The sequence below is a fragment of the Erythranthe guttata genome, chromosome 1 (genome assembly GCF_056151865.1).
Source record: "Erythranthe guttata isolate IM_541 chromosome 1, IM_541, whole genome shotgun sequence".
NCBI lineage: Eukaryota > Viridiplantae > Streptophyta > Magnoliopsida > Lamiales > Phrymaceae > Erythranthe > Erythranthe guttata.
The window spans coordinates 12,640,071-12,712,159 of record NC_142533.1 but is presented as its reverse complement, the minus strand read 5'-3'; positions in this window follow the sequence as shown (position 1 = coordinate 12,712,159).

Here is a 72,089-nt window from a genome sequence, read left to right as displayed (position 1 = left end):
CTAACAAGAGTAAAGTACAAGGAAATAAATCAAAGTCCTAAAGAATTACAAAGGTAGGACTCTAAATTTCCAAAATAAACGTGGGAACAAATCTTTTGCCAATCTTTACTTCCCAAGTGAGGCGGATTTCTTTCTCGGTAGAAATCTGGCGCCAACAATCTCCCCCTTTGGCATAGATTTGGTCAGAACCCATGTTTAACAAGAACTCCCCCTGCAGATAAGACGGAAAGAGAAAAACTCCCCGTGCATCACATACTGTTAGCACATAATAGCACATACTGTTAGCACAATAGCAGTGGCTACATAAAAATTTCCTGCAGTGAGAAGTATTAGCATCAGTGAGACAAATAAGAGAGAGATATAGTATCACTCCAAAATTAACTCAAAAAGTAGTTATCAATGCAGATAAAAAGATAAAAAATAGAGTCTAAGATGCAGAGAAAGAAAGCAATACTAGCTATTACAGACCAAAGGTAATAGCAAAGAGTTTAGGATGAAAGACATAAAAACACACAAAAAGAAAATAAATCTCTGCTTTAGTAACTAAAGCCAGAGAAAAGATCATCCTCATCACGAGAGCTGGGCTTTGGAGGAGTGAGGAGGGATGCCTGCTTTTTGCCTTTATCTTTGGTCTTGGTTGAAGCCGCAGGAGTTGGAGTTGTTGCTACTCCCCCTTTCTGACCAGAATGGGCCAAAGTCCTAAGCAGCTGATCCTGAATAGACGCAAAACCCTGAGCTAGCTGAGCCTGGATAGTCTCCTGAAAACGAGTGAGCTCATCCTTGGTGACCACATCAACTGGCGGCCGAACAGAGGCAGAGACAATGGGAGCCTTCTTCGCACGAGGGACCGTCTGAACAACAGAAGGATCGACAGGAGGCAGATCAGAAAAATGTTTAGAAAGGACCTTACAATGGATAGTAATTGGACGGCCAGGAGGATCCAACAGAGTGGCATCACGAGTGGGCAGGCCTTGTTTGATCAGAAGCTGATAGATCAGAGAAGGAAACGGCAGATGCTCATGTTCGGTTCGGGAATTGGCTAACGCACCAATCTGATTGAAAATCAATTCACCAATATTGATTTTGAGGTCATGAGTGATGCACCATAAAAACTCAGCTTGGGTGGGATTGAGAGTAGCATTGTGAGTAGTGGGAAACCAGTTGGAAATGCCTATCTTAAACAGAACCGAATACAGCTGAGTCAGTTTAGAAACATGAAAAGAGAACTTCGGACCAGGCCATTTTTTTAACACTTTGGCAGTGAGAACAGAGGCCATAGTATCTTTTGAAACAGAGGGTTTGGAAGAAACTTCGTGTGGACATTTATAAAACTCATTAATCAAGGCAGGAGTCACAGAATAGAAGAAACCCCTCACATACACTTTCCCATACCCACGAGACCCCTCAACAGAAAAACGATCAGAAAGATTGGCATAAAACTCAGCAATGACAGACCGTTCGAAAGGTTGTGCACTCACAATAGTGCCAAGCAACCCTTGAGATTTAAGAAGACGGAAAATCCCAGACAGAGGTAACACAGCCCTAGACGAAACACGCTCAGGAGAGCACGCACGCTTACTCATACTATCCCAGTTTTCTTTAGCAAGTGCGGAATAAAAGAGGATTGAGAAACAGTTACCAGCAGAGAGTTGAGAGCCCACAGATGAATCAGAGGATTCATAACGCAAAGGGTCATCCTCAGGAATAGGCTCAGAAGAAGAGGATTGATGACCTTCAGACTCGGAGAGAGGAGTGGAGACGGATGGGCCTTCATGTTTTCGATTAGAGCTACGGAGTTGAGCAGGAAACACAACGTTGCGGGGGGCAACCTCTGGATCTGAGGGCAGATCATCTTGTGGGGTTGCAGAGAGGCTGTCACCGTCAAGATCAGCCACGCTGTTGGCCGAAAACCTACACGCAAGTGCACGTATCGTACAAGTAATATAGTGGACAATCAAGTCCGGATATCGAACCCACAGGGAATATTTAATTATCTAATCCTAGACGCTAAATTCTACCAATTATTATCAAGCCCACCCTACACAGTCGACTTTAGAGAGAATTAACTAAAATAAATTAAAATGCAAATTAAAACGATAAAGCAAGAAAACAAATTAAACACAACGATTTATCAAATTAAACAAGCCTAGGATTTTATTCTCCCCCCTATGTGATTATTACTCCCCCAATTCCTTCAATTATGCAAGCAATTAACCCGGATTATTAACCTGAGATGCTAAAATAATCATAACCCGCTTCCGCGTGTATTACGATTCTAATACTCTAGATTCAATTACTATATTCCTATGCAATTAATTCTAGAACACAGCATTAAGCACAAATCTCAATAATGGATACCTAAGAGAGTAACTATATTCCTATGTTAATACTACAAAGGCTCTTCTATCACAGTTCTAATTATTAACCCGATCTTCCGATTCATGCGATTAACAATAACATAAAAAGCACATAAAGTGGCCAGTTTCATGAACTCAATAAAACAAGTAGAAGAAATAATCAGGAATTAAAACTTGCATAAAATCATAGAATTGGGTTCATAAATCCCACATAGGGTTCCAAATAAAATCCTAGAAATAAGACTTAACTACTCGTGATTCTTATGATAAAGAAAATAAAATAAATAAATTAAATAAGAAAAACTATGCTTGAGTCTTCGTTGATCTTCGTTCCTCGCGTTTTGTGGTGTCCAATTTCGTAAAAAAAGATCCTCAATTGTGTGATTGGCTTGGTCTTATATAGGGTGAAGAACTTGGGGAAGAAGGCAGTTTCCTTGTGCAATTAAAATCCCTTTACTGCGCAACTTCGGAGTCTCGGACAGGTGTCCCACAATTTGCACTAAAACTCGGACGGGGGTCCGAGCTTTAAATCTTCAGAATTTTGATTTTTTCACTTTTGGCCCATATTTTCTCCAAAATTGCAGTTTTGACCCCATACTTTTCCAATTCTTCAATTTGTACCTAAAATACAATAAATCAACTTTTTAAGCACCAATTATCGTTAAAACACACCAAAAGCTCAAATAAAAAGGTACGATAAAGTGTAAAAATATACACTTAACACACCCCCAAACTTGAACTTTTGCTTGTCCTCAAGCAAAATCTACCAATAAGCAAATAACTCAACGATAACATCTCATCACATAGATCAATGATCAACTTCACGTTTTCAGAACTTGTAATTATAATGACAATTCTTAGGCATTCGCAAGCTCAAAATTCAACAACACTTGGTCACTCACCATTACCAAAAACCACAATTCATACAATTGCTTCAAGCATCCAATATTTGCAAATTAAAGATAGAAAGAATTTATACTTACATGCATATGCTTGAATCCAAATGTTCCCCAAATTATTCTACTCTACTAATATCGAACATTAAGCTATTGGGATCATTGGGGCTTTGTGGCTTTCAATTGTTAGGCTCTTTGGTTCGAGGTAGGAAATATGGGTATGTGTGGCTATTCTTCTTGAATTTAGGTGGTTACGCCAAAATTTGAAAGATAGGCGTTTGAAACAATGAATTCACCTCTACGGACTTTAATAAACTCGATTTTCAAAAGTTCAAAAGTCTCCACTTTTGCTTTTGAGGCAATGGGTCGAGTTTTCAAAAATAATTCAACAACTAGTCCTTATTTCTCCATTCTAGTCTCTTCTTCTTCTTTATATATATATATATATATATATATATATATATATATATATATATATATATATATATATATATATATATATATATATATATAGAAGCATAGATTTTTGACTTCTTTTTTTTTCTTTTCTTTTTTTTTTCGAAGAAGAAGAAGGACCTTATAAAAAATTTCGACCGAACTCCAAGGGGTAATTTTCAAGAATCTCCACCTATTCAACCTTACACATTGGCTAAAAGAAAGAACACCTTTTCTCCGAGGCTCAAATCAAGGTTCTAAGGATAATTTCGATAAAAATGTCGGCTTGAAAGGTTCAAACGGTTCAAAGAAGGCCCAAGTCATATCCCTAATCACTCAGTACTCAATACTTCGTATCGTAAATTTCCTAAGGTGAGTTCCAAAACCGAACATAGCATGATCTAGCACAAATTAATTCCAAATTTAAGATACAAAACATTCAGCCAAAGCAATGCACAAAGTGTGATTCCTAGCAATAATTCGCTTCTAAGTTCCGTTGAATCGAAAGCTAAACAAACATCTAATCCTTATCACACAAAACAAGCAATTTCATCATCAAACATTGATCATCTCTCATCATCATAACTCATCGATGCGTTCGACTCAAGCAAATATTTTTTTTTTGCAAAGAAAACAATAAATAAACGAAAACGACTAAAAAGGAAAAGAAAAATCCTAAAGCATGCAATCTAAGACATATAAAGCACATAAAAAGTGTTTTTCCACCCCCAAACTTAAAATTTACATTGTCCTCAATGTAATTAAAACGAAGTTTAAGGAAAGAATACACCTTGATTAGTCGAAACATCCTCCACGTGTTGCACCCCTCCATCTCTTCCTCTTTGAAGCAAACACCTTTTTTTTTTTTTCTTTTTTTTTGGAAAAAAAAAAAAAAAAATTCAGGGGTGTTCGGACGGCCGTCCCACATTTTGCACTGTTTTTGGGACGGCCGTCCCACAAACAGTAGGTTCAAAACTCGTCGTAACTTCTCCGGACGGCCGTCTGGGGTTTTGGCTTGATTTTCGGACGCTCGTCTGGGCTTTTTGTGTCCGTTTTTCGACCTAAAAATACAAACATGATTAAATTATTAGATTGCACACTTATATATATTCTAAGAAAATTAAAAACAACTAAAAATACGGAAAAAAATTGAGAGAAAAAAAAACGATAAATGCTCGGGTTGCCTCCCGAGAAGCGCTAAATTTTAAGTCTTCAGCCGGACTTTGCTTCTTGAAATTTTTATGTCCAATCCAAAGCCTTGTAGATTGCGCATTCATCCATGAGCTTTGTCACTTCAATTGCAACCGATACAGGGATAGGATTGCAATATGTCAGGGTCCACTTTAGCTTGTAATCTTTCTTGGTTGTAATCAATCGGTACGAAGCCAAGATGGGATCTTCATCACCCGCTCCCTCAAATTGGTACACAAAAACCTCCCGTCCGCGTATAACCTCCAATTCAAACACATTCGCCTTCTTTTCAACCTCTATCGATGCCTTCAAAGCCTCGTCATGAACAACGATAATATTCTCAATTTGAGTATTTGTACTAACCACATCCATCTCCTTCTTCTCTTGTTCCGAGACATATTTGGAGTTTAGCTCGATTGCATTGTCATATTCATCATCCTTAAGCGTCTTCGTTATTTTTTTTTCCCTCTCATCGACACTATTTTCTAGGTCTAAAGGATTTTTTTCACCACAAATTTCAGACGGATTTTCTTTGTTGCAAGCATTCTCGATATCGTCTGAAATATTTTCAAGAGACCTTTGGCGCTTGAATTCTTCCAACTGTAACTCCAGTCTTCGGATAGATGCTTGAGTGGATTTCATAAACTCTTCAAGGACGGAGTTCAAATAACACTCCTGGACAGTGGGTTCTCGTGGCGTGTTGGTGTATGTGTTCCAATAACTGTTTTTGGTATTATCTATGAAATTATTCGCCTTCGGTGCATACCAACATTGGTTAGCGTAATGATCTCCACCACATATTGAGCAAAGTAACGGCATATTATAGGTATTTTGGTGGTATTCGCCAGACGGAAGCCATTCATATCCCGTTTGAGTTGCGCGAAAATTATAACCCGACATGTAACCAAAGAGAAAAATATTTAAAATTAAAACGAAAAAATAAAAATTAATTTGGGTGAATCGTGAAAATTGTTCAAATCTATAGCTAGAATAAAATAAATAATTAAAATATTCCCCGGCAACGGCGCCAAAAACTTGTTGGCCGAAAACCTACACGCAAGTGCACGTATCGTACAAGTAATATAGTGGACAATCAAGTCCGGATATCGAACCCACAGGGAATATTTAATTATCTAATCCTAGACGCTAAATTCTACCAATTATTATCAAGCCCACCCTACACAGTCGACTTTAGAAAGAATTAACTAAAATAAATTAAAATGCAAATTAAAACGATAAAGCAAGAAAACAAATTAAACACGGAAATTTATCAAATTAAACAAGCCTTGGATTTTATTCTTCCCCCTATGTGATTATTACTCCCCCAATTCCTTCAATTATGCAAGCAATTAACCCGGATTATTAACCTGAGATGCTAAAATAATCATAACCCGCTTCCGCGTGTATTACGATTCTAATACTCTAGATTCAATTACTATATTCATATGCAATTAATTCTAGAACACAACATTAAGCACAAATCTCAATAATGGATACCTAAGAGAGTAACTATATTCCTATGTTAATACTACAAAGGCTCTTCTATCACAGTTCTAATTATTAACCCGATCTTCCGATTCATGCGATTAACAATAACATAAAAAGCACATAAAGTGGCCAGTTTCATGAACTTAATAAAACAAGTAGAAGAAATAATCGGGAATTAAAATTTGCATAAAATCATAGAATTGGGTTCACAAATCCCACATAGGGTTCGAAATAAAATCCTAGAAATAAGACTTAGCTACTCGTGATTCTTATGGTAAAGAAAATAAAATAAATAAATTAAATAAGAAAAACTATGCTTGAGTCTTCGTTGATCTTCGTTCCTCGCATTTTTTGGTGTCCAATTTCGTAAAAAAAGATCCTCAGTTGTGTGATTGGCTTGGTCTTATATAGGGTGAAGAACTTGGGGAAGAAGGCAGTTTCCTTGTGCAATTAAAATCCCTTTACTGCGCAACTTCGGAGTCTCGGACGGGGGTCCCACAATTTGCACTAAACCTCGGACGGGGGTCCGAGCTTTAAATCTTCAGAATTTTGATTTTTTCACTTTTGGCCCATATTTTCTCCAAAATTGCAGTTTCGACCCCATACTTTTCCAATTCTTCAATTTGTACCTAAAATACAATAAATCAACTTTTTAAGCACCAATTATCGTTAAAACACACCAAAAGCTCAAATAAAAAGGTACGATAAAGTGTAAAAATATACACTTAACACACGCCGGTGTCAACAGGGTCAGGCACATCACTTGTCTTGAGACTCGGTGATGGTGAAACCACGGAAGTAGAGATGGGGTCCAGATCCGTGACGACGGGAACAGGAGACACTTCCACAGCAGTAGGGCGAACTTTCTTCGAGGTTTTTCTGGACTTCTTGTCAGCAGGCGAGGCAGAGGGAGTGTGGTGTCGTTTCTTGGAGCCCTCAGCAGATCGATTCTTGCCCATGGTGAATAGTGAACACAGAGAAAACGAGAGGAAAAGAAAAAGAACGGCGGTAGAGCAGAAGAGAGAGAATAAAGTGTGAGAAGAAAACCCTAGAAGGGGCAGATATTTATAGCACAGGGACCGAGAAAAGAGGCAGAAAAAGAGAGGACTCTTCAGATACTTGATATTTTCAAATCAGAAGAAGATCCCACAAAATCCGCGACCAATAACAAACAAGATATTCTCCACACGAAACATCAAAAAATAGAGAAGGCAGGTGACATGGCCATAGCCATGTGGCCACATACAACTAGTAGCCAAAACAATTCACAAAGCCCATATATAAAAAATTTAAGAAAAAAGTTTTAAAAGAAAAAAGAAAAAAAATCACATCTTTTAAGGAAAAGAATATCAAGAAGATCACAAGATTAAAAGTTGAGGGCTTGGTTTTCATGAATTAATTTGATAATCTTAAAGAGAATCACAATAGAAGGCCAACGAGCAAACTCTTGGATGCACGATATAACTATAACCCCATGACCATACTCAAGAAACCATAATTTAGGTAATGTTATTAGGGTTATGAATGCGTATGCGATTAGCACAGCAATTCGATCGTGGACTTCAAAGAGAATTTCCTAATATATGCTTGAATATCATCCCAACTTTTCCCCTTTTTTTTTTGAATTCAGACTATTTTGCTTCTCATTCCTCTCTTTTTTTTTTTTTTTTTTTTGATATGATGTTCAAGCAAACATTAGGAGGGCAACCCCCTTAAGAATCCACATAGCTTTTAAATAGAAGTCAGAGATGCATATGCGGTAGCATAATTCTCCCAATAGAGGTATAATCTTTGAGATGAATGAGGTCATAGACATTGATCACTCCCGATAGAGGGGGCAACACACTTCTATGATGGCTAACTGTGGAAACAAAAATTAATTCACAAAAACTAACACACAAACAATTAGTCAAAATGAACCTCCTATCATTCCTATTCCAAAAGCAAAGATGTCACATTCGTAGGTGACACATATAATGTCCGATTAAAAATTCAAGTGCAATTCGGACATAAACATTAAATGCACTATCATAGAAATTTCAGTTTTGCACATGGAAAATTCCAAGCGCTTTACGCAAGGAATCAAACCTAAGGAAATCAAGGGGCTTTGTGAAAATATCAACTAGTTGATTGTCTATGGACACATAATCTATAGTCACTCGTTTATGCTCAACTAATTGCCTGATGAAATGGTGTCGAAGATCTATGTGTTTGGTTCGAGAATGTTGGACAGGGTTTTTTGAGATATTTATGGCACTTTCATTATCACAGAATATATGCAGGAGTTTTTCATGAAAGCCATAGTCATTTAACATATGTTGCATCCAAAGAAGTTGAGTGCAACAACTACCTGCAGCTATGTACTCAGATTCAGCTGTTGATAAAGAAATGCAGTTTTGTGTCTTACTGTACCAAGATACTAAGTTGTTACCCATGTAGAAACAGCCTCCTGTAGTACTTTTTCTGTCATCCACATCTCCTGCCCAGTCAGCATCACTGTATCCTGCAAGGCAAGTGTTAGTATCTTTGGAGTACCATATACCTAGTTCAAGAGTTCCATTCACGTATCGTATGATGCGCTTGACTGCACTTAAGTGACTTTCTTTAGGATTTGATTGGTACCTAGCACATACTCCTACATTGAAACAAATGTAAGGTCTACTAGCAGTGAGATAAAGTAAACTTCCAATCATACTCCTGTATAATGTGGGATCCACGTCTGTGCCGTCACAGTCTCGTCCCAACTTTTCAGTAGGGCTCATTGGAGTTTTTAGAGGCTTCGCATTATCTAACCCAAATTTACTTACCAGATTCTTAGCATACTTGCTTTGTGTGATGAAAATTCCATCCTTCATCTGCTTTACCTGCAAGCCAAGAAAGTATGTTAGTTCTCCAACCATACTCATTTCTAATTCTTTTGACATTTGAGAGATAAATTCATCCTTTTTGTGGTCAGAAGTTGACCCAAAGACAATATCGTCCACATAGATTTGGGCCAAAAGAATTTCGTTTTTAAAATTTTTGACAAATAGTGTTTTATCTACCCCACCTCTTCTGTATCCTTTTTCAACTAAAAAAGTCGTAAGTCGCTCATACCAAGCCCGAGGAGTTTGTTTGAGACCATATAGGGCCTTTTTAAGTTTATAGACATATTGAGGTTTGAGTGGATCTTGGAAACCTTTTGGTTGTTCGACATACACTTCTTCATTTAAGAGCCCATTTAAAAACGCACTTTTTACATCCATTTGAAAAAGTTTAAACTTTAAAGCAGAAGCTACCGAGAGTAAAAGTCATATTGACTCAAGTCGTGCTACCGAAGCGAATGTTTCATCGAAATCTACTCCTTCAATTTGGGTGTATCCTTGAGCAACATGACGGGCTTTGTTGCGAGTTATATTACCAAGTTCGTCCGTTTTGTTTTTGAACACCCATTTTGTACCTATAACGTTTACCTGGTCGGGTCGTGGAACAAGTTCCCACACTTCATGTCGAGTGAACTGTTCAAGTTCCTCTTGCATAGCTTGTACCCAATACTCATCAAGAATTGCTTCTTTGATGTTTTTTGGTTCTATAGTAGAAGTATAGCAAACATACCTGACCATTTCTTGGTAATCAACTTTGGGCTTATTTCGAGTTTTCATACCTTCATCAAATTCTCCTATCACCTGTTCAGAAGGATGATTTTTTACAACTCGTTTTGATGGCCTTTTTCTTTCTTCTGTGCTTTCCTTCAGTGTTATCCTTCACCGTTTTCACTTCTTCTGTGCTGATTTCTGGCGTTTGTACTGGTACAATGGTTTTTCCAAGACTAGAGTCTTCCTCATCCATTCCTGCAGATAAAAATTCGTTAAAGCTTACATTAATGGATTCCATGACAGTCATTGTACGTTCATTATAAACGCGATATGCCCTGCTGTTTAGAGAGTAACCAAGAAAAATACCTTTATCTCCTCTTGCAAAGAACTTACCGAGTTGTTCTCTATCGTTCAAGATGTAACATTCACACCCAAAGACATGAAAGTAACTTAAGTTTGGTTTCTTACCTTTCCATACTTCATATGGAGTTTTCTTGGTACCTGGTCTGAGGTGTACACGGTTTATGGTGTAGCAGGCAGTGCTCATAGCTTCAGCCCAGAACTTTGTGCCCACTCTTGCTGAGATGAGCATTACGCGAGTCATTTCTTGGAGAGTTCTGTTCTTTCTTTCTACCACACCATTCTGCTGTGGTGTCTTTGGTGCTGAGAATTCGTGAGAGATACCATGTTTATCACAAAATTTTGTGAATGAAGAGTTTTCAAACTCTCTTCCATGATCGCTTCGAATTCTTCCAATATTGCTGAATTTTTCAATTCGCAATTTTTTGCACAGAGTTTTGAACTCATAAAAGGTCTCTGACTTTTCCCTAATGAAACATACCCAAGTGAACCTTGAGAAATCATCAACACAAACTAGTACATACCTTTTTCCACCAATGCTCTTGGTCTGCATTGGTCCCATTAAATCCATGTGAATGAGTTCCAAGGTTCTGCTAGTCCCTGCATGATCTTTGTTCTTGTGAGATGTCCGTACTTGGTTTCCCAATAGACAGTCACCACATGACTCAGGTGTGTCAGTCTTCAGTTGTGGTACCCCTTTCACGCATCCTGCATTAATAAGACGGATTAGATCATGAAAATTTAGGTGACCTAGTTTCCGATGCCAGAGATCAGTGAGGTTAGAAGAAGTGTGATGACATTGATCCGACTTATCAATCTGATCAATTTTGTAGCAATTATCTGATGACCTGTATCCAATTAGAACACAAATTTTGTTTTCATCAAATACTCACACTTACGCTTTGTGAACACTACTGAGTCGTATAGGTCACACAATTGACTTACACTCAGAAGATTTGATTTCAAACCTTCCACATACAGAACATTGTTCAGGTTTGGCAATCCTCCAACATTCAAGTCCCCTTTTCCTTTTACATAAGCCTTATTTCCATCTCCAAAAGTAACCTGTCCACTAGACATGTTATGCATATTTGACAAGAAATTCCTTTCACCTGTCATGTGTTTGGAGCATCCACTGTAAAAATACCAAGAGTTAGTAGTACATGTATTTAAAGATAAAATAGCTGATCAGCAGTTAGTACTATCCTTTGCCATCCTTTGTTTATAAGAGTTGTTACTTTGAGGGTAACTAACCCACGCAACGGAATTGGATGTCTGATATGCTAACTGTTTATTTATCAATTTCCATCTTTTAAAGCATTTAGGCCTGACATGCCCTACTTTGTGATAGAAGTGACATATTGGAATAAACTTAGTAGGATAGGTTTGGTTGTTCACATGAGAAGATGTGGGATTGACAAATCTGATTTTCTGGTTTGAACCAGTGTTAGAATTAGATTGTCCATCAGTATACCCTAACCCAATTCTTTTGGAATTTGAAGGATGAGCATTTATGATTTCATCTAATCTATTTGAGGGAAGAAATGCAGTGCGATTTTCTTAATTTTCATTTTCCTGTGTGACATACCTGAGATGTGGCGGTTCTGTGCACGTGATGTCTTCGAGTGTGTCTTCTGTGATTCTGCAAGTTCCACAGAAATCATTGTTTGTATCATCGTCACTAGCTTCACTCTCATCATCAGACTCTGAGGTGTCATCACTCTAGGTTGTGGCAAATGATTTTCCTTGTATTTTCAGAGTGTTAGCACATTCTGCCTGGATATGACCATAACCATGACACTCTCTACATCGAATTCCCTTCTTGATTTCTGGCTTATCTGTAGAGGTCCTGGGTTTTCTCTCAGAGTTTGTAGGATGTCCATTTCTCTTCATGAATTTTCCAAAGTTTTTTGCTATTAAGGACATGGATTTTGTGAGCTTGACTTCAAGTGCTGTCATAGGAACAGTAGACACATATGTTGTGGTGTCCGATACAGTTTGCAGAGCAATTTTTCTCTCCTTGTCCATTCTGCTAATGTTCAACTTGTTTTCAAAAGTTTGTAGATTTCCAATCAGATCTTCAAGTCGCAATGAGTCCACATCACTGGCTTCCTCTATGGCAGTGATCTTGTACGCGAATCGGTCTGGCATGGATCTGAGCACTTTTCGTACAAGTTTAACTTCAGGATAAGTTTCACCGAGGCCATGAGCTTCATTTGATATGTCACATAATTTGGAGTTAAACTCGCCCACGGTCTCATTTTCTTCCATACGAAGATCTTCAAACCGGGTGGCAAGCATTTGAAGTTTGGATAGTCTGACTGAAGCAGTTCCCTCGTAAGTTGTTTGGAGTTTTTCCCATGCTTCTTTAGCACACTCACACGCCGAGATTATCTTGAATTGATTGATATCAATTCCATTGAATATAGCATTCAGGGCTTTGGAATGCATATTTGCTGCAATTTGTTCGGCTTTGCTCCAGTCTTTCTCATGCTTCTCAGTTTCAATCCCTTTCTCATATGTGGCAACGGGTCGCTTCCATCCAGCCAACACTGTTCGCCATGCATCTTCATCCATTGACTTTATGAACATCTTCATCTTACTTTTCCAATAGGAGTAGTTGGTTCCCGTGAGCAGTGGTGGACGAGTAGTGGAACCTCCTTCCATATGAGAACTCATAGTACCTATGAACAATAAATGGCAAATAAATCAAATTACCAAAATCACACTCTATGTATATCTAGTGAGAGGCTCTTGATGCCAATTGTTGATTTATACTCCTATAGAAATCAATTAACCTATGTTGTAACAGTTAAGTTGTGGAAACAGTATTCAGTTACAACTGTAAATCTTGTGTTGACACAGTTATACTCTACTTAAAGTAAATAAACAGAACACAAGAATTAATGTGGTTCAGACACAATTGTGCCCTACATCCACGTGGACCTGCAAACACGATTTCACTAGTTCAGATTTATAGTGTACATTAATAGGACTTAATAAAAACACTAAAGACTTCCTCTTTATGTAATATGCCGTTCTTGCACACAACTCGAACTTCGTGTTTCTTCCAACAGCAGTTCCACACTGCGTGCCTAGAACTCCTTTCTGGCCTGAACTCCCTTCAGTGACGCGGTTGATCTCTCAAGAGATCTATACAGCAAATTTGTATATGTTGACACATCCAACGATGGCACAGTTCTGTTCAGCAGAACGTTTCAGCGATTCTTCAAAGCTATGGAGTGATTTTTCTCCCAACTAAAGTGTCACGGTCTTTGTGAGGTGAGGAGCCTTATATAGGCTTGAGATCGGCCTTCAAAGACCTGTCTTCTAAAGGAACCGAATAACTAGGAAACAGAATCCTAGTCAATATCTAGTTCTAATCTAGATAACTATAAAAGATTCCTAACAAGAGTAAAGTACAAGGAAATAAATCTAAGTCCTAAAGAATTACAAAGGTAGGACTCTAAATTTCCAAAATAAACATGGGAACAAATCTTTTGCCAATCTTTACTTCCCAAGAGAGGCGGATTTCTTTCTCGGTAGAAATCTGGCGCCAACAGGCACCAACTCACGATTAATATGTACGGCGGTGATTAATCGGTGATAAATCAGAAATAAATCGATTTTTAAAATTTAATATAATATATTTCTATATATTTTTTATAAATACTCAAAACATATATAAAAAAATATTTAAACATAGTTATATCTCTATGATGTATATATCCTAATAACATAATAAAAATTTAAGCATAAGCATATATATACATAGATTCCTGCCCGAGTGTTTAATTAGTCGATGTCGTACTTCGAGAATCTCGGAGATCTTTATGTTCATATGGAAGTTTTCGGGGAATGTTGCTCTAATACCACGTATGTGTGACAACCTTTTCTAATTACACTTACTTAGTGATTTAGAATATGCTAGCAGAAGACTTTTACAAATAGAAAGTTACGTATAAATTTTTCTTTTCAAATCAAAGGAAGAGTGTCCACATATAACCATACCATATACACTTAACCAATTATCACAAAAGAGACATGCATGACTAGTAATTTAAATTCTCAAGAGTAAAGAGAGGAATTTCGGACAGATTAGATAGATAAACTTCAAAAATTATTTTCTCTTAAACCCTTCGTGAAAAGACTATAAACATTTAACCACATACTCTAATATGGGTTGTGATCACTCCTCGAAAATAGTTTTAAAATATCGTAAGCCATTTGAGAGAAATAATAAAACACATGCAACTGTACAGTTTGAAAATCCAGAACAGGGGAGGAAACTTTGAAAATTGTTTATAAATTCCCTACTTTTCTAAACACTACCAAATTTTATACCAAGATTGAAAATTGAGTAAGGAACATATTCCAAGTTAAATGTATTCATTTTAGTAAGAAAAACTTCATTTATTGTTGTATGTCGTAAAATTACTCTGTGTGTATACAGTTATGGAAAATAATTTATAATAAAATCATGGCTTATCCAAATGATGCAAAAAAACCTACCAAAATGACCGTAACAAGACCTATGACACTGTAAGATTACATGCAATTCCATACAGAAGGTATATTCAATACATATTATGAAACAATAGGGCAGAACACATTATATAACTAACCGATAAGCATTATATAGAAGTTTGGCAAAAAGAGGTAATCATAATTCTAATTATTATTAAATGAAATGTTCTTACTACAAAGATCCCTCGAGGGGTTTGTTGAGTGTATATTTTACACTCGATATATACCTTTTTACGAGGATTTTTGTATAATTTTATTGAGTTTATGGTACTTAATTCTTGGTTTGTTGTAGTTTAGGTACAATTTGAAGATTTGGGAATTTTAAGGATGAAATGAGCGAAAAAGGGTAAAAAACGGACAAAAGAGGAAGAAAACAGTTGGAAGCTGAAAATGGCCTGGCACGGCCATGTGAAAATAAGCCTATTTTTGGCACGGCCGTGCAAACTATTGAACGTGGGCAAAAAGTTTCGGAATTTGACACGGCCATGTCAGAATTGTACTTATTAATAAGAACAAGGATAGAAGAGCCTCTGAGTAGTCTTCACTAGATGAGTGTGATAATTGCATGTATTATCGTAGACATATAGATAATACCTTAGGTAGCCGTTTACAAGACTTGTTATTTAATGCTTTATTCATAATTGGTTTGCATAGACATATAGTCAATCGGTTATAAATAATAGATTCATAATACACGCGACAGCGGGTTATGAGTAATTGAGTGTATCGGGTTAATAATCAGGAATTGTAATTTGCATGATAGAAGATTAATTGGGTGACGATTTATCGCATAGGGGGAAGATAAAATCCTAGATCCGTTTTTATATTGATATTTTCTCGTGATTATTTTCTTTCATAATTAGTTTAATTGTTTAGTTGATTAAATTTGATAACCTTGCGTAGGCTGGATAAAAATCATAATTGTTACAATTTGGTACTTAGGATTAGATACTTTGAGTATTCAATGTGGGATCGACATCCGACACTCACCAGCCCACTTTTTACGACTTGTTTGCGATACGTGCACTTGCGTGTTAGGTATTTAGTCCCATAAGTTTTTGGCGCCGTTGCCGGGGAAAATACGGCTAAAGTATATATTTATTCTAATATTAAATTTGAGCAATTTTTCTTACTTCGGCCATTTTATTTATTTATTTAAATATTTTATTTGCTTATTTTATTTTTATTATTTTTGTTTTAGGTACTTTTTATGCGAAGACAACACGACACGAACTTGCTACCTTTTTATCCTGAAATTGAGCAAATGTTTAGGAACGCCAGGATAAATCAACGGTTAGCTCAAAACATTCCCGCAACAATGGAAGAAGAAAATAATAACAGGGGAGATGACCAAGGGCGCTTACGAAATGCGGCAGGAAATATCATCAACGAGCAAGAGCAACTTCAGCTCATTAATCCACCACCTCGTCAACGAGCATTGCATGAGTACACCATTCCAACACTCAATGGGATTCAATCAAGCATCCAACAGCTCCCCATTGAAGCCAATAATTTTGAAATTCGAGCGCCACTCCTTACTATTCTCCAAAACAATGGGTTGTTCAGCAGATTAGCTCATGAAGATCCGCATCTCCACTTGGTCAACTTTCTCGAAACGTGTGATTCACATAAGATGAATGGAGTATCACCTGAAGCACTGCAACTCCGCCTTTTCAAGCACTCTTTACAAGGAGCAGCCCGAGAATGGTTACAAACTCGTGCACCGCACTCCATCTCGTCTTGGCCCCAGCTAGCACAATTCTTCATGAACACATACAACTCCCCAACCAAAACTGAAAAAATCCGGAGAGAAATACATAACTTCACACAAGAAGCCGGTGAAGCGTTATTCGAGACGTGGGAGCGATTCAAACAACTAATTCGAAGATGGCCGAATCACAGACTTCAAGAGTGGCGCCAGCTGCAAATATTCTACGATGGATTGCTAGATAACTCGAGGACTGTGCTCGACTCTGCAACTGGAGAAATGTTCATGAGTTTGACCTATGACAAAGCATACGAACTTTGGGAGCGACTCGCTAGAAATAAATACATGCAGACATCAGACCGGTCAAATAGCAGAGCCAATAAGAAGGGAGGAATTTTAGAGTTAGATGGGGTCACAGCAATCACTGCCCAGTTAGAAAAACTATCAAAGAAAGTAGCAGCTTTGCAAACTCAACAAGTCCATGCAGTCCAGGGTCCTGACCAGTGCTTACAAGAAGCGGAGTCTCTAAATTACGTGAATGACACCAAGCGACAACAGAAGAACCCGTTCTCCAACACATATAATCCGAGATCCAACACATATAATCCGGGATGGAAAGATCACCCCAACTTTGGATGGGGAGGAAATCAGCAAGGACAAAGGCAAGGACCACCTCAAGGTCAACCTTCTAGTTGTTCACGGCCAGCTCCCGGATTCCAAAATCCACCTCAAGCCCCACCTCAAGGTAAATATCTCGCAAATATCTCAGCTCAATTCATGACATCAACTCAAGCCTCCATCCGAAATTTGGAAACATAGATGGGTCAATTTGCAACCCAACTAAACGCGACGCCAGCCGGTGCATTGCCGTCAAATATGGAAGATACTCGAAAGGGCACCAACGAGCAATGCAAAGCCGTAAGTTTGAGGAATGGGAGACAATTGGAAGAAGTGACGAAAAAGGCAACAAGCAAGGATGGATGGAGAGCAGGAAGAAAGGAAAGTTAAGATTCTGACAGATCCACCAGGTGAGAAAATGGTCGTTGCGCCTAAGCCGACCCCACATGTACCTTATCCTCAATGCTTGATAAAAACAAAGAATGAGTTGTATTACAAAAGTTTTCTTGAGCAATTGAATTAATTACATATTAATATTCCTTTTACTCGAGCTCTTGAACTAATGCCTCATTGGGTAAATTTTTTGAAAGATATGGTATCTAAGAAACGGAAATTCGGTGAGCATCAGATGATAGCCTCAACCGAACAATGCAGTGCCATTCTCACTCACCCAATCCCACCAAAGCTTGGAGACCCGGGTAAGTTTACAATTCCAGTCGCGGATGGAGGTAAGTTCTTTGCAAAATCTCATGCCTTTCTCGGTTTTTCAAAGTTTGAGATTAGGAGATATAAAATTGGTATATGTTACTTTACAGTTAGTCGGTAGATCACTCATATAGCCAAAAGGAATAGTAGAGGATGTGTTAGTAAAAGTAGATAAATTCATTTTTCCTGCAGGTTTTGTAGTTCTTGATATGGAAGAAGATAAGTGATTTTGGGAAGACCTTTTTTGAGAACGGGTAGAACTATAATTGATGTGTATAATGGTATTTTATCTAGGTCTTTGGGGGATGAAACGATTGAATTTGATGTTTTCCGTACAATGAAGCATCCTCAAGAGGGTGATGAATGTTTTGCTTTTGATGTGTTAGATCAATTGACTTTTGATTTTATTGAACCTTTAATTGTGGATCCGTTGGAAGCATCTTTGAGTGCATGAACATCAATTGAGGAAGAAGCAGTAACTGAACAATTATGTTGGTTGGATTCAGCAAAGCCGTTGTCAAAGCCACGCTTTGAAAGTTTGGAGACGAAACACCCACTATCTGTCACTTTTAAGCCTTCAGTGATCGAACCTCCGAAACTTGAGCTTAAAATTCTACCTTCTCATTTAAAATATATGTACCTTGGAGCTCATGATTCCTTACATGTTATTATTTCTGCATCTTTGACAGGTTTACAGGAAGAAAGACTCTTGGATGTCTTGCGAGAGCACAAGCTAGCACTTGGGTGGACAATTTCCAACATCAAAGGCATAAGTCCAACTTTTTGAATGCACAAGATCATCTTGGAGAAGAGCCATAAATCTTCAGTGGAGAAGCAAAGGCGATTGAACCCCATCACGAAGGAAGTTGCGAAGAAAGAAATCATCAAGTGGTTAGACGCATGTATTATTTTTCCTATTTCCGATAGTGCGGGGGTTAGTCCGGTGCAATGTGTACCTAAGAAAGGGGGGATGAGTGTTATAAAAAATGAAAAAAATGAATTAATCCCTTCTAGGAGAGTAACATGTTGGCGAATTTGCATGGATTATAGAAAATTGAACAAGGCCACTTGAAAAGACCACTTTCCCTTGCCCTTTATTGATCAAATGCTTGATAGGCTAGCTTGGGTATTCCGGTTATAGAATTAAGCCCTTTATAGAATTCTGTTGTTGTTTAGATGGGTATTCCGGTTATAACCAAATCTCCATAGCTCCCGGGGACCAAGACAAAACCACTTTTACTTGTCCTTTCGGTACTTTTGCCTTTAGACGTATGTCGTTCGGTTTATGCAACGCTCTCGCCACTTTTCAACGTTGTATGATGGCAATTTTTACGGACATGGTTGAATGTGGTCTTGAAATATTTATGGATGATTTTTTTTCCTTTTCGGTGATACGTATGACACTTGTCTCCAAATACTGGCTAAGGTTCTTCGCAGGTGTGAAGAGACAAATTTGGTGCTCAACTGGGAAAAGTGCCACTTTATGGTGCAAGAAGGGATTGTGCTAGGACACAAGGTGTCAAAAAAGGTTTAGAATTCGATCGAGCCAAAATCGAAACAATCGTAAAATTGCCGCCACCAATTTCAGTAAAGGGAATTCGAAGTTTTTTAGGACATGCAGGGTTCTATAGGCGGTTCATCAAGGATTTTTCTAAGGTTGCCAAACCATTGTGCAAGTTGTTGGAGAAGGACGTCAAATTTGACTTCAATGACGAATGCCTCAAAGCCTTTGACGAATTGAAAACAAGGTTAGTAACTGCACGTATTATTGTTGTGCCTGATTGGGATGAACCCTTTGAACTTATGTCTGATGCCAGTGATTATGCAGTAGGTGCAGTGTTGGGCCAAAGAAAGAATAAAATTTTTAATTCAATTTACTATGCTAGTAAAACTCTAAACAATGCACAATTGAACTATACCACTACTGAAGAAGAGTTGCTAGCAGTTGTTTTTGCATTCGAAAAAATTAGATCATATCTTATAGGCACAAAGGTCATTGTCTTTACAGATCAGTCGGCCTTGAAATATTTGATAGAAAAAAAAGAAGCAAAACCTAGACTTATGAGGTGGGTCTTACTGCTGCAAGAGATTGATTTGGAAATTCATGATCGTAAGGGTAGCGAGAACCAAGTAGCCGATCATTTATCTAGGCTAGAAACATAATTAAACGATACAATTTGCATTAATGAAAACTTTCCGTATGAACAATTATTTGTTGTGGATAATCAAGAAGTACCATGGTATGCGGATTTTGTGAATTATTTAGTTAGCCATGTACTTCCACCTGAGCTCACTTTTCATCAACGAAAAGAGTTTTTACACGATGTGAATTTCTACTTTTGGGAAGAACCCTTTTTGTTTAGACAATGCAGCGATTTAGTCCTTTGAAGATGTGTACCGGAAAGCGAGCAAAGAGATATACTATTTCATTGCCATGGCTCGGATTATGCGGGGCATTATGGAGGTGAGTGAACAACGAGAAAGATACTTCAGTCAGGTTTCTTTTGGCCAACTCTATTTAAAGATTGGTATAAATTTGTATCGAGTTGCGATAGATGCCAGCGAGTAAGTAATATTTCTAGGAGGCACGAACTGCCATTAAATACAATGATCGAAGTAGAGCCCTTCAATGTATGGGGAATAGATTTTATGGGGCCTTTTGTCCCATCATTCAATAACCTATACATCTTAGTGGCCGTCGATTATGTATCTAAATGGGTTGAGGCGGCCGCCTTTCTTACTAATGATTCTACAGTGGTTTGTGCTTTCTTGAAAAGATAGATTTTCACTCGATTTGGAACATTGCGAGCAATTATTAGTGATGGAGGTACTCACTTTTGCAACAAACAATTCGAGGCACTCTTGGCCAAGTATGGTGTAAAGCATAAGGTCGCATTGGCCTATCACCCACAGACGAACGGGCAAGCTGAGGTTACGAATCGTGAAATCAAAAATATCCTCGAAAAAGTTGTGAGTCCTACCCGGAAGGATTGGTCAAGAAAATTAGACGATGCACTTTGGGCATATCGTACTGCTTACAAAACTCCACGTGGGATGACACCGTTTTGATTGATTTATGGCAAGGCGTGTTATCAACTGGTTGAATTGGAGCATAATGCGTTTTGGGCAATTAAGAAGCTCAATTTTGATCTTGAGGCATGTAAGGAGAAACGAATGATGCAACTCAACGAGCTCGATGAATTGCGATTGAATGCTTATGAAAGCAATTGTGTTGACAAAGAAAAAACCAGGAGATGGCACGATAATAAAATATTGCATCGAGAATTTGACAAGGGTCAATTGGTACTCCTTTTCAATTCCCGTCTCAAGTTATTTTGGGGAAAATTCAAGTCAAGATGGTCCGGACCGTTTACTATACTCGAAGTATTTCCGCATGGCGCAGTCGAGTTATTGGATTCTGAAACCCAAAAATCTTTCAAAGTCAATGGGCAGTGCCTCAAGCATTATTGGGGAGGAGAATTCAATCGCCAAGTGACTTCGGTCACTTTAGCTTGAGCAAAGAAGCAGACATAGTCTGGCTGAAGACTGTAACTTAGCGCTTCTCGGGAGGCAACCCGAGATTATGTTTTTTTTTTCTTTTTCTTTTTTTTCGTTTTTAGTCATTTTTGTTAATTTTTGTTTTTATTTTTATTTTCTTTTTATTGAAGCGTGCAAACTAATGAACTAAGCAATTTTTTTTCAGGGTAAAAATGCAATTTGGAATACCACACGGCCGCATCAAAATGAACTTGAAATTCACACGGCCGTGTGGAAAGCAGAAAAAGCTACTGGATGATTTTTGCAATTCACACGGCCGCATGAAAATTGAACTAGAAACTCACACGACCGTGTGAAAAGCAGAAAAAGCTACTGCCCAAAATTCATGTTTCGCATGGCCGCACGAAAAATAGCATTTATTTTCATACGGCCGTGCGGGAAACAAACAGCTACTGCCTAAGTTTGGTAATTCGCACGGCCGTGCGGCAAACATTTCAAAAATTCGCAAGGCTGCGCGAAACGAGGCAGAGGCGTTTTAAAGAGGGGTCAACACAACACAATTCTCACAATTCCAACTCTTCCCTCTCTCTCCTACTTCGAACCCTAACTTCACTTTTTCAAATTTATCATTTTTTCTTGCAAACTTTCGCCTAATGTTCACGGACCACATACACATAACTCTTAAACAACTTGGGTTCTTGTTGATTTTCGCAGGGAGGGTTCAAGAAGGTGCCAAATTCTCAAAACACCCATTCAACAAAGAACGCCCACAAGGTGTTCGACGATTTTCACGAGTCAAGTTTGGGGGAAATTTTACACACCAATTCATCTCAAATCCTTTCCAAAAGGCATACTCAACACCATGGGAAAAAGAGGACGAGACGGAGAAGGCACCTCGAAGGGCAAGGGAAAGGGAAAAAAGGACGCCCAAATTCCAACTCCCGATGATGATGCATTTTTTGTTGAAGGCTCCAAAGCCCTTTTTAACAAACAAAGGGTGAAGAAACTCGTAACGGAGCGAGCATACACGATTAACTAGCCACAATTTGAACCATTGAATCAAGAATTCGTGCGATGAGGGTGGCACTCATTGCTAGAACCGGCGAATTCGATCAATTTGTCCTTAGTCCGCGAGTTCTATGCCAACCACCGTATCCACCAAACTTCAGATGGGATGACGAGACCGGTTCGAGGGAAGAAAGTGGATTTGAGTGCCAAAGCCATTAACTCCTTCTACAACATCAAATATGAGGCGTTCAATTGGCAACAATTGCAAACCGAGGTAACAAAAGATCAACTTGGAGAAGTATTATGCGATGGGCCCCCAATCTGGTCCGAATTCTCCAACGATGAGGAGTACGAGTTAGAATGGAAATGCATCCACCAAATAGGCAAGGTGTGCCTTACTTTTGTATGCGCCAATCTCATCCCCACTCGATCATTAACTCAAATCAACCATGAAAGGTGTGCTCTTGCGTATTTCATCTTAAAGGGCACACCGATCAACGTCCGAGAAATCATATCCCACCGCTTTTGGATATCCATGACCAACAACTCCAACGGGCTCTATTTCCCTTGCCTCGAAAGCCAAGGTTCTAACCAAACTGGCGGATATTGACACACAGATCCGAAAGCCGATTAGTAACTTGCGGCCCGACAATTCAAGGCACCCGTCTATGGTGGCCAACAAATCGCCCCGCCCGAGGGTCGAAGCACAAGTTCGGATCACCGTTTTTAAAAGCAAATGGAGCGGAAGTTGGTGATTACTCGAAATCGGTTAGCCACGGTGGAGCACAAAGTTAGCACAATTGAATTCCTTCAACGGTGGTCGGGGAAGATGCTCCAAGCTATTGTACGCCATTTAGCATGCGGTACCCCAGAGTGTGCCGAACCGGGACCGTTGCCCGCACTGATCCTTGAGCCGGTACCCGAGCTATCTGATGACGAGGAGGATGGTGATGCCCATGAGCAAGGCGGAGGTGGCGAGCAACCCGTCGATGGTCAAGACGACTAATCAGGTGTTTTTAATCCTTAAACTTCGTGCGAATCACATTGAGGGCAATGTGAATTTTAAGTTTGGGGGTGGTTAATTATTTGTTATCTTTTATGTTCGTTTTAATTGTGCTTTAGTTGATTGTTAGTTTGCATACATTATGATTTTTTTTTAGTTATCTATTTATTTATTGCTTTCCCAAAAAAAAAGGATTGTTGAGATTAAGAATGTGTTGATGTTTGGTTGGACAATTGTTACATTTTTCTTCTTCGGAAAAAAAAAAGAAAAAAAAAAAAGAAAAGAAAAAGAAAAGGAATAAGAAGAAGAAGAAGAGGATGAGGAGAAATAGAAGGGGAATAAAGGACTTAAAAAAAAGAAAAAAAAAACTTGAACCATCATTTTAAGACCAAAAGTGGAGAATTTTGAACTCTTGAACAAATCGAGTTAGGTAATAAGTCCTTCGAGGTGAAGCAATCATTCCAAAGTTAAATCTTAGCGAAAACTAAAAAAAAAAAAAAAACAGAGATGAAGTTTATGTAACAAGGCAAAACGAGAATATTGGAGGAAATAATTTACTCTTATTATCTGGATGATTAAATCAATTACAGAGGCTGTGAATAAATAGGAAGTGGAGTAGTAACCAACTCCTAAATTCACTCTAACAAATTAAAGATAAATATGCCACTAAAAATAATAATCTAACTACTTACGCATAACTTATTTTGACCTAGTAAAATAAGAAATAGGAAATTACTTCACTAAACTAATTAAAATTGAAATGCACTAATTTTCAACACTCCCCCTTAGTGCATACTTACGATTGACAACTCCAAGTGCAGCTGTAAAATATTCAAATTAGGCTTTGCTAGAACTTTTGTAAAGATATCTGCAACTTGTTCGCTTGTGGCAACTTTCTCCAACTGATTTATTGCTTCAATATGTTCTCTCGAATGTAGCGATGACGATTTTCTATATGTTTTGTTCTTCCATGAAACATTGGATTTGAAGCAAGTTTAATAGCAGTTTCGCTATCACATTTAATTTTCAGTGCATATTCAACTTTGCAAAACAAGTCTCCTAACAAACTCTTTAACCAAATACATTCTTGAGCTGCCATTGTTGCCGCTACATATTCCGCTTCAGTGCTTGATAGTGCGACGACCGATTGCATTTTGCTGCACCACGAGACCATTGTCGAGCCAGTGTTGAAACAGTAACCTGAAGTGGAATGACGATCATTTACATCTCCAGCCCAATCCGCATCCATAAAACCGCTTAACCGAAAAGTGTCTGACCTCGTGTACAGAAGCACCTGATCAAGAGAACCTTTTACGTAACGTAGAATCCTTTTAGCTGCATCTAAATGGGCACTTCTGGAGATTGCATAAAATGGGAAACAACTCCCACAAAATAAGAAATTTCGGGCCTCGTGATAGTTAAATAAATTAAACTACCAACGAGTTGTCGAAATTTTCTGGAATCTGTCAATAACTTCCCTTCATCTTTCCTTAATTTGAGATGTAGTTCCATTGGAGTGGCTTTTTCCTTTGACTCCCCCATACCGAAACGACGCAAGAGATTGTTTGCGTATCTTCTTTGAGAAATAAAATAACCAGAGTTTGATTCTCAACTTCCAGGCCAAGGAAATAATTTACCTCCCCTAAGTTTTTCATCTCAAATCGAATGGATAGCTCTTTTCTTAACAAAGAACTTTCCTCTTCATTATCCCCCGTAATTATCATATCGTCGACATATAATAATACCAAAAAATGCATCTTTGATGCATAATTTATAAACAAACTCGAATCAGCATCAGAAATTTTAAAACCACAAAAGACAAAGTATTGTGCAATTTTACCGTACCAGGCTCCCGGGGCTTGTTTCAGGCCGTACAACGCTCTCTTAAGTCGACATACATGGTTAGGAGAGTGTTGAGTCCTTGAGGCTGCTCCATGAATACTTCTCTATCCAACTCCCCGTAAAGAAATGCGTTCTTTACATCGAGTTGCCATAAATTCCAACCTTTAAAAGCGGCAAGAGAAAAAATTGATCGAACAGTCACCATTTTGGCCACCAGGCTGAATGTCTCTTCATAATCTAGTCCGTAGCCTTGAGAAACACCATGCGCAACTTGTCGTTCTTTGTATCTATCGATTGAGCCGTCTGATTTTCTCTTCAACCGATAAACTCATTTACAGGTTATAGGTTGACATTTTTCCGGTTTTGGAACCAATTCCCATGTTTGCTTTTTGTTTAAAGCTTCAATTTCTTCTTCCACTGCCGCTGTCCATTTGGGATGATTTTTGGCTTCGTCGTAACTTGCTGGTTCTTCTTCATCTGAAGCTCCTGTGAAGAAGCATGATGAAATACTGCAAGAATTTATTTGTACCTCATACTCCCTGAGGTAATTTGGTTGTCTCCTCTCCCTTGTCGATATCCTTGCACTAGACTGCTCATGTTCACCAAAATTATAAGCTGAGTTTTCGTCAATTATGGGAATGATCGGTTCTTTTGCTTCTTCTTTGGGGAATGGCTGGAGCTTTCCTTGATCGATCGAAAGAACATCTTCAAATAAAACTTCTCTATCAGAATAATACGATGAAAGCTCATCGAATACAACATCTCTAGAAGTTACAAACTTTTGTGTTTCTGGATCCATACACTTCCATCCTTTTCTACATGATCATAACCGACAAACACACACTTCTTTGTTTTTGGATCAAGCTTAGTTCGATTAGATGTAGGAATGTGAACATAACAAATAGAGCCAAACAGCCGAAAATAATTCACATTAGGCTTTGAATTATAGAGAATTTCATGTGGTGATTTTTCTTTACCTGGCCAAGGAGGTAGCCGATTTATCACGTGACATGCGCACTGAATAGCTTCTGCCCAAAGCTCCCTCGGAAGACTCTTGTCGTGCAACCATGAAAGACTCGTGGAAGCAAGGTGAGCTAATTTCCTTTCGGCAAGTCCGTTTTGTTGAGGAGTGTTTGGACATGTCATCTATCTCGCAATACCATTACTATCGCAAAACTGAAAAAAATCATCTGACATATACTCGCCACCATTGTCACTGCGAAGACATTTGATTTTCGCTCCAAACTCCTTCTTGACAGCCCTCTCAAACTCAATAAATTTTGATAAAGCTTCACCCTTCTCCTTTAAAAACTTTACCCATGTATACCTTGAGAAATCATCTACTAATATCATAGCATAACGATTCCCACTATAACTTGGTCTTTTGGTCGGACCCATCAAATCCGAATGAACCAGCTCGAACATGGTTCTATGATTTGATGACTTCTTGTAGGGAAAACGATGAGATTTGCCAAATTGACAACCTTGACAAACCACATTCACACGAACATTCTGTAACGTTGGCATACCATCTACCAATTTCTTTGCCAAAATTTGTTGCAACAGTTGGTAACCTAAATGACCCAATCGAGCATGCCAAATCGCTGCATTGTCGCTTTGGCTTGTTTTCTTAACATAAGCCTCTCCTGCAGACAAGACAAATAAAGAGCCTTTCTTTTTACGAGCAAGAACAACGTCCGCTGCTATATTCTTCACATTATTAAGAACCATCACATTATCAGGACCAAACAAGACGTACTTTCCCGTCTTCGTGATTTGAGAAACTGAAATCAAATTTTTCGTCAAACTTGGAACAAGATAAACGTCATCCAATCTGATGTTTTTGGCACAAGGACACTCGCCACTAAATATTTCAACAACACCTTCTTTCGCCACTGGGTAAGTTGAGTTATCGGCTGTAACAATAACTCGTTCCCCATCATGTTGATGTAGCTCAGAGAATAGCGAGTCATCACCGGTGACGTGATGAGAGCAACCTGAATCGATAATCCACTCCTCCTTCTAACAAGCGTGATTGGCGGAATCTTGATTTGATGTCGATTGTGTAGCAGCTTTATCACTTCGTTCAACTAGTTGTGTAGTAAAGCATTGCTCCCAATCTGTCCGATCAGATCCTTCATTTTCACATGCAATGTTAGCATTGGAAAGCTTCACACGACAATACTTCTTTATGTGACCAAGCTTTCCACATCTGTAATATTTCATGGGATTGTTACTATGTGAATTTTCACCACCAACTATTTCCGAAGTAAAGCGACCTTCATTCTTTTTGTTCCCAGGTGAGGTAAATTTTTTGTTGAATTTTCCTCTTGAGAAGAGAACAGCATCTAGATCAGAACTCTTCGCCATTTGTTTTGCCAAAGCCTCTTGGTTAGAAAGCAAATTTTCTAACTCTTCAACGGAGGGTTGTTTTGGCCATCCTTGTATGGAAATTATAAACGGCGTGTACTCATTCTTCAAACCGCGAATGAGGAAGCGACGAATACGTGCTTCACTGATTTTCTCATCCGGATCTAATTCTGAAATTTTAGCACAAATGCTCTTAAATTTCAGGAAATACTCCGAGATTTGCATACCTCCTTGCGTGAGCGCCGCCAATTGATTTTCCAGCAATTGTAGCCTTGTTGTATGATTCTTGGTAAAAATCCTCTCAAATATTTCCCAGACTTCTTTTGAGATCTAACATCCCGAACGTGCTCAATGTACTCTTTGCCGATAGATGTCCTCAAGGCGAAGAGAGCTTTCCCGCACTTGATCTTCCACTTCCTTCGTGGCTCGACGTTTTCTTTAGTATCTGCTGGAATTTATGCATCGTCACCATCAATTAGATCCCACAGATCTTGACCTTGAAGGTAAGCCTCCATGCACATCCTCCAATACTTGTTGTTTGTTTCTACAAGTTTCTCTACACCGTACAGGGTGGTAGAACTGGATCCCCCGTTTGCCGACTCCATGTTACAAGATACGACTTCCTCTCAATTACTTCTAGCCTCCTCCAACAAGACATCTAGTTGCTTGATAGACAAGAAGGAAATAATATCAAATTGCCTCAACAAGGCTCTGAAGCCATAAAACAAAAACAAAAAACAGAGATGAAGTTTATGTAACAAGGCAAAACGAGAATATTGGAGGAAATAATTTTCTCTTATTATCTGGATGATTAAATGAATTACGTAGGCTGTGAATAAATAGTAAGTGGAGTATCAACCGAATCCTAAATTCACTCTAACAAATTAGAGATAAATCTGCCACTAAAAATAATAATCTACGCATAACTTATTTTGACCTGGTAAAACAGAAAATAGGAAATTACTTCACTAAACTAATTAAAATTGAAATGCACTAATTTTCAACAAAAACACCTCAAGTGAAGAGAGAGCTAAAAATTTTGTCAAGTGCAACTCTTAGTGATTAGTTTTGATATAAAAGGAGAAGAGTAGCCACTTTTACCCATATTTTCTACCTTGTACCAAAAGCCCAACATTTGAAAGCCAAAAATTCTTAATGATCCCAAGAGCTCAATTATTTGATACTAAACGAGTAAAGAAATTTGGTGAGTCTTTGGAGTCGAATATTGTTATGTAAGTATAAATTTTCTCCATTTTTAATTTACAAATATGGGATACTTGAAGCGATAGCATGGTTTGTGATTTTTAGCAATGGTAAGTGAATACGTATCTTTGAATTACGAGGTTGCAAATTTTTGAAAATTGTCATGATATTTTCAAATTCTGAAAACGTGAAGTTGAACATTAATATATGTGATGCATTTGTTGAGAAAGTTGTTTTGAAAGTTGCTAGTTTTTGCTTGAGGACAAGTAAAAGTTAAAGTTTGGGGGGGTGTTGAGTGTATATTTTACACTCAATATATACCTTTTTACGAGGATTTTTGTATAATTTTATTGAGTTTATGGTACTTAATTCTTGGTTTTTTGTATTTTAGGTACAATTTGAAGATTTGGGAATTTTAAGGATGAAACGAGCGAAAAAGGGTCAAAAACGGACAAAAGAGGAAGAAAACAATTGCAAGCTGAAAAATGGCCTGGCACGACCGTGTGAAATTAAGCTTATTTTTGGCATGGCCGTGCCAACTGCAGAACGTGGGCAAAAAGTTTCGGAATTTGACACGGCCGTGTGAGAATTGTACTTATTCTCGCGCGGCCGTGTGAGAATTGTACTTATTTCGCGCGGCCGTGTGAAAACACGCTGGAGCAATTTTTGGACTTTTAATCACACAAGGAAACCTAAATCTTCTACCAAGTTGAGACATCTATAAAAGGGCAAAGACCAAACACGAATTGGGGTATTTTTTCACATAATCTAGGAGCAAGAGAACGGAGAAACGAAGAAGAAGACTTGACGAATATTCATCATAGTTCTTCCTTTACTTTTCTTTTCGACTTTTATGAATTTTTGTATTTTTATTATGTTTTTCGTAGAGAACATAAGTACCTAAGTTTTTAATCTAGGATTTTATTAGAACCCTATGTGGTGATTCGAACCTATTTTTCTAATATTATGCAAGTTTAAATCCCATGATTATTTCTTCTAGTTGATCTTATTTAGTGCATGAACCTAGCTAATTTATGTTGCTATATGTTATTGTTAGAATTGATTGACAGATCGTTTTAATAATTCGGACAAGGATAGAAGTATCTCTGAGTAGTTTTCACCGGATGAGTGTGTTAATTGCATGTATTATCGTAAACATGTAGATAATACCTTAGGTAGCCGTTTACGAGAGTTGTTGTTTAATGCTTTATTCATAATTGGTTTGCATAGACATATAGTGAATCGATTATAAACAATTGACTCATAATACAAGCGACAGCGGGTTATGAGTAATTGAGTATCTCGGGTTAATAGTCAGGAATTGTAATTTGCATGATAGAGGATTAATTGGGTGACATTTATCGCATAGGGGGGAGATAAAATCCTAGATCCGTTTTTATATTGATATTTTCTCATGATTATTTTCTTTCATAATTTGTTTAATTGTTTAGTTGATTAAATTTGACAACCTTGCGTAGGCTGGATAAAAATCATAATTGTTACAATTTGGTACTTAGGATTAGATAATTTGAGTATTCCCTGTGGGATCGACATCCGGCTCTCACGAGTCCACTTTTACTACTTGTTTGCGATACGTGCACTTGCGTGTTATGTATCTAGCCCAACAGGGTGGAAGAGTACGATAATAGATACCTATGACGGTATCGAAAGTCTATAAAATGAAACAATATAAGTGAAACCACATAGCTAGATTAAGAGCACACAAGATCCACACGCCTTCCATATGAACACATTCCTCGGTCCTCGAACCCGACTCCAACTTTACAAATCGTGCTCAGGATTGAAAGTACCTACAAGCATTTCAACACCCATATGAGTCTTTTGGACTCAATTAGAATTTCCGAAGAAATACCGAATACACATAGGCAAACAAGCATATATTTATGATATGTATATATACCATCTCAAATGACACATATACACAATACAAACATTTTGATTTTACCTCAATCGTCATTTCATTAGGAACTTTACCAATTTACCTTTACCTTCTTGGTTTACCTCTTAGGCCTTCGTGTTTTACCTCTTAGACCTTCCTTTCATCATTTCATAAGGAATAAGAGTAGATCCCTTACAAGGGAGTCATTCTTTTACACATACATTCATTCATTTCCAGCAACTTGATTAGATGTGTGAGAAAAACATTTTTGTTCAGATATCCTGTGAAAAATCAAGTAAAAGCATAGACAATAAGAATTCATTTATTTGGAACCCGTTTCATAAGTGAAATCAAACCACACACTCTTTATCTCATTTTTTGGGTACCGGCCCCTCAAACCCCGTGCTTATTCGATCTATGTTTTACAAGACTTTCCAACTTTAAAATCGTGCAAGTGAGGTTAGTACATACTTTTAATTTCATATATTCAAAGTTAGCTTACACATAAGCATATTAGTACACATATTTGCACATTTTTCACAAAGTCACATAGTTTAGTCACAAAATTACAAAATCAAGTAAGAGACATAATAACTCAAGCAAAGAGCATATACCACATATTTTACACATATAGCAAAAGTAGTTCAAAGCATTCGGTTATTTTTAGTTACTATCTCCAAGTTTCATTAATTAAAGTTCAAGTTCTCTTGCTCAAGAGACTTGAAGTTTTCCTTCAAGTAGCACCAAATTTCCATTTATTTTATTTTCTTTATAGATCTTCACATGCAAGATAAGATTAAGAGTTTTTAATACTCATTCTTGTAATTACTACATGCATTAGCGATTTAAACATTTTCCTCAAAAGATTTCGAACCATCAACAATTCAATCACACGAAATTCCAATTTTATTAATCTTGATCTCAATTTTTATCGTCATATATTATCTTACTACTTATAGAGCATAAACCATGGATTGCAAGCTTCCTCGACCCGAAGGGTGTACACTTACAACACGTAGGTCGATATATATACACATAGAAACATATACTTATATATAACACATATAGATTATAAATAAACCATGGATCAAGTACTTTCTTCGACCACGCAGGTTTACGAAAATCATGGATCGAAGTTTTCTTAGGATCACGTACGTCTAGAGTGTGTGTGTGTGTGTGTGTGTGTGTGTGTGTGTGTGTGTGTGTGTGTAACAATTAAATTATCATATTATTCCTAGTTTTTCAAAATTATTTCATTTAAAGTTTAGATTATTACATGCATGGATGATCAAAGCACAAATTCAACACAAAATTTTATTTTCTTCCTCCTTTAGTTTTCGGTAATCACAAGAATATTAATAAGAAATTAAAGAGAAGAAAAATACTATTGGTGTTGAAGCACTTGTAGCAAGAATTCGAAAATTCTCACCTAGTTTCTCTTGAGAATTTGAAGGAATTGGTGGATTGAATAACGCACTACAAGAACATTAAGGCTCTGATTGGTTCATGGTTTTAAAAATAAGTAAAATGAAAATATGAAGGTAAAGGAAATCAAGGACTTTTGAAATCCCAATTATGTTTAGTTCTGAAGAAAAATGGTGATGAAGATAATTTTGAGGAAAATCATTTTCCTTGGTTTTGTTTGGTTCTCAAGGGAAAATAACAGAGAAAAATACCAAGTAAATGAAAATAAAAATGAATTGTTATTAAAAACTAAGGCTTTGTTTGGATCATTTTTATTTCAAAATAAATTCTAACCATAAAAGAGATAATTATTTTTATTTTAAAATAAATTATAACCCAAATAAAGTGTCATGTAATGAATAAAGCAAAATGCAGACTAAGATGGACATTTTATGCGTGTAATATAGAGGATAGAGATATATTTTTCTTTTCTTATTAATGCATTTTAATTATAAAACAAAGGGAGAGAGAGACAGATTTATCAAAAAAAAGGAGAGAGAGAAGAGAAGGGGTGAGTGAGGAGAGAGAAAGAGATGAGAGAGAAGAGGAATAGGAGAACCCATTTCTTTTGTTTTAAAACAATTTTTTTTTTCCACATTTTTTCATGAAATTGTTTTACCTAGTATTTTACTTATCAACCAAACAAAAAACTATTTTACATCACATTTTCACTAATTTACCTACTATTTACCTTGAACCAATCATACTCTTAATATGAATATATTAGTAATTTATTGTTACGGTGTGTATGAGAGAGAAGATGAAGAGAGAATAAAAGAAGACATAAGAGAGAGTAGGAAATACTAAGAAGGAAGGAGAGGAGAGAGAGGAGATAGAGAGGAGACAGAAGAGGAAAAGAGGGAGAGAGGAGAGAGAAGTCTCGAGAGAGAAGCGAGAGAGGAGAGGGAAAAAGCGAGAGAGGAGAGAGAAGAAAGATGAGAATTACGTGGTATTTTTATCATTTTTTTAGGAAAATCCATTTTTCTAGTTTTAGTGTAATTTTTCTTTTCCATTTTTTCCTCTTAATTGCATTACCTAGCATTTTACCTTGCAACCAAACATGAAAATCAATTTACATAATAATTTCACCTTTTTACGCATCATTTTCCTTGAATCAATCAGACCCTAAATAAATTTGAAGAAAACATTGGAAGATAAGATTAGGGAATTTTCGAAATTAGAAGAAAACATTAGGAAATTTTCGAAATTGAAAAGGAAGAAGAAAAATGAGAGTTTTCTTACACTTCTAGTTGAAGAAACTTCGTTTTTGGAAATGAGGAGAGATTTTGAGCTTCCTACACTAATAATTTCGAAAATGGAGGATAAGAAGTAAGAAGGATGTTTTCTTAAGAGCTTTAAGATATGGTGGAGAAGATAAAAATTCACTTGGGTGTTGGGTTCTATTTATAGAGTTTTGCTAGTAGTTGGGGGTTAATACTCTATTCTAATCACATAATTTAAGTCACACATAAATTACATCAAGAATGCATGTTTAATTATGCTAGCTCATAATAAATTATCCTATTAGCACATAAAAAATTGTAAACGTACCTCCTGATTATCCAGTGTCCACCTCGTGATTACAAACTAGGAGTTCATATGGATTTTATGGATTGTGGGATTACAAACTAGAATTTACCAATCAAGAGAGAAATACGGTAGGAATTTTGGGATTACTTTTTGCTAGGGCTTACCGGATGGAGATACTAACAGAAAAGTTGGGAATTTGGGTTTGAGAAATTAGGGAAAGGTGTGAGATGGATTCTAGGTAGACATGGCCATGGGGCGGGTTGGGTCCGAGTCCGACTTTTAAGGGACCCGAAACCGACCTGCGGGGAGGCGGGTCTGGGTCCGGGGCGGGTCCACCCCGGTCCAGGCCGGGTCCGGGTCGACCCGGTTTTTCAATTTTTTTTTTTTATTTTTTTTACAAGAAAGAAAAAAAACTTATATGAAACTTGAGAAAACATGGGATTAACTTTAAATTCAAATTTAAAAAAATAATTGAATTTAAACACTAAAAAATTTAAGAAAAAAAATGAAACGATTAACACTTTGAGACATAAACTAAATAAAATGAAAGTTGTGGAGATTGAATTATGGGTATTTATAAGTGAAAGTAATAATTCATAAATTTTTCAAAATATCAAAAGTTAATCTTTCTTTTAAATTAAATCGTATTTTTTTTATATTTTTCAAAATTAAATATATATGCATTTGTTATTAGTCGAGATTTTTGATATTAATAAGGGTAATGGCAAATAGGCCCATGACAAGGGCACTTAATTAAAAGAGGGACATCCAATTTTTTTGTCTTTCAAATAAATCCAACCCATTCAAACTTATTTGCAAATAAGGAAAATCCTTTCATATATACCAAAATTACCCCCAATTCATTGAAACCCAATTCAACTCCAATTTCATGATTTACAGCCCAATTTAGCCCAATTTCATCAATTAACCAATTTTAACCCTAATTTCAATTTTGACCCCAATTTTAACCCTAATTCTTATCAATTCCACCAATTATGCTCTAACTTCTTTAATATTACACATTGACCCCGGATTTAAACAATTATATCACAGTAACCCCCCAATTTTTTTTTCATAAAATATTTTTTTTTCTGAAATGTTTTTTTTCCGGCTAGATTCCGGTGTTGACCGCCGGAGACCGCCGGTCTCCGTCGTTGACTGTTTTTTTTTTTTTTTTATAATTTTGTTTTTTCTTAATTTTTTTTTTAATTAATATTACTGTCTTGGCTGCTAAATTACTGTCTCCGGCAGTTATTTAACTGCCGGAGACAGTAATTTAGCTGTTAATTGACTTTTTTTTTCTTCAAAAATATTTTAATTAATATTACTGTATCTTGCTAAATTACTGTCTCCAGCAGTTATTTAACTGTTGGAGACAGTGATTTAACTGTTAATTGACTTTTTTATTCTTAAAAAAAATATTTTTAATTAATATTATTGTATTCGTTTGATAAATTCATGTCTCCAGCAGTTATTTAACTGTCGGAGACAGTAATTTAACTGTTAATTGACTTTTTTCATTTTTTTTCTTAAAAAAATATTTTAATTAATAGTACTGCCTTAGATGCTAAATTACTGTCTTCAACAGTTTAACTGTCTTAGACAATAATATTAATAATATTACTGTTCAGAAATATAATGTTCATAATATTACTGTTCGGAAAAATAATATTCATAATATTACTGTCAGTTAATAGTAATATTACTGTCTGAGACAGTAATTTAGTAGCTAAAACAGTAATATTAATTAAAATATTTTTTTCTTCTAAGAAAAAAAATTCAAAAAAAAAAAAAAAAAAAAAAAGTCAACGCCGGAGACCGGCGGTCAACCACTACGGTGGTTGACCGGCCGGAAAACAATTTAGGAAAAAAAAAGTTTTCAAAAAAAAAAAAAAAAAAGTCAACGCCGGAGACAGGCGGTCTCCAGCGGTCAACGCCGGAAATCTGGCCGGAATCTGAATATTTCAGAAAAAAAATTATTTTCGGAAAAAAAAAAGTTTTGGGGGTTAATGTGATATATTTGTTTAAATATGGGGTTAATGTGTAATATTAAGGAAGTTAGAGCATAATGGGTGGAATTGATAACAATTATATTATTGAGGGTATTTTAGACTAAAGACATGGGGATGGGCTTAATTGAGAGACTGTTTTTTTTGTGGACCAAAATGCATTTAAGTCCCATGTGATGGGCTTTTTTGCTATTCGCCCTATTAATAATAGTCAACATGACAATTAATAATTTATAAAACATTAGTTATACAATTATTATAATCATTTTACAGTGTTATTTATATTTATATATTTATAGTTAGCATTATTATAACAAGTAATATATATAACATAAACAAAAGGTGTAAAATGATTATAATAAATAATGTTAAATATATTATTAATTATCATATTCATTATTATTAAATAATTTTAATTAAATTATTAACAAATATAATATAATAAAAAAATAAAAGAGATTGAAAGGACTTGGGCTTAATTCATTTAAATCTTACGATTCAATTCTAATATTTGAATAATGTAAATGTAAAAAAATGATTAACTAAATTATATGACTTACGATTTAATTCTTACGATTTTTACAAATTAAACCAATTATTAAAAGATAAATCACATCATAATATTTTGATTATACTCGTCATATGTAGTTTTATTTTTAAAGTAAAAAAATAACTAGGATTAGATATAATCTATTTTTGTTAAAATAAACATCATCTATATTTTTAAATAATTATCTTATGATAAAATAATCAATAATTTTGATAAGTTTTTGTCAAGAATTGAGGTTAATCAAGTTAAATTAATTGAAATGAGTTACAATCTATTTTTTTAAATAAACATCTTATTTTATTTTTCATTCGAATTTTTCACACTATCAATTTTAATAACATAAGTGAGTTCGTATTAAGTGAACGCATTTGTTTATATATTGAATTGATTCAATACTTTATATTTTTCAATAGTGGAGATTATATTGATATAGTAATTAATAATAGATGTTTTGAAGTATTGAACCGTGATTCTATATATATTTTTAAAAGTTTCTTATATTGCATTTGTTAATAATTTAATTGAAATTATTTAATAATAATTAATGTGAAAATCAATAATTTATTTAACATATTTATCATTTTTACACTAGCGTTGTATATTATATATACTTATTGTCTATATTTAATCAAATATGTTCGTTTCCCCAGTGGTTAGAGTTGCCCAATTCTTCCCAATTTACTCGAGTTTGAATCCCCCAATCTCCAATTTTTGGAGCAAAACAAAAAAGCCTAAAATTCGGGTTGACCCGACGGGTCCTCACCCCCCCCCCCCCTAACCGGGTAGACCCGTCGGATCTCGGGTCCAAAATATCTGAACCCAAAATCGACCCGTGCTTGGGCGGGTCCAGGTCCGTGGTCAACGGGGCGGGTCCGGGTCAAACCCGGCCCGTGGTTGTGTCTAATTCTAGGTATGGTCCAGCTAGACTTTGGTTGCCAAATGGTCAAACAAAAAGTGTCAAAAAATGATGAAATTAAGGACTAATTTTGCGGTTGCATAATTCTAGGTGTGGTCCGGTTAGACTTTGATTGCCAAATGGTCAAACAAAAACTGTCAAAAAATGACTAATTTTGTGGTTGCAAAAGTTGAAGGACTTGTTGTTGCGAAAGTTGAAGGACGGAAATTATTTTAGTGAGAAAGTAGATAGATGAAAAATGTTAGTATCGTGACCAATGCCCATAAAATCTAGTATAAGCAGCTATAGAAAATTGACTCTTATTAAAATTTTGAAATTATTGTAGAGAACATTTATTGAGATTAGCATTTTGGAGAGAATTACAATTTTGGAGGTTATTGCAAATACCTTTCCTATGAAATCTCTTACTGAATAATCCCTGGCAAAAAAAAAATTCACCCATGTCTCCCGTATAATATATACTTCGAAGCAAACTACATTCATTGGCATTTTAGAACTCGTTTGGCTAAGCTTATTTAAAATATCTTATAAGCTTCTACATTTGAGAAGATGTTTTAGGAGCTGATAAGCTGTTAGATCTTATTTTAAAGATTATTTTGTAAGGTGTTTGGTATAGGAGAATTAGGTTTGGAGAAAAGAGAGAATGATATCTCATACGTATATTAATCATATATATAGTTACATGTAGGAAACCCTAACCTACTACACAAGGTAACCTAATATACAAGGAAACCTAATATACAAGGTAACCTAATAAATAAGAATAATAATAGGTATACGTAATATATATAATATAGATACGCTAATACACCCCCGCAGTCGAAACGGGAAAGGAGAGGACATGGATACTGGAGACAAACTGTTGGAACAGTTGAGTAGGGAGTCCTTTCGTGAAGATATCGGCAAACTGGTAGGCGGATGGGACGTGAAGGACTCGAACGTGTCCCAAAGCAACTTTGTCTCGGACAAAGTGGATATCGATCTCCACATGTTTCGTACGAGAGTGTTGAATAGGATTGCTCGATAGGTAGACGGCACTGACGTTGTCACAGTAGACAATAGTGGCTTTCGAAAGTGGGCAGAGCAACTCAGAAAGTAGGTTCCGTAACCAAGTCGTTTCGGCGACGGCATTTGCGATAGCTCGGTGTTCGGCCTCCGCACTCGATTGAGAGATAGTGACCTGTCGTTTGGAGGACCAAGAGATGAGGTTGTTGCCGAGGAAAACACAATAGCCCGATGTCGACTGACGAGTGTCAGGGCAGCCATCCCAATCGGCGTCGGAGTAAGCGATAAGGGAGAGGTCCGGATTGGGGGAGAGCTGAAGGCCGTGATCGAGAGTCCCACGAATGTAGCGAAGGATACGCTTGAGAGAAGCCATATGAGGTTCCCTCGGATCATGCATGAATAGACATATTTGTTGCACAACATAGCAGATGTCAGGACGAGTAAACGTGAGGTATTGCAGTGCACCGGCAAGGCTGCGATAAAGAGTAGGGTCAGCAACGGGGGGTCCAGTGGTCGAAGACAACTTGCTCTTTGTGTCAGCCGGCGTAAGACAAGGGTTGCAGGAAGCCATGTGTGCACGCTCTAGGATCTCGTCGGCGTACTTGCGTTGAGAGAGAAATAGCCCATTCGACGAGCGAGTGACTGAGATGCCGAGAAAGTAGTGAAGATCGCCAAGATCTTTCATTGCGAACTCTTGATTAAGGGCAGCGATGATAGAGCGGAGCAATTCAGGTGTGGAGGCCGTAAGTACAATGTCATCGACATACGGCAGAAGGTAGGCGCATGAACTGTTGCGACAGTCGCGTGAACTGTTGCGACACTACACAAAGAGTGAAGTGTCGGACTTGCATTCTCTGAACCCCATGGTAGTAATGTGAGATGCAAAACGCTTGTACCAAGCACGTGGTGCCTGCTTGAGACCGTAGAGTGCTTTGTTGAGACGACACACGTGAGTGGGGCGAGATGGATCGACGAATCCGGGAGGTTGCTCGCAGTAGACAGTTTCAGAGAGATTGCCGTGTAAGAAGGCATTTTTCACGTCAAGCTGGTGGATTGGCCATGATCGCGAGAGAGCAATACTGAGAACTGTTCGAACAGTGGATGGTTTGACAACTGGGCTGAAAGTCTCGTCAAAGTCGATGCCAGCCTGCTGGTGAAACCCACGAACAACCCACCGTGCTTTGTATCGGTCAAGGGAGCCATAAGACTTGAGTTTCTGTTTGTATATCCACTTACGAGAAATAGCATTAGTGGACGGGGGGCGGGGCACAACATTCCAAGTACTGGTTTTAATTAAAGCAGTATATTCTTCAATATAGGAGAATTAGGTTTGGAGAAAAGAGAGAATGATATCTCTTACGTATATTAATCATATATATAGTTACATGTAGGAAACCCTAACCTACTACACAAGGTAGCCTAATATACAAGGAAACCTAATATACAAGGTAACCTAATAAATAAGAATAATAATAGGTATACGTAATATATATAATATAGATACGCTAATATTTGGATATGTAGCTTATAAGTTACTTTTAGTTTTTATAAGTTGTTCAGATGTTTGGAAATAAAAGATCTGTTTATCCCTATAATAACAAAAAAGTGCATGACGTCATTATAACTGTTAAAACTTATTTAACTAAAATACTTTTGTTCCGAAAATATTATTATAATATTTACAAATTAATCTTTCAAATAAAAATATTAATATAAGATTAATATATTAATATAAAATAAAGGTTGTAAAACAAATGTAATTTTTTTTAGATAAAAGAAATATAATTTATTATTGAGATAATAAGAATATACGGTTGTTTTATATACATATTAAATGTAAAAAGAGAACAATATTTTTTACGATTTATTATGATAATTTTTATTTTAACTAAGAATTAATCTTAATTACAAGAATACATTGTTTTGATAAAATATAAATGTTATTAGTATTCATGTAATATAATAAAGTATTTGAGGGTAATTTTGTATTTTGAGTGTTTTAGTAAATAATCAAATAAGATCTTAAAGAAAAAAGTGAGGTGGAGGTATTTTTTTTTTTAAAACATCTTATAAGCTCCCTAACAGCTTATTTTTGCAAAAAAGAAGATCTTTTTTAATCTTTTTACCAAACAATTTTAAACAACTTATAAGCTCTTAAAAATTTTATAAGATATTTTCAGAAGCTTATAATAAACTTAGCCAAACAGGCTCTTAATCTTTGACTAAGGGTAAAAAGACAAACTTGTCGAGGTTTTTTTTTTTTTTTTGCAATTATTAAAGCGTAGTAGTGTTTAAACAAATTTTTAATAGTTTCTCAATTTTAAACAAACAAAATAAAATATATATATATATATATATATATATATATATATATATATATATATATATAGATATATATATATATATATATATATATATATATATATATATATATATATATATATATATATATATATATATATATATATATATATATATATATATATATATATATATATATATATAAACAACACAGATTGTTGCAAACATTTCATGCAACTGCATTAGATTAAACAACATAAATTCTCAGTGATTTTCGCAAGGAATCAAATCTCTATGCATCAAGGGTTTTTGCAAAAGCATCAGTTAATTCATTCTCCGTTGCAGCATAATCAATTGAGAGAACCCCCTTTTCGACCAAGCCCCTTATGAAACAATGACAAATATCAGTAAGATTGGTTCTCGAATGCTGAATTGGACTCATAAACTTATTTTTCGCACACAGATTATCACAATTCAGATTAACAAGTTTTTTATTCCCCAAACTAGCTTTGTCACGAGAACTGTTGGAACAGCTAGCACTATCATCACATGATTTTAAATAAGTAATGGCAGATACACAATTAAGATCAGACTTCTTTACCCAAATTTTTTATTGAGTTTTATTCACTAAATCAACCTTTATCTTGGGTTTTTGAGACGACACAAAAGTGTGATCAATTTTAACAGAAAGTGGTTAGCGGGTCATTATTCTTTTAACCATTTTCAAGTACTTAAAACACCTGGGTCGTATATGACCAGGAACATGACAAAACTGACAGGTAGGGACAAAAACTTTTCTTTGAGATGATTGTGTTGATGCAACTGTCGCAACAGTTTGTGAAACAGTGGATTGTTTAACAAAATTGATTTTTCTTTTTGGATCCTCTTTCTGTTTCAATGCATCATTAGATAGCTGATTACCCCATATACCTATACGACCATAGTTCTGCTGATTTTTGTTCAAAATTTCATTCAAAGTTACCCTACCAGTATTAAACTTAGAAATAGCATCTTCGGTTTGAGCAAATTTAACCTTCAACCTATTTGTTTCTCTACTAGTAGAAATAGCATTTTGTTCAAGAGTAGAAATTCTTACCTTCAACACTTTATTTTCCTCTATGATAACACGCTTATCCTTTTCAAGGCGCTTATTTACCTCAAATACTTCAAGCCACTTCCGATACTTTTTTTCATATACATCTTTGACCTCTTCGAGGGTTTGCTCTTCATCATCACTACAGCTGTCAGAGTCACCTGCAAAATTAAATGGTGAAGTCAGAGTATTGTCCTTATTTGAAGATAATTCATCATATCTGAAATCTGTCGGACAGACTGTTGCAACAGTTCCCTCGGTTCTGCTCATCGAAGTAGTATGATCTTCTTTGTTGTTCTGATCCTCATCACTGTCCTCTTTATCACTCCAAACGGTGGTGAGTAACATCCTGTTTTTCTTCAAAGTGTTCGCATACTCGGCCTGAATATGTCCAAAACCCCCACACTCTCGACATTGCATTCTCCTAGACTTTGCATCATCAGAATAACCGTTATTAGAAAACTTTTAAAACTTTTTAGGGTTAATAGACTTACCTGATTGAGAGGAACTTCCTCTATTTTCAATTATTTGACGCAGGCTTTCGAGGTTATTTGACATAATTGCTAAGGATTCTTCAACACCAATGTCATACTCATGAAGTGTTTGGCCTTGTGAGATGCCTTGGGAAGCTTCAACCTGGAATGCCACATTCTTCACCTTTTTCTTTTCTCGAATATTTGCTCTAAAATTCATTTCTTGGGTTTGCAGTTTACCCATGAGTTCATCTAGCTTTAGCGTATTGATATCTCTCACTTCTTCGATTGCTGCAACTCTGTAAGCGAATCTTTCTGGTAATGAACGTAGTGCCTTTCTTACCAACTTTGTTTCCGAGTATTGTTCACCTAGTGCATATGATTCATTTGAAATATCACACAGTTTAGCGTAAAAATCAGCAATCGTCTCGTCCTCCTCCATATGAAGACTCTCAAATCTTGTGACTAACATCTGCAGCTTAGATGTTTTAACAGTTGATGTGCCTTCATACGTCACTTGTAGGATCTTCCATGCCCTTTTTGCTGACTCACACGATGATATCAGTTTGAACTGATTGTCACCAACGCCACTGAAAATTGAGTTTATCGCCCTTGAGTTGTAATTGGCAAGTAATATCTCTTCATTAGTCCATGCTTCTTCTGGTTTTACCGTTTGCATACCATCCGTTCCTTTAGCCATGGGCGGGGTCCAACCAGTCACGATAGCACGCCAAGCTCGTTCATCAACGGACTTGATAAACATCTTCATCTTCGATTTCCAGTAAGAGTAATTTGATCTATCCAAGAGAGGTGCTCATACTGTAGACGCTCCTTCACAATGAAGCATATCTGCACAAAACAAATAAAAAATTAAATCCCAAAATCTCACTAAGTGTATCTAGTGACAGGCTCTTGATGCCAATTGTTAGAATTTATTTCGTGCAGATATTAGTTATTTGTGTCAGATTCAGTTTTTCGTTACTGTTGCATGAAGTGTTGCAACAGTTCGTGAAGCAGTTTGTAATAACAGAAATAAACGAGACACAAATTTAATGTGGTTCGGATACAATTGTACCTTACATCCACGGGACTTGTAAATAGAATTTACTAATTTTTAGTTTTACGAATACAATAGTAGGACTTAATCAAAATACAAAGACTCCCTCTTTGTTGACACCGCTCTTGTATACTACGCTCAATTATAAATCTGCAATTTGTAGCACGTCTTTTGCTCCGCACGGTTGAACTTACTTCAACGCTGAATCCCTCAGGTGGCGGATCGATCTCCTCCCGAGATCTGTTTAAGCCCATCTCATGAAGAACTGATCTTCTTTTTGTATAGAAGAAGTAAACTTGTGATAATCCTTGTCTCTATAAAAAGGTTGTAAGATGAAAATGAGACAATGAAAACGTAAGTACTAAAGCGAAACTAAATAAATAATAAGATGGGAGCCATTAGTGAGATTTGGCCTATTAAATATGATATGATTTAACATAATAGAACATTGCTTTTACGTATTAAATACGCCATATCTCACTTATAGTCCCCATCTTATTATTTAGTCCCGCTTTAGTCCGTCATGTCTCTATTGTCTTATTTTCATCCCTAAACTTCTCAATTCATCTCATTATATTCCATTGGTGTATAAATTTGTTAAATTCAACGGAATATCTTCAAGATTGGATGAAATATTCCATTGTTAATTATATTTGATAAATTATGAGAACAATAATTAATAATTAGCTCTATAATTTAAAAAGATGTTTTTCAATCAAGAAAAATATAATTTATAAAAATATAACTTACAAAATTATACAACATATTAATTTATATTAATATGTATAGAAATAATAATTTATATCTATTTTATTGATATGACTTGAATTTAGGAGTATATCTCAAATGATAATGATTAGTGGTGTAAGTTGGAACGGAAATTCTAATTTTCGCAGGCTCCGATTCGAAAAGTTCTGATTTTGGAATACCTTTTTTTATTCCGAATTCCGAAATTTTGATTGATGAATTTTTTCGATTTTTTTGGATGGGAATTGAAATTATATAAAAAAAAAAGGTTAGGATTTCCGATTTCCGATCCGATTTAATTCTCGAAATTAATTTCGAAAAATTCCAATTTTTTCCGAAAAATACACCTATAAATAATATATGTTATATAATACTTATTATATTTTTTTTTTCTTCTGGAACAGTAATTTGATTAAGTTTTGTTCTAGGATTTTGACATAGTTAGTTGTTGTTAGAAGTTTTATTGGGTTTTAAGATGTGGTTTATTTTTACTTATTTTTTTTAATTGAAATTTAGTAGTTATAGTTTTACTTTTTTTATTTTTCGACTTGGATGTTCTTATTTTTGGAAAATTATGATTTTTTTAGAAAATTTCCTATAAGTTTTGAAATTATAAAACTTACGTGATTTTCAATTTTTTTTCCGAAATTCTGATTAATTTGCGGGCATTTTGGAATTGGAATGAATTTTTAGATTTTGAAAATTTTGGAATTGAAAATAATATTGATTTTGTATTTTCAAAATTTTCCGAAAGACTAATTCTGATCTGATCCATCTGACTTCCAACCCTACTATTGACATAACATCTACATATATTCTTTATTTGAGTTTATTTATAACTTTTTATCATTTTATGTTAACATTTAAAGAACAAATTAGATTATATATGTTTTATTCTTGTTCTTACATTGTTTATAGTTTATTAAAAAAAATTATAAGAATAGAATATTTCGTACACTAAATAAAAAATTCAGTTAAAGTTAACCAAATTATACACCGGCCACCGAAGGACTATAATGTGATGAACTGAAAGGTTGTAGGATGAAAATGAGACAATAGAAACATGGGGACTAAAGCAAAACTAAATAATAAGATGGGAGCCATTAGTGAGATTTGGTCTATTAAATATGATACTATTAAATTTTGAGTAAAATATTTATGAATGAAATACTAAGGGGATGTTTGGTTATGTTTCTAATGCGATTTTCTAGTTTTTACAATTTCTGATGGAAAAAGTAGATGTATTGGTTTTGTAGAGAAAATAAGAATATATTTGGTTGTGGTGAGTTTCCTCTACGAAAGTACGTGCAAAAGTAGAATACATATAATTGAATATGATGATGATGATGGTGATTATTATTATTATTATTATTATTATTATTATTATTATTATTATTATTATTATTATTATTATTATTATTATTATTATTATTATTATTATTATTATTATTATTATTATTATTATTATTATTATTATTATTATTATTATTAATATTATTATTATTATTATTATTATTATTATTATTATTATTATTATTATTAGTATTATTATTATTATTATTATTATTATTATTATTATTATTATTATTATTATTATTATTATTATTATTATTATTATTATTATTCTTATTATTATTATTATTATTATTATTATTATTATTATTATTATTATTATTATTATTATTATTATTATTATTATTATTATTATTATTATTATTATTATTATTATTATTATTATTATTATTATTATTATTATTATTATTATTATTACACTCACCCCCTGAAAGGTAGTTAAAAACTTTAACGGGATAATGCATTTGATACATTATTCCGATAGGGTTCTAATGGACTATTGGTTTCAGGAAGTGGTGAAGACAACAAAGAGTTATGGGTGATTTAAAAAATATTGGGGGAGCCATGTCCATGGTGGAAATGCTCCAAAAAACTCTTTCTGATAAAAAAAGGGGGAGAAAAAGCTAGTCATGAAGTTGAAGCAGGAACTTCTCACCCTTTGGATACCAGAGGCAGAGAACAAGGAGTTCATGAAGAATGAGCAAAGAATGAGGGTGAAGCTCAAGGAGCAGAGGAAAGCAGTGGATCCAGTGCTAGTGATGGAGGAGCAGCAGCTGATACTGAGGAGACTTTGGATATTCTACTTTAATTGTTTTTATGAACAATATTTTGATTTTGTTCTGTTTTTATTTTTTTCCGTCTGAACTTTTGTTTATGACTGCACTTTGGTTGTTTCCTTTCTTTTACATTGTGTTGGACTATCTTGCTGAATTTGTTTTGAAATTGATTTTTCTATATTTTGTTTATTATCAAATTCAGGGGGAGTTCAAGCAATGTCTCAGGGGGAGTTTTAGCTAAAATTTAGTTTTGATCAGAAAGTTAAAAAGGGGGAGTTTGAAACACGTGGGTTTTTCCATAAAAGTGTTTTTAACTCTCTTACTTTCAAACTAAATTTTAGTTATGACTTAGTGAGCTAAGTGTTACGACTTAGTGGGCTAAGTAGTGCTTAGTGGATTTAAATTGTGGATATTATTCTAACTTCTTAACTAACCAACTAACCCATTTTCTTGAGTGCTCTTGTGGTTGGTTTTCTTGCAGATCATGGGTTGAGGAGTGGAAGCTTGGAAAGTTTATAAATACCAAACTCAAGACTGAAGAAAGATGTAGATTTCGAAGAAACAAAAACCGAGTGCTGAAGTTTATCCACGAGAGTTTTTAGTGTGTTTCTAGGATCTGTTGTACGTACTCCTTACGAGTACATTATTTGAAATCTAGAATTTTTAATATTTCTCTTTTTGTTTCTAGATTTGAATGTAAGAATGATCATGAGAATGATTCGTTCATAAGGAAGAAGTTTTCGTACATCTTCTATTTGTATTCTTGGAATACTGTTTTAATATAATTTTCCGTCCTGTAAAGGGCAAGTTCACAAGTTTTTACTTGTGAACATTTTTAGATCTGAGTATTGTCTTTAGTTCTTTGTATTTCCGCTGCATGTTTTCTTAAGTGTCACAACACTTAAGATAACATCTCTGTATTAAACGAATTCGGGACCATAAATTCTTTCAATTGGCATCAAGAGCCAACACTTGACGTATACTAAGTGTTTGTTCCTATTTCTTTTACACAAACGAATTCGTGATGGATACTCAGATGACTGCTTCTATGCGACCTCCTGTACTTGATGGCACAAACTACACCTACTGGAAAGTAAAGATGAGGGCGTACATCAAAACCATTGATGAGAGAGCCTGGAGATCTATTCTCACTGGATGGAAGCCACCAACTATTACAGATGCGGATGGGGATGTATTTCCAACACCAGAATTACGGTGGACAGCAGATGATCTATCAAATACCAATCAAAACTCAAAGGCATTAAATGCAATCTTCAATTTAGTAGATTTAACAATGTTTAAATTGATTTCAGTGTGCACTTCTGCAAAGGATGCATGGGAGGTTCTTCAGCTACATTGTGAAGGATCAAACAGTGTCAGGAGAACTAAGCTCAGATTACTCTCTTCCAAATTTGAGAGATTAAGGATGGAAGAAACCGAAACAATTTCTCAATACAATGAGAAATGGATCGATTTAGCTAATGAATTTCAATCCTTAGGTGGTCCTTTGAGCAACGAGACACTGGTGAATAAGGTATTGAGAATTCTTCCAGAAAGATTCGGCATGACGGTTACTGCTATTGAGGAGGCCAAAGACACATCATCTCTACGGCTGGACGACTTAATTGGTAGTTTAAAGTCTAGAGAGATGAACTTTGAAGATCAAAGAAAGGAGAAAGGAAAGGCTATCTCAAATGCACTCCAGGCAGAATTAGAGAAGGAAGATGTTGCTCCGGAATATGGTGATGATGCAGAGGAATGTCTCAACAATGTTGCATTCCAAATTCAGAAATTCAATAGGGCATAAAGGCGAAGTGGAATCAAGCCCAGACAGTTATTTCCAGATGGCTCTCCACAAAATCAACAAACTCTGCCCCGGAACAGATCTATTCCACAGAGAACATTTCCTCAAACATCTTCTCGAAACACTTTAAAAAATTCTTCATTTATTCGTTCAAATTCTGAACCACCTAACTTGGATCATATTAAATGCAGGGCCTGTTCAGGATTTTGGACATTATGCTAATGAATGTGCAAATACCTTGAGAAGAAGAGGAATGAGTTTAATTTGTGCTGTCACTGATGAGGAGGAAGAGCAACCTGAACAGATAGAGGAACATCAATCCACTAAACAAGCTCTTTCTGTTAGATATATCACTGGAAGTGCTTCTGAAACAGAATCACAAGGAGTTTCTCTAGATGCTGCAACACTTTCTGAAACACTTTCAGTAACTGAAATTTATGAGTTAAATACTGATCATTATACATGTTTAAAATCTATTTCTTTGAATGCAGCAGAATCCAGTAATGAAGCAGTTAGTGATGAGGAATAAATGTGTAAGAAATTGGTTATTGACCTGGAGAAGAAGACTCAAGCTCTAGATGCAGCCAACAAGGAAAACTCTTCCCTTAAAGAAACAATCACCCATTTGGAGGTTGGAATCACCAAGAAGGATCTTGAACTGGCAAAGGTGAAAGATGAACTCAAAGAAGCACATCTAGCAATCAAGAGGATGAATACTGGCACAACTAAACTCGAAGAGATTGTGTCACTGGAAAAGTACTACAAAAATGAAGGGCTAGGGTTCAAAAAACAAGTGAAGAAACACAAGCCAGTGAAGAAGAAAGAAATTGTCTTTGTAAAAGAAAAGGGCTCAAATGGAAAAGAATGCAGAAATTCCACAGTCTCCACTCCAGAGTCCAGAATAAGGGGATACATTTGTCATTACTGTTTCTCACCAGGACATATTCGTCCGTGAGAAACTAAGTAGTGACAAAATGTTGTACAGGATGAGTCACATCACTCCAGGAAACACTTCAAAGAAAAAGGTAGAATTTACCAAAAATGAGTGTAAAATATGGACTCCCAAAGGTAAACTTTTGTGCAAGGCAAAGTATACACCTCTTTAAATGCTAACATTTCAGGTTCATGGTACTTTGATAGTGGATGTTCTAGGCACATGACTGAAACAAAAGAATATCTATCAAACTACCATACACTTAATGGAGGACGTGTAACCTATGGAGGAGGAGCTAAAGGCAAAGTGGTTGGACGTGGAACACTCAGTATTGAGGGACTTCCAAAACTTTCAAATGTCTTACATGTAGAAGGATTGGGGTCAAATCTCATCAGTATTAGTCAATTGTGTGATGATGATCTACGTGTGAAATTTGATAAATACTGTTGTTCTGTGTTTGATAATCAAAATCATTGTGTACTGACAGGTTCCAGATCAATGGATAATTGTTATCAAACAGGTGACACCATCTCATGCAAGAGCTCAAGAGTAAGTGAAGTAGAGTTGTGGCACCAGAAACTAGGGCACACAAACTTCAAAAATCTGAAGCTGCTCAACAAGTACAATGCCATAAGAGGAATTCCAGATCTCAAGATCAAGGACATTCCTATATGTGGAATGTGCCAAAAGGGAAAGCAAACTAGAGTACCACACAAAGTGTTACAACATGTTGGTACCACTATTTGTTTTGAACTTGTACATATGGATCTTATGGGTCCCATAGAGGTAGAAAGTTTAGGTGGTAAGAAATATGTTTTTGTGTGTGTTAATGATTTTTCAAGATATACTTGGGTGTACTTTTTAAGAGAAAAATCTGATACTTTTGAAGTTTTTCTGAAATTTGTACAAGTTTGTTAGAACTCAATTTCAAGTTTCTATTCGTAGAATAAGGCCTGATCATGGAAAAGAATTTGAGAATGCTTTATTTCTTGCTTTTTGTAAAAAAAAGGGTATAAAGCATGAATTTTCTGCTCCAAAAACTCCTCAGCAAAATGGTATTGCTGAAAGAAAAAACAGAACTATCCAGGAGATGGCTAGGGTAATGATGAGTGCAAAAAATCTATCTAAAAGGTTTTGGGCTGAGGCTGTCAACACAGCCTGTCACATCTCAAATCGTGTGTATCTAAGATTAGGGTCTATGATGACTTCATATGAAATTCTTTATGGTAAGAAACCTAATCTAGAATACATGCATGTATTTGGATATGTCTGCTATGTCCTAAATGATAGAGATCATCTAGCTAAATTTGATTCAAAAAGTGATTTGAGTTTGTTTATGGGATACTCTAATAACAGTCATGCTTATAGAGTATATAACTTAAGAACTCGAACCATTATTGAATTTGTAAATGTGGTATTTGATGACTTTGCTGATCTCCGCAGTAAAACAGCTGAAGATGAAGTTGATGACCTGATTGCTGAGAGAAACAACCGGAGAAGACACTAGTGCCACAGATGCCCCATATATAAATAGTCCAGTTTCAAGAGAAGAAGGTGTTGAGCCAAGTGTTACCACATCTGACTCAATACATCCTACAGAAAACACAGAAGCTGAATTGCAGCCAACCTATGATGTCTGCAGAAAGGAACCATCAAGTAGAATCTAGAAAAATCACCCCTCTACTCAAGTGGTGGGAGATATCTTTGATGGGATAAGAACCAGAAGAAAAGAGAGAGTGAATTACAGAGATATGGTAAGATTTGCAAATTTATCTTCTGAATGTGCATTAACTGGAACTACTTGTTTTGTGTCTTCAGTTGAACCAAGGAATATTGCAGAAGCTCTGAAGGATGAATTCTGGATCAATGCAATGCATGAAGAACTGAATCAGTTCATCAGAAATGATGTTTGGTACTTAGTTCCCAGACCAAGCCATGTAAATGTGATAGGAACTAAGTGGATTTTCAAAAACAAAACTGATGAAAAAGGTACAGTGGTTAGAAACAAGGCTAGGTTAGTAGCACAAGGTTATACTCAAATTGAGGGTATAGACTTTGATGAAACCTTTGCTCCAGTAGCTAGAATTGAATCTATTAGGTTACTTCTTGCTATAGCCTGTTTTCTTAAAATCAAATTGTATCAGATGGACATCAAAAGTGCATTTCTGAATGGTGTTCTAAATGAAGAAGCATATGTAGAGCAGCCCAAGGGCTTTGAAGATTCTGCCAAGCCTAATCATGTTTTCAAGCTTAAGAAGGCTCTGTATGGTCTTAAACAAGCTCCTAGAGCTTGGTATCAAAGACTCACTGACTTCTTACTTGAAATACAGTTCAACAGAGGAGAGGCAGACAGAACTCTATTTGTTAGAAGAACAAATAACCATATCATTATTGTACAGATATATGTTGATGATATTGTTTTTGGTTCTACCTGTGCTAACCTTTTACAGTCTTTTGTAGATTCTATGTCTCACACTTTTGAAATGAGCATGGTAGGAGAGTTGAATTACTTCCTAGGACTCCAAATCAAACAGACAGGTGAAGGAATTTTTGTAAATCAAAAGAAGTATGCTCTCAATCTGGTCAAAAGGTTTGAGTTGGAGTCAACCAAGCACATGAAAACTCCAATGGGTTCAAGTAAAAAACTGTCCAAGGATGATGTTGCTGAAGATGTTGACAGCACCCTTTACAGAAGCATGATTGGAAGCCTTCTGTATCTAACAGCAAGCAGGCCTGACGTTATGTTTAGTATTTGTGTGTGTGCCAGGTATCAAGCTAATCCCAAAGTCACTCATCTTAAAGCTGTGAAGAGGATTATTAGGTATGTTGCAGGTACAGTAGACTTAGGGATTCAGTTTTTCAAAGACACTAATACAAATTTGATAGGTTTTAGTGATTCTGATTGGGCTGGGGATATTAGTGACAGAAAAGTACCTCAGGTGCATGTTTCTTTTTGGGGAATAATCTGGTTTCATGGTTTAGTAGAAAGCAAAATTGTGTATCTCTTTCAACAGCTGAATCAGAATATGTAGATGCGGGAGGATGTTGTGGTCAACTAATTTGGATGAAACAAATGTTGGGAGATTATGGGTTGACCAGTGACACCCTGGCCATATATTGTGATAATTCAAGTGCTATTGACATTTCAAAAAATCTTGTTCAACACTCACGAACTAAACACATAGATATCAAACATCATTTTATTCGTGATATAGTTGAGAAAAATATAGTGTGCTTAAAGTACATTCCTACAGAAGATCAGCTGGCTGACATCTTTACAAAGGCATTAGATTATGAGAGGCTTTCTAAACTTAGAAAATCTCTCGGTATGTGTACTCAATAAACATGACCTGAAATATGTTGCAGCACCTCATCTAATATCTTAAGCTGCAACATAATTTACTGAAGTATAGCTTCTTTAAATAATGACTTCACTGTGATGGATTATTTTCTAAATAAGTAACTGGAAGTCTTTCACCTTGAAACGTGATCATGCTTCATGTAAACATTTAGAGAACAATTACATTCACGTAAGTCAAACTCCTCTATTTTGATAGTCATATCTTAGTAACTGAGGAACCTTCAAACTGAACACTTGATCATGTTCCATGTGAATTGTTTGACTTGAAAATAAGAGTTTTTAAAAAAAAAAATTATATATATATATATATATATATATATATATATATATATATATATATATATATATATAACAAAATCTATGCCTGATTAGCCAATTTTTTTTCTCTCACTATTAATCATTAATAAATGTGTTTTTTATTTTAGTGAATATTTCGTGAGTGCTACGGTTATTATTTTTTATTTTTATTGAATTATCCCTATTTATATGGGTCATGGGGTACATGGGTTAGTCTTTTATTTTCCACTAAGTCCACTCCTTATTGTGTCATGTGTCACGGTTTGCTTTAAACGCACACCACTTCTTCACCTTCTCCACTTCAATTTTTTCAGCAAAAATTAGGGCTTATAAATTTCGTGCTTCTTCTTTCGAAAATTCACACTCAAAAATCAAAAGCACAAGAAGCAATTTTTCGTTATCTACTGTATCATGGCATCTCCTCCTAGAAATCCTCTTCCAGCCATTGGTGATGTCCACAACGATGCTGCAGCACCTGAACCAGCAGACCCAAATCTGGCCATCATCGTTCATCCTGTCAACCTTGAAGCTATGCCGATCAGTTTTATCGAGCCCGGTGACGAGCTGAATCCGATTGACCCAGACAACTTCGAGTATGTGGGTCCCTCTTCCACTGCAGGAAGGTTTCCAACTCGCCGGTCCAAGTGCATGAATTCCTTCCCAGATCTGAATACTGCTGGGTCACAACGCCGGAGGGGAGAAAACTCTCCCAGAAGAGGAGGCAGAGGTGGAAGAAGAGGAGGCAGAGGTGGCCGTACTCCAGTTAGGCCAAACCCTCCAAGAGGTCTCCATTTGGTTGATGAAGGCCCAGATGATGAAGAATGAGATCCTACCTTTGCAGAACCAGAGGCCCAAGTTCTATCCTCCAGCTCCTCTGAGTCATCATCCAACGATTCACCTCCCCTAGCATCAACTCAGGGGGGGTCATCTCAGCTCAGCATGGCAGCAGCAGCCTCTCAACATCCTGTTTCTGAAGGTGTTGCTGCACATGTTCCAGAAGATGCTGCTGCACCCACTGTCTCAGCAAATGTTCCTCAGAGTGCTGCTGAGGATGCTGCTCCCTACCAGGATGAAGAAATGCCTGATTTTTCTGGGATGTCCTCTGCTGAGCATGTTGACATTCCCACTGTTGATGCTTAGGATTTCACTACCACTGAAGAAACACCATCAGCACCACATGCAGACCCTCTGGAAACTCTGGCAGAAGCAGCTGTTCAAGTGAATGCATCACCTTCTCAGGCTGAAGAACCAGATAAAAGTGATGACAGCTGGGAGGTTCCCCTTGCCTCTTTTCGCAAAAATTTGCCCTCCACAGAGTCAGACAGTGACTCTTCTGAGGAATCCTCTCAGAAAAAAGAAGATGCTGCCCCACCTGTTGCATCACCTGAACCAGCATACATTCCAGATGAGCTTGAAGACTCAGAAGATGAGGAATCCTCAGAGGAAGAAGAGCCAGACTTGGATGGGAAGGATTTGTCAACTCCTTTTGAGGTAAACAATGCCTTCAGACCTATCTTTTATTTTGAATCTGATTCAAATTTGAGTCCTCAAATCATGAATTGCCAATTCATTGAGGAAAAGAAAATTTCCGAGGATGAGTTTGATAGACATAGGATCACTGCTTTTCTTGATCAAAGAAAAATCCTTAGTCTAGTTGAGGTTGCCTGTCCTTATGATCCCTCTGTTGTGAAGTAATTTTATGCCAATTTGCAAACCTCCCTTTTGAAGAAAAATTCTCCAAACTTTGGCAAAGTTTTTGTGCGAAATTCCATTTTCTCTTTTTCTCCCAAAATTATCAACTCTCATTTACAAACTCCTATTGTGATTGATGAGGATAATTATGGTGATTTTACTGAGGTTTGTAAGACTCTTTCTGGAAATCGTCTAAAATGTTGGCCTGCTCATCCCAGAAAATTCAAAGTTTCTCAACTCACTGCATTTTATTCTGTCTTGTTTAGACTCACAGTGATTAATTGGATTCCATCCAAAAATGTCTATGTGGTAACTAAACCTCATGCAGTACTCATGTACAAATTGGGGATGGGATTACCAGTTGACTTTGGCAAACTTTTCTTCACTAATATAGGTCATTTTGCCTAGAAAATTTCATCCTCCACTCACCTTCCTTACCCTTCTCTCATCTACTCCATTTTACTTTCTCAAAATTTTGGCCAAGATGAATCAGAATATCTTCACACTCCACTTGGCATGATCACTGTTTCTCAAAATTTTCTAAAAGCTCCTCATGTCCAAGATCTTCCCTGGAATGGAGATAATTTCCTCTCAACTGAATCAGGTCAAAATAATCTTGGTACTGAAGGTGTTGCTCCTCATGTTGACAACACTCCTGACATTCTTGTTTCTGTTCCTAGAGATCTTTTGTTACAACAGCTTACTCACTCTCTAGCTCAGATTACTTATCACCAGTTCATGGTGGAAATGCTCCAAAAAGCTCTTTCTGATCAAAAAGGGGGAGAAAAAACTAGTCATGAAGTTGAAGCAGGAACTTCTCACCCTTTGGATACCGGAGGCAGAGAACAAGGAGTTCATGAAGAAGGAGCAAAGAATGAGGGTGAAGCTCAAGGAGCAGATGAAAGCAGTGGATCCAGTGCTAGTGATGGAGGAGCAGCAGCTGATACTGAGGAGACTTTGGATATTCTACTTTAATTGTTTTTATGAACAATATTTTGATTTTGTTCTGTTTTTATTTTTTTCCCTCTGAACTTTTGTTTAGGAATGCACTTTGGTTGTTTCCTTTCTTTTAAATTGTGTTGGACTATCTTGCTGAATTTGTTTTGAAATTGATTTTTCTATATTTTGTTTATTATCAAATTCAGGGGGAGTTCAAGCAATGTCTCAGGGGGAGTTTTAGCTAAAATTTAGTTTTGATTAGAAAGTTAAAAGGGGGGTTTTGAAACACGTGGTTTTTCCATAAAAGTGTTTTTAACTCTCTTACTTTCAAACTAAATTTAAGTTATGAATTAGTGGGCTAAGTGTTATGACTTCGTGGGCTAAGTAGTGCTTAGTGGGTTTAAATTGTGGATATTATTCTAACTTCTTAACTAACCCACTAACCCATTTTCTTGAGTGCTCTTGTGGTTGGTTTTCTTGCAGATCATGGGCTGAGGAGTGGAAGCTTGGAAAGTCTATAAATACCAAACTCAAGACTCAAGAAAGATGTAGATTTCGAAGAAACAAAAACCGAGTGCTGAAGTTTATCCACGAGAGTTTTTAGTGTGTTTCTAGGATCTGTTGTACATACTCCTTACGAGTACATTATTTGAAATCTTGAATTTTTAATATTTCTCTTTTTGTTTCTAGATTTGAATGTAAGAATGATCATGAGAATGATTCATTCATAAGGAAGAAGTTTTCGTACATCTTCTATTTGTATTCTTGGAATACTGTTTTAATATAATTTTTCCGTCATGTAAAGGGCAAGTTCACAAGTTTTTACTTGTGAACATTTTTAGATCTGAGTATTGTCTTTAGTTCTTTATATTTCCGCTGCATGTTTTCTTAAGTGTCACACCACTTAAGATAACATCTCTGTATTAAACGAATTTGGGACCATAAATTCTTTCAAATATTATTTTCCCGAACAATAATATTATTAATATTATTGTCTAAGACAGTTAAATTACTGTTGGAGACAGTAATTTAGCAGCCAATGAAGTAATATTAACTAAAATATTTTTTTTAAGAAAAAAAAATTAAAAAAGAAAAAGTCAATTAACAGTTAAATTACTGTCTCCAACAATTAAATAACTGCTGGAGACAGTAATTTAGCAACGAATACAGTAATATTAATTTAAAAAAAATTAAGAATAAAAAAGTCAATTAACATTTAAATTACTGTCTCCGACAGTTAAATAACTGCTGGAGAGAGTAATTTAGCAACGAATAGAGTAATATTAATTAAAAATATTTTTTTTAAAAATAGAAAAAGTCAATTAACAGTTAAATTACTGTCTCCAACAGTTAAATAACTGCTGGAGACAGTAATTTAGCAACAAATATAGTAATATTAATTAAAATATTTTTGAAGACAAAAAAAAGAGTCAATTACAGTTAAATTACTGTCCCCGACAGTTAAATAACTGCCGGAGACAGTAATTTAGCAGCCAAGACAGTAATATTAATTAAAATACTTTTTTTAAGAAACAACAAAATTCTAAAAAAAAAAAGAAGAAAAAACAAAAGTCAACGCCGGACACCCGGCGGTCAACGGCAGTTGACCGACCGGAAAAATTTTTCAGGAAAAAAAAGAATTTCAAAAAATAAAATAAAAATCAACGCCGAAGACCGCCGGTCTCCGGTGGTCAACTCCGGTCAACGGCGTCGACCGGCGATCTCCGGTGGTGGCGGGTCAAAATTGAAATTATGATTAAAATTAGTTAATTGATGAAATTGGGCTAAATTGGGGTGTAAATCGTGAAATTGGAGTTAAATTGGGTTTCAATGAATTGGGGGATAATTTTGGTATATATAAAAGGATTTTCCTTATTTGGAAATAAGTTTGAATGGGTTGGATTTATTTGAAAGACAAAAAAGTTGGATGTCCCTCTTTTAATTAAGTGCCCTTGTCATGGGCCTATTTGCCATTTACCCTATTGTATAATATTGAGATGAATACATCACATTAATCACTCACGAATATATCCATATGGTTATTAGTAGAATATGGAAAGGATACATAGGTTAAATCCTTTTTGGTTCATTTATGTCAATACTAATTTTTTTTCCTACAACAAACCTGCAATTATATTATTGTGTATTTTTTTTATTGTAGGTGCAATATATGGGTCAGTCTAATTAGTGTTGTTTCAAATTCAGACTTTACATATTAATCTCTACCATGCGGCTCCACCACATTCTCTACTGTTAAGGAAGTATATTTCAATATTATTTTACATATTTTTTATGTTTAAAGATATTTATTTATTTGTTGATAGGTTATGTATTAAATCTTATTCTAGATACGTGCATAAAGAAATATAGCGATGCACCTTAATGGGAATGCAAATTTTCTCTTTTTATATTAATATGCCCTTGCATTACAAATATTACAACAGTTGTGTATAAATATATTTATTCCATTGGGGAAATGATAATCTTCCAGGTTGTTTGAATTTCTATTGCTTGAGTTCTCTATTATTGCGTCGTTGTTAAAAGTCATTTAATTTACATAAGACTCATATGGCATTATTTTGTATTCCAAGAAATAGTTGAATAATCTATTTCAAACGATATCATGTTGATTCATAACGCATTTTACCCGTAAAGATAAAGTTTATATTTTTTTTTATTCCTTTTCGTTCCTATTTACTTCAATTTAGTATGTTACAATGAGATAGTAGATTACATATGTTTTTTTTCTTCATTTTTTTTTTAACTTTCGCTTTGAAACTGACCCCGTGCATCGTACGGGTGAAGTACTAGTTATAATAAAATATTGATATTTGGTAAACATATTTTCCGGCCCTACTACTATTAATTAGACATCGGTAATTTAGTGCATTGTAATTCAATTATCTATCATTACAAAAACGACTTAATTCCACTTTGCACCTTTGAAATATACTATTTTGGCACTTTGTATTCTCAAAAAATAATAATAGCACTTTGCACCCTTAAAACACAATATTCACAATGCATTCTGAATTGAATAATAAAGGCAATTTCATTTTTCAGTGGTGTTTTTTTTTCCGGGTGAAAAATAAAAAAAAATTTGTTATTTTCTTGAAACCCCCAACCCACTTTTGAGCGGGCAAAGTGCGAAAAAATAAAAATTACACCGGATTATTTTAAAAACTATATTTTCTTTAAAAAAGAAAAAATGTATGAATAAATTATTCGATTGATGGATCTTTATCGTAACTGGTTGAAAGTATTAGGTAAACATATTTGGAAGAGAATATGATTTTTAGATAACTTGATAACGGGATAGCAGAATGATTTTATTTTCGTAAAATATTGTCTTTTGATAAAAAATTATAATTTTTAAATATGTTGATGAAATGTATTTTTATTTTTGCACTTCATAGTTTCAAAATGATTCATGAATAAAAAAAATATTTGACATTTGGCATCATAAAAAAAATATTACTAAAAATATTAAATTACACTTTTTAGCTTTAAAAATTCATTTGGGGTGCATTATTCATGATTTATTGTGTTTCGAGGTGCAAAGTGATATTAATTTGTTTTGAGGGTGCAAAGTGCAAAAATAATATATTTCAAGAGTGCAAAGTGGGATTAAGCCTTACAAAAACTCTTTCCTGTCCTAAAAAATAATAAAATGATAAATTCCACTTTTCCCCTTGTACTTTGGCTTGATATCATTTGACCCTCTTCTACTCTCGATTGTATGGATTTACACCCCCCCCCCCCCCCCCGAAAAACTGTAAGAATATGGCCCCCGCTGTTAGTTTTCAGACCTTTGACCTTAACACCGTTTACAAAAAAACCACCCCTCCCAGTTTAAATAATTATCAAAAAAATTAAAAATCACAAATATTATGGCTGGCGTCGTGGACTATGTTTTCTCATTGTCTTGAATTTTTTAATATTTTAACTTTTTTTAATAAATATTTAAACCGGGAGATGTAGTGTTTTTGTCATTTTAAAGCTTAGATCAAACGCTGTTAAGGTCAAATTTCTGACAACTAACATCGAGGGCCACATTGAGACAAATTTTCAAGCGTAGGGGGCAAATCGATACAATCGAGAGTTGAAGGGGGTAAAATAATATCGAGCCAAAGTAGAGGGAAGAAAAGTAGAATTTTCCCTATAATTTATTAATGGAATCCGAAATTTCTGACCCAAATCTTTGACATATCAAAAGATGACTGTCATGCATATATCCCGTTTATTTTCTTCCTTGTATCACCAGAATCTAACCTCTCTCTCTCTCTCTCTCTCTATATATATATATATATGGTTCCTTCGATGCTACACCCGGTGAAAAACACCAGGTGGGTCTTCTGCTGCCACGTGTTCTTTTTTTTATTTTTCTAAAACCCCTAAAGGTAAACCCTAGCGGGGAATCTATTATAAAATATAAAAAAGAGACACGTGGCAGCAGAAGACCCACCCGGTGTTTTTCACCGGGTGTAGGGTCGAACAAATCATATATATATATATATATATATATATATATCAACAGAATCTATTTTTTAGGACGATAACTTAGTTCCTTTTATAATTGAAATTACCTACTTATTTTCTAGCGGATTTACAGTGATTGTGGGAAAAAAGGCGGCTAATTAACTATGAAAAAATGACTTGGTGTTTCAAATTCCCTCCAAATTCAGCTTTATATATAACTGACTTGTTGTTACTGTGATAAACACAAACACAAACACAAACTGATAAACACAAAACAATATCCGAGGAAAATGGCCACCCAAAAACAGTCTCCGAGTCAAGAAAATCAGATGGTGATATCTGATGAAAAAAGCATTCTCAAGAATATTGAACCAAAAGAAAATCAGATGGTGATATCTGATGAAAAAAGCGTTGCCACGAATGTTGAACCAGAAGAGGTAGCAAAAGAGATAGAAAAGCTCAAATCCAATGGAGAAGGTGAGTCTTCCAAAACTAACGAGAAGAAGAAGAAAATTGGTGACCTCTTTTCAAAAGAAGAAGAACTCATTCTCCTTACTGGTCTTGACTATTTTTGGATCCGCAAAAGAATCCATGATTGGGTTGCCTTTCACATCTTCATGAATGGTCATCTTCCCCACTTCACTAAGGATCAAATAACTGAAAAGTTACGTCGGATGAAACTGAAATTCGGAAGATTTAGGGAGAAAGGAGGTTTCCGTCATTTTGCATCAAACACCCACGAAGCCGATATTTATGAGTTGTCCAAAAAACTATGGGACCATGAAGTAATTACCACTGCCCATAAGAAGAAAACAAACGGAGGAAACTCAAAGTAATTTATGTCGAGGTTGTATGGTTTTAGTTTTCTGCTACTATGCTAAGACTTTTTATTTATTATAGGGTCTAGACTTTTAAATTTGTTTTTAGTTTTTGGAAAAATTGACGAACTTATTTATGTTGGAATTTTATTTATTTATTAAGTCTTAAGTTGGAATTGAGTTATGTTTTGTTTTTGGGTAAATTACAAATACCCCCCTGAGGTATGGTTAAATTACAAAAATCCCCCTCTTGTTTGGATAATTACATCTACCCCCCTCAACTATGATTTTTTCTTACATTTATGGTGCCAAATTCAACATAGTCATCTAGATTCCGTGAAATGTGCTCTAGTTTGTACTCTTTGTGTAAAAAATACAGTTTTCGATGCACCACAAACTGATATATACAAGCTAAAAATCACATATTATGGTCATCTTCCTTCATAATGTAGAGTTTGAATGGGATAAAACGGGTACAAAAGTGATAATATTCCATATAATCTCGAAGATTCCACTAAATTTGATGAGTTGAGGGGGGTGGTTGTAATTATCCAAACAAGAGGGGTGTTTTTGTAATTTGGTCATACCTCAGGGGGGTGTTTGTAATTTACCCTTTGTTTTTTGAATTTATAATATAAGGATGGTATTTTGTTAGCACGCATGTGACCAACACGCATACACACACATGTATTTAATTTGTATTAATAATATAATGATGCACCCAAAACATTTGATTGCATTCACAACTCTTCAATATAATACATTAGATTACCCTGGTAATTGATATAATAAAAAAAATGAGAAACAACCCAATCGAGTTTATTACATAATAGCCCCAAAATGGGGTAGAAAGTGAATAAACAAAACTGCCTAGACAACCAAACCCAGATGTACGAGAATAGTCCCTGGCGTGGGCGGAATACTTCGATCTTCCTCCTCTCGGATTTCACCTCGTATACTTCGATCTACTAAAACGTGGCACTAGACACGAAGTAGTTAGAATAAAACGGAAGAAACGAAAAGAGGAAAGAATACCGAAAGAGGAACGGCCAATAGATGGCCGATTCCGGCGACGGAGAGGCGACGGCGGCGGCGCGGTGGTGGCCGCGGAAAGAGAGGCCGAGAGAGAGAGAGAGGGGACGGCCGCTTAGGGTTAGGGTTTCACACACATGTGCAAGACCTATAAATCTTGTATTTATAGTGTCTTGCATAAAACCCTAGCGGGCTTAAGTTGGACTGGGCCCAACAGCTTAAGCTCGTTAGTTCCTTTAATCGCTCGTCTCTCTTATTTCAATGACCGGAAAATTGCAACGATTACATTTTCGGAATCATTATAATATCCTCGTCATTACGAGTGGCATCTTTCATTTTCCAACTTTCCAAAAGTGGAAACCCTAGTTCAGTGCACTTTCTAAATTTGGAAACTTCCCGATTTAGAAAGTTCACTAACACGTTCGCCTATTCTTTTCCTTTTCTTATTCTCATTCATAATTCCAAATTACGAACGTTGGACTCAATCATATTGACTTCCAATCATGCAAAGATAAACTATTTTACCTCTGACCGTTTATTCAAAGATCTCATGTGCACGAGCAGTGTGACCCTCGATGGTTCAGGTGTAAGCTAGCCGTGGGCCCACAACTCTTTGTGGTCAAAACTCGTCCCTTAGAGTTACGATTAAGATGAAGCTCGTTTCACCTTAATCACCCAACGAATCAAGATTGGCGTCTAGCAACTACGCGTCATGATTCCCTAGATACAAATGAAGTGCCTGCAAGAACCTTCAGATATAGTTAACGTACAGTACGGTCCCTTCGATTCATATGTCCCGATCGAACTAGAGGCATTGGTTCATCGAGACCTCTCTATATGTTCGATGACGGTGCGATCGTTCTAAGTGTTGTAATCCTTACGTGCATGACTTAGAGAATCGAATTCTCTAATCATCACTTAGTCAGCTCTGGCCAGAGACTTAGAATGATTACAAACTTTCAGAACACACAGGACATCCAAGACTATTCTAGCGATCGAATCCCCGACTACAATGCACAGACCTCCCACTAGATTTCGGACTGCACGAACACTGGCCCTTGGGGTGGTCCTCGGTGGAACTCAGGGACAGGTCACGATACAGCTGGTCCTCTAGTGAAGTCACGGTGATGTCTAGGTCATAAGGACTAATGGTGTACAACTATACCATAGATATCTCTACTCGATTATTGGGAACCACTTAGAGATTTCTAGGGTGAGGGAGTTCAGTGAACTCGTCAACTTACGAGCACCCACTTATGCATGCCGATATCACAATACCGTTTACTGATGAGATGCAGTACACATACACTAAGTGCTAGTCTTAATGGGAAAGGCCGATATCCTCATTAGTGGCGTAACCCTTCGACTAGGAACACGTTTAACAGTTATAATACTTAAGTAAATATCTCACGATCCTAACGATCAATTACTAGTACTTGTAATAACTGTAAGGACTATATCTATGCTTGTGACAAAGGGACAAAGATATAGAATGCCAATGTGTTTTATCATTAATACGAATAAAGGTTCGTTTATTACAATAATAAATACGAAAGACCACAGCCACATGTTGGCTTGTTGGTCACCTACTCTAACACTTTTTCGAATTTTTGGGAGATTAATTTGATTTTGTCTTAAGATTTAATTTTTGGATTTTTGTTGGTAATCTAGGATTTTCCAGAACAATTTCCAAAAATACTGTTGACTTTTTAAGGGGATTTTTTTATTTTGGTATTAATTTTGGGGTTTTTTTTCTGCATCTTATGTATGTTTGATTAATTAATTTTTTATTCTTTTAGGAAAACATGTTGGGTGATCAGCTGTATACACTTAGAATTACGAGGGGGGAGTTTTAATGATGAAGGGGGTAGGTATATCAGAGGCTACATACACATTGTTAAAGATGGTAGCGCGGTTTATAAGAAGGAAAAAAATTGGAGAAATTTCACTGGTGAAAGTAATGGAAAATGAAGAAATTTAGAGAAAAAATGATGTAGAAAAAGTTGTTGAAAACCTCTTTAACCCACCCAAACATATATATACTAGCCTGAGGGGCAAAAGGGTCAATAAAGGTTCTAACGGGTATAAAAACGCCTATAAATAGTAAAGTTAATGCGCCACGTCTCTTCTAACATATTCGAAATGAATGGGCCATTTTGTTACGTTTTGTGGTTCATGGGGGTGTTTGTGACAAACACTATAGTTCAGGATGCAAACTGTAGTTTCCCCTTTAATAACTACCACATATATATAATATCTCATGCATTTAATATCCTATAAATTCAAAAAATATTATCTTTTTTATAATTTTAATTTTGTGAGATATATGTTTCAAATTTAGTATGAATATCCATTTTTTTATATTATACATATATATTTTCGAATTTAGTATGTTTTTATAATAATATTCAAAATCTTTGAAAAATTTATAGTTGTATTGTTGTATGAAATTTCCAGTTATATTTGGTTAATCATGTTTCCCAAAAAAATAATTGTTTGAGCTCTTTTTCTATTATTTTATTTAGATTATTAATGTAAGTAGTTATGTTAATAAATTTGAAATTAAATATGTAATATACATATAAATAAAATATATAAAATATGCATTTGAAAGAATATCATACACTTCAAAAAATTGACTTTTGTTGAGAAATTATTACATTTCTTTAATTAATTTTCTAAAAGGATAACATTAATTGTTTGATTATCCTTTTTTTGTTAAATAATTATTTATGTTAATAATTAAGAAATTAAATACGTAATATATGTATAAATGAATTATATAAAATATACATTTGAATAATTTATACATTTTTTACTGTTTAGTAATTTGGAATTATACTCGAAAAAGATTTTAAAAAATTATATCTAAATATGTTATAATACTTGCCTTTTAAGTACATTACAATTAAAAATACACAGGCACACCAAGTTCAAATTGCTCAGATCAATTATCTTAATAGTTTTATTTGTTTCTTTAATTACGTTTATTTCATGAATCAATTTATTTTTATAATTCTTTTATTTAGTATTTTATTTCCGAATTTCTTTATTATTATTTTAAATACATACACAATGTTTTTAGGGGTCATTACAAATAAGCTCATTAATGGATACTTATTCATAAAGAGATCCACACAAAAAACTCATTTACCAATAAGTCCACACATGGTCCAGATTTTTGTAAAGGACTAAAATAACCCCTGATACTTTAATATGCTCCAATTTCATCTTTAACTTAATTTAACCTCAATTTAACCCCACCAAATTTCACAAATTATTCAATTTTGACTCAAAACTTTTTTTTTTCAATTTTTTTTTTCAAAATACCATCTACTCGCCCACTGCAGTTCTCAAAAGTGAGCTATATCATATAATATAGCTCACTTTTTTTGCTATAAATAGTTAAAATGGTAATTTATGCTCCAATTTCATCTTTAACTTAATTTAACCTCAATTTAACCCCACCAAATTTCACAAATTATTTAATTTTGACTAAAAACTTTTTTTTTTTCAATTTTTTTTTTTCAAAATACCATCTACTCGTCCACTGCAGTTCTCAAAAGTGAGCTATATCATATAATATAGCTCACTTTTTTTTGCTAAATAGTTAAAATGGTAATTTATTTTTTAATAAATTTCAACGTTCAAATATATAGCATAGAACATGTTACTTCATAATTAATCTAATAGTTCATCAAAAATAAATTTCACTAATTTATGAATAGTCGAGGTAAATCACAAAAAATCGTATATGATAGCTTGTCCAGCGAAACCAAAACCAAGGAAAAGGGCTTGGCAGAATCATCGGAGAAAGAAGACATTGTTGAGCTTGACTCTAGTCCGACTTTGTGAAATGACTTGAGTGGTGTAGGATAAATGGGAGTCGAAAGACGAAAGTGAAATACCACTTTTAACATTATTTCACTTATTCCGCGAATCGGACGCGGGGCAATGCCCCTCTTTCTAGACACAAGGCCCATCTCGATGGACCGATCCGGGCGGAAGACATTGTCTGGTGGAGAGTTTGGCTGAGGCAACACATCTGTTAAAATATAACGCATGTGTCCCAAGATGAGCTCAACGAGAACAAAATTCTCGTGTGAAACACTAGGGTTAAAGCTCATTTGATTATGATTTCCACTACCAATACGAACCATGAAAAGCGTGGCCTAACGATCCTTTAGACCCTCGGAAAACTTACCACATGGATAACTGGCTTGTGGCAGCCAAACGTTCATAGCGCTTGGTTGCACAATTGGTCATCGGACTTGGTTGAAAAGCTAGTGGCGCGAAACCGAAACTAAAATCGAAACCAAAAACAAAACCTAAAAACGAACCCGAGAAATTGTACCGAACAAAATCCGAAAAAAAATAGAAACACGAAACTGAACTTGAAATTCGAAAACCCAAAACCCGAAAACTGTACCGAACAAAATCCGAAATCAAAACAAAAATCGAACCCTAAAACGAAACCGGAAACTGAAACCGAAACCCAAAACCGAACCCGAACTGAAACCCGATAACGCAAAAACCAGAAACACAAAGACCCCGAGACCCCAAAACTCAAAAACCCGAAAACTTAATGACAAAAAATCGTATACTATAAATGGTTTTTTTTGTTTTTTTTTTTTTTCTAAAAATGGTTGAAATGCTGATACCTTTTTTTTTTTTAATACTTTTTAGCGTTCAAGTATATAGCATAGACGATGTTAATTCATAATAATAAGTCAAGAAACAGTTCATCAAAAACCAATTTCACTAATATTTTTGTGGTCGACGAAATAGCAAAGCTCGTGTTTTTTTTTTGCTAAAAATAGCTGAAATGGTCATTTCTTTTTTTAATAGTTTTTAACGTTCAAATATATAGCATAGAAGATATTAATTCTTCATAAACAATCAAGAAATAAATTCATCAAAAATCAATTTCACTAATTTATGAATAGTCGAGGGAAATTACAAAAAGAAGTATACTAGCTCACGTTTTTTGGGGTAAAAATAGTTGAAATAGTCATGTCTCTTTATAATGGTTTTGGACACTACAATACATCGCATAAAAGTTGTAAATTCATAATTACTCAATAAATAATTAATTAAAAATCAATTTCAATATTTTTTTACTAATCAAGCAAAATCACACAAAAATCGTATACTATCTCAAGTATTTTTGGTAAAAATAGCTGAAATGATCATGTCTTTTTTTTAATAGTTTTGAACACTAAAATATATAACATAGACATTAATGTTAATTCATATTTTTTCAAGAAATAGTTCATAAAAAATCGATTTCACTAATTTTTCACTAAATGAAGGTAATCACAAAAAACAAATATGATAGCTCTGTTTTTTGGCTAAAAATGGCTTAAACGGTCATTTCTTTTTTTATACGTTTTGATGTTCAAATATATAGCATAGCAGATATTAATTCATAATTACTCAAGAAATTATTCTTCCAAATTTGACTTCACTTATTTTTTACTAGTCAAGCAAAATCAAAAAAAAACAAATTGTTATAGCTCATGTACTTTTGCTCAAAATAGCTTAAATGGTCATATCTTTTTTTTTTTTAACAATTCTTAATGTCCAAATACATAGCATAGAAGATTTTAATTCATAATTAGTCGATAAATAGTTCATCAAAAGTCGATTTCACTATTTTCTGAATAGTCGAGCGAAATCACAAAAAAAAAAAAAACCATATACTATAATATAGCTCACTTTTTTTGCTAACAATGGCTGAAATGGTCACGTCTTTTTTAATATTTTTAAAACACCAACATAAAGCATAGAAGTTAATATGTAATTACTAAAGAAATTGTTCATAAAAAAATAATTTCACTATTTTTTTATAGTCAAGCGAAATAAAAAAAAAAAATCATATAATACAGCTCACTTTTTTTTTTTTTTTGCTAAAAATAGCTAAAATGGTAATTTGCGAATATGCGAGATAAGCTCTGTTCACGTCTCGAAGGATGGAAAGACAAATGGCTTTCGAAAGGAGGTAATGAGATCTTAATTAAAGCAGTCATACAGTCAATCCCGACATATGCTATGAGTTGCTTTAAATTACCAGATTCTTTCATTAAGGACCTCGAATGCCACATGGCAAGATTCTAGTGGAAGGATACAAATGGCAAGGGTATTCATTGGACGAAATGGCAACATCTTTGTACGAGTAAACATTTTGGCGACCTGGGCTTTCGAGATTTGGAAGCTTTTAATACGGCGTTACTTGCAAAACAATTATGGCGCTCATTAGAAAATCCAGAAACCTTATTGAGCAAAATACTCAAGGCTAGATACCATCCAAGTAAAAATGTCCTTCGGGCCTCCCTTGGATCAAATCCATCTTATACATGGAGAAGTATATGGGGGTCGAAATATCTATTGGAAGCGGGTCTTCGGTGGCGAGTTGGAAATGGCCATTCCATTAATGTACGGGGTGATACATGGTTGCCTAGAGAAACTACATTTAAAGTTTTCACTCCTATAGGTATTCGGTCGTCGACAATGAAGTAAGGGAGTCAATTGATGGTGTTACTGGGAAATGGAATTTTGAGTTACTCTCTGATCTTTTTGACGAGGAAGATCGCAAAACTATTCTGACTATTCCTCTTGGTAGTAACACAAATGTCGACCGATATATTTGGCACTACAACCGTAATGGTATATTTTCCGTTTGCAGCGCCTATCATCTTGCGGTAAAAGTTGTCCAAGACATGAATGGAGGGCAGGGGAGTCGTGCGAACGCCAATAGGATCAGAGAATGGAAGTGGTTGTGGGCCCTTAATCTCCCAAGAAAAATTAATATTTTTCTTTGGAGGGCATGCAAAACTTGTTACCCACTCCTAAGAATTTAATGAAAAGGAGAGTGGTGGAGGATAATCGATGTGTTCTTAGGCCATCAGGAAGAAGGCATTATGCATTGCTTTTTCTATTGCTCTTTGTCGCGCCAAATTTGGACTTTGAGTGAAATCCCTCCGTCGAGCTATTATATGTCAAGAACAAACATGAAGGAGTGGATGGTAGAGATTAAGGGAAAGTCTGAACCCAAAGTTCTTGAAAAATGCGTTCTACTATGTTGGGCAATTTGACATGCCCGAAACAAAAAGCATGTTGAAGGGGATGATCCAAATGCCATTGAAATAGTAAGTTTCTCGAAAAAGATTTGGAATGACATGCATGCAGTCACGACGATAGTTCTACAACCGAATTCCCTGAGAGAGAAAGCAGATGTGTGATGGAGTCCCCCCGATCAGGACGAAATTAAATTGAATTTTGATGCCGCGGTAAATACTGGTGATGGTGTTTGTGGTCTTGGAGTTATAGCTAGATCACATACAGGTGAATGTGTGGGATGGACGTCCACGAGTATCATGCAACCTCTTGGACCCTACTTCGGTGGAAGCTAAAGAAGCACTTTTGGCAATCGAGCTAGCCCATAGAAATGACTGGAGAAAGATCACTTTGGAAGGTGACTCGACCATCGTTGTTGCAGTCATTAGAGGGGACTCGAACTCTAGAGCTGAATATGGAAACATCATCGAAGATATTAAACGATTGGGAGCAAGCTTCGAGAAGTTTCGAGTTCGACATACTTTGAGAAACGGAAACAAGGTGGCTCATGGAATAGCTGCTCTGTCGAAGAAGGAGTCTTGTAATTTGATTGATTTACCTATAGGAATTATGACTACTGTATTCTCTGAAATGGTTGAATGATAAAATCATCTTTTTTCTTCTAAAAAAAATAGTTTTCAACGTTCATTCTATTATATAGCATAGAACATGTTACATCATAATTAATCAAGAAATAGTTCATCAAAAATCAGTTTCACTAATTTATGAATGGGGCAATTTGCTATAGGTCCTACCAATGTTGTTAGAACCGGACCGAACCGGCCGGTCGGACCGGTTCGACCGTGACCCGACAATAAAACGGTCCGGTCTAACATCTAAAACCGGAAAAATCAAAAACCGGGGTCAAATGACCAAAATTCGGTTCGACCAGGTAAAACCCGAGAACCGCCGAGTCAGTCAAGGAACCCGGTTTTCGGCCAAAACGTCTCGAATCACCTTTTAGTTGGTTATTTGTGGCTAGATTTGAGCGAACCTTCATATACTTAGTAGTGGGTGGCTGGATCTAATCATGAGTGGTCGAAGGATTGTCGGATATGATCATGGATGATCGAATAGGGGTGACCGATTGCCGGATTTGAAGAATAAAAAATGGAAAAAATAGAATATAAGCAATAAAATATAGTAAAAAATGAGGTGAAGTAGATAAAAGTGAAAATAATAACTCGGAGATTAAAAATATAAAGAAAATAATATTTTTAAAACATTAACATTAATAAAATAATGGCATATTAAAAAAAATCAAAAACCCGGTTAAACCGGTTTGACCCTATAAACCCATGACCCAAATGGTTGTCCGATTCTATAGCCGGTCCGGTTCTGATAACATTGGGTCCTACTATAAGAGATTATATGTGTATAAATCCAACCAATAAAATCCAATTTTCAGCAAATTTATTATTTGTAATGTGTCATAAATACTCCTAACAATATATGGAAAAATAAATCCTCAAAATGAAATCCCATATTTTTCTCCTCTTATCGTTTGACCTATATTTACCAAATCTGACCACCGTGACTGCAAATCCAAAATTTGGGATTCCGCAGCTCTGGAAAATCGATTTCTTCAATACCAAAACCTCTATAAAAACTGTATGATGCCTTCCATAGGTTGCATCGGTGAAGCGTTTGCAATTTACAAGGTTCTGTTGAACAAGTTTGCCCCTTTGTCGTTTGCAATTTCTAAACCGTTTGTTGTTTGAGGACATCGGTTGTTGTTTATCGTTTGTTGTTTGCGATATCTACGATGGTTAAAACACGATTTAGTCTTGGTAAGCAACAATCCTATTAAGTATTTGTATGATTGGTGTTTGCAGTTTGAGTTTCTCTGTTTTGCGTTTGCTTGTTGTTGGTTTGATGTTATATTTTATTGTTTTGATGTTGCATTTTATTGTTGTTTTGATGTTCCATTTTATTGTCTTGCGGTTGCACTAAAGCTTTTAGTATGATTTGTGATTACATTTTGAATTTCTTTGTTCTGAGTTTGTATATTGTTGTTTTGATTTTGCGTTTTGTTGTTTGCGATTTATACAATGGTGCAAACACAATTTAGTTTTGGTAAGAAACACCCATATTACCTATATGTAGATATGGTTATTCAAAATTTTCGATATTAATTCGAGAACCCCTTTTTTTTTCTTGACACCAAACGGGATAATGACTTGTAAAAAAGTTGAGGGGTTTGTTAATGTTATAACCTTGTTTGTGCTTATTCTTAAACAAAATATAACTGCATTTTAAGTTTCAATTTTTAATTTGCTGAAATTAAAGATTTGTTTGATGCTAGTTTGAATTTTGATGTGTTTGCATGTAACTAGGTTTGCGTTTTGCTCTTTAAATTTTGTTATTCTGATTTTGTATTTTACTATTTTGAGGATTCTTGCTACTAAGGTAATCTAAATTAGGAATTTTTTTTTTTGTTAATTTTGAGTAGTGTTATTAGTTGTTTGCACTAAGATGTTAGGATGATTTGAGTTTGCTTTTTTTTTTTTTAATTCTCTGTTATGAGTTTGGATGTTGCATTTTGATGTGTTCGTTTTGAATTTCTGCATCGTAATTTTGTATTTCCAAAGAGGACGGGTTTTTTTTTTTGGTACTTTGAAGACTGCTTTTATGTTTTTTTTTCCATTTTCAAAAAAACAATCCAAACCAAAAAACTATGTATTGAAAATTTTGATTTGCACTTTAATTGCATAAGGCAACATGTTTTGAATTGCATAATGCAGTTTGTTGTTTGTATGAAATCAAAAAAACAGAAGACAAAATCAACTGCACCTACAATGAACCTAGAATAAAAGCATTGAGCAAGAAACAGAACCACCGTTTTCGGTTGATGCCGCTCACATGATGAAGGTCCTCGATAGTGTGAGTGACAAAAAAATATTTTTTAATCATTTGCATTCATCTTGCTCTTTGAAGTTTAATTTATTGTTTGCAGCAAATTTAATTTCTTATGAAAATATTACCCTATTAGCAAACTTATCATTTCAATTTTCGATTGGCACTTTTTTAGATCGTTGTTGCATATTTATAATATTGTTATAATTTCATTTTTCTATTCCAAATTGCAGTTTTATTTTTTTGTATTGCAAACGTATTTTCTCATTTTAAATAACTTTGATTATTTATTTAAACAAAATCAAATAGAAAATGCAAACAAAAATTCCAAATCAGAGAGAGAGATATTTTGTGAGATTTATTTTCTCATATCTAAGAGCTTGTTTGGCTAAGCTTATAAGCTCCTAAAAATATCTTATAAGATGTTTAAAAACTTATAAGTTGTTTAAAAGTGTTTGGTAAAATATTAGAAACGATCTTATTTTTGCCAAAAATAAGCTGTTAGGGAACTTATAAGATGTTTTTAAAAAGTACTTCCACCCCACATTATTTCGTATTCTTGTAATCAAGATTAAATGATTAATTATTAGTTAAAATATAATTTCATAATAATTGTAAAAAAAAATTGTTTTCTATTTACATTTTATATGTATATAAAACACCCTAATATTCTTATTATCTCAATAATAAATTATATTTCTTTTATCTATAAAAAAAATATATTTCTTTTACAACCTTTATTGTATATTAGTATATTAATTTTATATTATTATTTTTATTTGAAAAATTATTTTTTAAATATT